This window comes from Indicator indicator, assembly GCF_027791375.1.
Source record: "Indicator indicator isolate 239-I01 chromosome Z unlocalized genomic scaffold, UM_Iind_1.1 iindZ_random_scaffold_83, whole genome shotgun sequence".
In the NCBI taxonomy this organism is placed as follows: Eukaryota; Metazoa; Chordata; class Aves; order Piciformes; family Indicatoridae; genus Indicator; species Indicator indicator.
The window spans coordinates 98,987-171,075 of record NW_026539147.1 but is presented as its reverse complement, the minus strand read 5'-3'; the positions used below and the strand labels follow the sequence as shown (position 1 = coordinate 171,075).

General features: G+C 43.1%; 1 non-coding gene across 1 annotated transcript; it reads left to right on the top strand.

Annotated features, from left to right (window-relative positions):
* Positions 1-46,364: 46,364 nt before the first annotated feature.
* Positions 46,365-46,437, top strand: TRNAK-CUU (transfer RNA lysine (anticodon CUU)). Its single transcript has one exon. It is a non-coding gene; the product is annotated as a tRNA-Lys (tRNA).
* Positions 46,438-72,089: the final 25,652 nt, after the last annotated feature.

Below are 72,089 nucleotides of genomic sequence, written 5' to 3'. Positions count from 1 at the left end.
AAGAGAATGTAATTGTCTTTCTTGTGGCTCCTATTAGCTTTAATGCCAGTTGCACAACTGAATCCCGTGCATTAAACTCCAAATGTACCCCTGATGTCACTGTGCTTAGGACCAAAATGAAAATCAGCTTTCATCTTTCAGTTGCTTAAGGGATCATACCATAATACCACATTTATTAATTCAAAATATTTCTTGTCTGTACACATGCAAGTGGAGCTGAGTATTCAAGAGGAAACAAAGAGAAAGTATAAAGATTGTAATTTAACTTTTAGACATTCCAGCCTATTAACTGGAAATATTCCTGCAGTTCTATCAAACATACACATCTTTGCCCTTGAACTGCTTGAACAGAGAAATTCAGTACTGCAGGCTGTCAAGGTCACAGATCCAAACTGCTGAATTTCTTGCAGGGCCACACTACCTCTTGAATAACATACTTGCAGTGATAGATTTATCATTATCAGTTCCAGTGTGGATGGAGAATCTGAATTCAGCTGACCCCTGAGGATGCTTACAGGAGCCACAGTGGAGTTTCCACATCCACATGAGTTTGGGTGAGATCCTGTTAGTTGTGTATTGGAGCAATCATCTGTAGATAAAAAAGCAGTGCTTGAGTTTCTGCACCATAATTTGCCTGTTCCAGTATGAAGGATATGATCTGATCTCACAGAGTTTCCTGAAATAAAAATGTCACACGTGGACTCGCTGTCCACATTACCTGGCTATGTACAAGTTGTCTGTATATACTCCTGTCTTCTTTACTTGTCACATTGACTTATTTAGCAAAAGATTACTTGGAGGAGAAAACAGTTTTGATAATTAAATTCTAGTTATATATGCTGACAGTTTGGGGACATTACAATATCAATCACAAACACAAACAAGATCAGAAAGCTCATGTAGAAAGACATCTATATTGAGAAATAACGAGTTTTGTTAAGGTTCCAGATAGCAGTGTGATGACTTGATTGAGGGGATCATGTCTACTGTTAGTAAATTCATAGATCACACCAGGCTGGGGGGGATGTTGATCTGCTGGAAGGTAGAAAGACTCTTCAAAGAGACCTCGACAAGCTGGGTCCATGGGCTGAAGCCAACAGTATGAGGTTTAACAAGGCCAAGTGCAGGGTCCAATAACCCCATGTGGTGCTGCAGACTGGCATAGAAGTAGCTGGAAAGCAGCCTGACAGAGAGGGACCTGGGAGTGCTGGTTGACAGCAGCTGCATGTGAGCCATTAGTATGCCCAGGTGGCACAGAAGGCCGATGGCACCTTGGCTTGTATCAGGAACAGTGTGGCCAGCAGGACCAGGGATGGAATTCTGCCCCTGTACTCACCACTGGTGGGGCCTCACCTCGAGTACTATGTGCAGTTTTTGGCTCTTACTTTAGGAAAGATACTGGCATACTGGAGTGGGTCCAGAGGACAGCAATGAGACTGATGAAGGGACTGGGGGGAAAGTCTTATGAGGAGAGGCTGAGGGATCTGGGGTTGTTTAATCTGGAGAAGAGAAGACTCAGCGAGGACCTTATCACACTCTAGATCTACCGAAGGGAAGCTGCAGTAAGGTGGGTGTCAGGCTCTTCTCCCAGGCAACTTGTGACAGGACGAGAGGTCATGGCCTGAAGCTGCACCAAGGCAAGTTTAAGTTGGATGTTAGGAAGCACTTCGTCATGGAAAGGGTAATTAGGCACTGGAGTGGACTGCCCAGGAAGGTGGTCTAGTTGCTGTCTGTGGAGCGGTTTAAGGAAAGATTGGATGTAGCACTTAGAGACATGGTCTGGTCAATGTTGTGGTGTAGGCCATGGCCTGACTATTCCAGCATTGATAATTCTGTGATTCTGTGTGCTGGAAAGGCAGTGAATGTTAACATAAATCCCCTTCACAGTATCACAGCATATTAGAGGTTGGAAGGGACCTCAAGAGATCATTGGGTCCAACCCCCTTGCCAAAGCAGGATCACTTAGGGCAGTCTGCTCAGGAATGCATCCAGGTGGGTTTTGAAAGTCTCCAGAGAAGGAGACTCCACAACCTCCCTGGGCAGCCTGTTCCAGTGCTCTGTCACCCTCACTGTAAAGAAGTTTCTTCTCATGTTGAGGTGAAATCTTCTCTGTTCAAGTTTGAACCCCTTGTTCCTTGTCTTATTACTGTGCACAACCAAAAAGAGCCTGGCCCCACCCACTTGACACCTGTATATGGCATTTTGTATATATACAAGTGGCTAGGTAGCCTAGGGGCTTTTGCTCAGATTCAGCTTGCTCAGATCTGCCTTGCTCAGATTGTCCTCACTCAGATCGGCCTTGCTCAGATCCGCCTTGCTCAGATCCTCCTTGCTCAGATCCGCTTTGCTCAGATCCTCCTCGCTCACATCTGCTGAAGCCTCGCCTCACTTCAAGCCTTGTCCTCTCGAGTGTCCTGCCTTGCTTCGAGTGCCTGATCCAGAGCCCTGGGATAAAGCCTGAGCCTCGAACTGGATTACAAACCGACAGTTTCTGGAGCTTGTCAGCAGAGAGAGCAAGCTAGGGACCATCTCCAAATTCCCACTGTAATCCTCGTGGGTAAACCCTGGCCTGCTCATATCTTCCTAAGGGTTATTGGTTGGCCTTTGGTTTATAAGTGGGTAAAGCTATTTGTGTCATAGCTTTTCCAGTCTCTGAACTCTCTAAATTGTATCAAAATTGCCACAAGGATTCTGGAAGAATTCACGACCAAATAGAACCTGTAAACAATTCTATCAGTTTTTTGTACATAGTTTTGAGGTAGGGTTTTTGGGAAAATAAAAATAACTATATTTTATAATTCCCGCTTCATTAGTTTAACCCAAACTAATACAACACCCACCCTTCAGATATCTATACACATTGACGATATTCCCTCTCAGTCTTCTTTTCTCAAGACTAAACAGCCCCAGGGATCTCAGTCTCTCTTCACAGGGGAGATGCTCAAGTCCCCTAATCATCCTCATGGCTCTCCATTGGATTCTCTCTAGCAATTCTCTGTCTTTCTTGAACTGGGGAACCCAAAACTGGATGGAGTATTCCAGGTGTGGTCTCACCAGGACAGAGGAGAGGAGCAAAAGAACTTCCAGGGACCTGCTGGACATGCTTTTCTTGATGCACCCCAGGATCCCATTTGCTCTCTTGGCCACAAGGGCACATCGTTGTCCCACAGAGAACTTGCTGTCCATCAGCACTCCAAGGTCTTTCTCTGTGGAGCTGCTTTCCAGCAGGGCAGCCCCCAACCTGTACTGGTGCCTGGTGTTATTTCTCCCTAGATGGAGGACCTGCACTTGTCCTTATTAAACTTCATGAGGTTTGCCTGCACCCAGCTCTCCAGCCTGTCCAGGTCACGTTGGATGGCTGCACAGCCTGACAGGTGTCAGCCAACCCCCCCAGTTTTGTATCATCAGTGAACTTGCTGAGGGTACTCTCAACCTCCTCATCCAGATCATTGATAAAGATATTGAACAAAACTGGACCCAGTACTGATCCCTGGGGGACACCACTAGCCACAGGCCTGCAAGTTGACTCTGTGCTGTTGATGACGACCCTCTGAACTCTGTTGTCGAGCCAGTTTGCAATCCACTCCACAGACCAACCGCCTATGCTGCATTTCTTGAGCTCCCCTTGAAAGATCCTTCAAAATTCCAGAAAAGTGTAAAGAAACCATTGTATGCATGGAGGCTGAGAGTCCTCATGTTTGCATTTATAAGTCTTTGTTCTGAAAATTTTGGGACAAAAGCAAACACAATTATATATTCTCGCTCTAATAGTGAGAACCCATGACCCTGATGCACGGGCAGGAAATATGTCCTCCATGAGGCACCTTCTTTGCATAGAACAGTGTCCCTCCCATGCATATGGTTTCATAATAATAAAAGCTTAAGGTAAACTGGAAAACCAGATGATAAATCTGGTTTAAAACATGCTATGTTATTTTCAAATGCCTCACCTTTATAAGACAAAGAAAAATCTTAGAGTCATAGGGGTTGGAAGGGACCTCCAGACATTGAGTCCACCCCGCCTGGCAAAGCAGGATCACCTAGGGCAGGCCACACAGGAATGTGTGTAGGCAGGTTTCAGAAGTCTCGAGAGAAGGAGACTCCACAACCTCTCTGGGCAGCCTGTTCCAGTGCTCTGTCACCCTCACTGTAAAAAAGTTTCTCCTTATGTTGAGGTGGAACTTCCCGTCTTCCAGCTTATACCTGTTGTTCCTTGTCCTGTTATTAGGCACTATCGAAAAGAGACTGTCACCTTCATGCTGACAGCCATCCCATCAGATATTTATGGATATTAATAAGACCCCCTCTCAGCCTTCTTTTCTCGAAACTAAGTCGCCCCACAGAAATGTGAGAATATGACTCTTTGTGTGAGTAGTAGAGAATCAGCAGGAAAACATCTTTATTTTTTTAAAGAGATGTTATTCTTTTGCTAATACTGTCTTGTACATTTTTGATAAAAACAGCAGACAGGCAAAACTGTTGCTGTACACAGCTATCGGTGTATGACATGAGGTTAGTGTATCCAGAGGAACCCACTCCATGCCTTAACCAAGCTGCAGGAACAGCCTGGACATAGGTGTTTTCCTGTGTGCTGTTCTTAGTTTTTCTCTTGGTTTTCATGACAATGGACATACAAATTTGCTCAGCTTAGATCAAATTCTGACAGCTTCGTGTTGTTCCTAGGAAGACATTCTTACACCAGTGAAGTACCCGTTCTGCTCTTGCTTTTTACCTTTTTCTTTCTGGTTCATATGCTTTTCCTTTAACACTGGTTCTAGATCAATCCATCCAATTTTGTTATTGTGTTTACCTCAAAACTAATTTTGCTTATTTCCCTAGGCTTATTCCAAGAACTTTCAAGGACTTTTTTTTTTTTTTAGTAGCCCCACTGAAGATTTTATAAGCCACTTTGCACCAAGTTCTGTTACAGGTTCATGGAATTTTTCTTTTCCGTAATTAATTGGGGTTTTTTTGGGGTGTCTTTTCATGCTATAAGCTGTCAAAGACTGTTTTGTTTGAGAACATGACTTATATCCCCAGCCATGACAACAATTTTGATATCAATATTACAGTCTTGTGGTATGGCAGTGCACCCATACCCCCTTCTCTGCCCATGAAGATGAGATGGGGGGGGAAACAGAGAGGCTGTGATGAAAGGAGCCAGAAGAGAGACACCTCCCAGGCATGTGGATCAGTGGATTTCACATGGGCCCTTCCCCCAGGTCCTGTTAGGCACTGAATCCATGCAGGGTCAAGTCTGGACATGTTTTGGGCTTGTTTGGGCATGTTTAAGCAGAGAATTGATGGCTATCAGTTCTAGCCTTTGTCTGGTGACAATTCCAACAAAAATTAGCTGGCTGTATAAAACAGGTGAGCTGCAGAGAGCATGAGGCTCTTTGCTTTCGGTTCTTGCCCACCACACATGTGGATTACAAGCAGCAAAGCAGTTCAGGAGGATTTTCCGATAAAAAGAGAGAAAAGAAGAATTCCTACAATTGGCACACAGCATTGTGAGTCATTGATATATTGCTAAGGTCTCCAGGAAATATAGTAGGGGTAACATACTGCTTTTGGATCTATCTTTTCCAAATACTGTTTCTCAAACTATTTGTAGCCATTCATAGAATCATAGAATTGTTAGGGTTGGAAGGGACCTGAATGATCATGTAGTTCCAACCCCCCTGCCATGGACAGTGACACCTCACACTAGATCAAGTTTCTCAGAGCCACATCCAGCCTGGCCTTAAAAACCTCCAAGGATGAGGCTTCCACCACCTTCCAGGGCAACCTGTTCCAGTGTCTCACCACCCTCAGGGGGAAGAATTTCTTCCTAACTTCCAATCTGAATCTATCCACTTCTAGTTTTGTTCCATTCCCCCTAGTGCTATTGCTACCTGACACCCTAAGAGGTCCCTCCCCAGCTTTCTTGTAGGCCCCCTTAAGGTACTGGAAGGCCACAATAAGGTCTTCTCAGAGCCTTCTCTTCTACAGATTGAACAGCCCCAACTCTCTCAGTCTGCCATCATAGGAGAGGTGCTTCAGCCCTCTCATCATCCTTGTGGCCCTTCTCTGGACTTGTTCCAGCACATCCATATACTTCTTGTAATAGGGGCTCCGGAACTGGATGCACTACTCCAGGTGGGGTCTCAGCAGAGCGGTGTAGAGGGGAAGAATCACCTCCCTTGACCTGCTGGCTATGCTTCTCTTGATGCAGCCCAGGATGAGATAAAGAAATCCTTGAGAACCTCAGCCTTTTCCATGTCACTTGTCACCAGTTCTGAGGAGGCCCAAACCTTTTCTAGTCTTCTTTTTACCATTAATATACCTATAGAAATCTTTTCTGTTCCTCTTGATCTCCCTGGTGAGATTTAATTCTAGCTGAGCGTTAGCTTTTCTAACCAGGTCTTGTGCTGCTCAGGCAGCTTCCTTATATGCCCCCATTCCAGCTGTCCTTTCTTCCACTCCTTGTAGAATTTCTTTCTGTGTGACAGCGTGTCCAGGAGCTCCTTGCTCATCCAGGCAGGTTCCTAGCATTCTTTCCTGCTTTCCTCTTTGTGGGTATACTTTGCTCCTGGGCATGGAGAAGGTGATCCTTGAACACTGACCAGCTGTCCTGGGCCCCTCTTCCCTCTAGGGCTTTGTCCCATGATACTTTGGCCAGCAGATCCCTGAAGCAATCAAAGTCTACATGCCTAAGGTCCAGGGTTGTAAGCTTGGGATATGTCCTACTTGCCCCGAGAATCTTAACTTCTATTGCTTCATGCTCAATGATGCCCAGGTTATCCCTGAGCCAAGGTCACCAGCCCTTCCCTGTTGGTGAGAACAAGGTCCAGCATAGCACCTTTTCTCATTGGTTTCTCTACCATTTGGAGGAGGAATTTGTCATTTATGCATTCCAGGAACATTCTGGAATGCTGGTACCTGGCTGTGTTGTCCTTCCAGCAGATGTCAGGGTGGTTGAAATCCCCCATGAGGACCAGGGCTTGCAAACGTGAAGCCACTGCTGTTTGCCTGTGGAGGGCCTCATCTGCTTGGTTCTGCTGGTCAGGTGGCCTGTAGCAGACCCCTACAGTAACATCTCCTTCCCCTGTCTTCCCTTTAATCTTCATCCATATGTTCTCAACCAGCTCATTATCCTTCCCCAGGTGGAGCTCCGCCGATTCCAGATGGTCGCTGCTGTAGGGAGCAACATCTCCTCCCCTCCCACCCTGCCTGTCCTTCCTAAAGGGCTTGTACCCATCTATCCCTACGCTCCAGTCATGGGAATCATCCCACCAAGTTCCAGTAACAGCCACTATGTCATAGCATCCTAGGAGCACAGTGGCCCTTAACTCATCCTGTTTGTTGCCCAAGCTGTGTGCATTAGCATAGAGGCACTTCAGTTGGGCTGACCGTGGCACCCTCTTAGGTGAATCCCCCTTGATTCCCTTGGGGTGTTCCAGTGCTTCATCCTTGGCTTGCCTCAGGGCAACAAGTTGAGAGCCCTTGCAAGCACTCCATCCCTCTGCTTCTGGTGAGCTGCCCCAATGTTTGTCATGGGTCTAACCACTTCCTGTATGGTGAAGATATTCTCAACCAAATACAGAATCTTTATAAACTTTAATAACTTTTGTTTATAATTATGTGGGAGGTGGAGCCAAATTAATAAATTATTTATTTTATATTAATTCCCTGCCTTATCCCTTTTTATTTGTAACTGGAGTTTATAGCCAAAAGGGTAATCTGAGAAGCTTTAGAGGTGCTGTACTGTAAAGGTCAAACCCCTATGCACTGCACTGGATGGGCTATGTACAGCACTGTAGGGGCTCAGAATAACCTGAGTAAATGACTAATGAATTAAACCCAGAGGCAGTTTTTGGACACAAGGGTCCAAGGTGGTGTACCTGAGGTCACGTTGCTCAGCATTACCAATATTACTTGAGGATTATTTAGGCTACTTAGAACACCATATTCTTCCAGCATCCCCTGTCTTTCCAAACAAGTCCTAAACGTTTCCCTAGAGCTAAGGCAAATTTGTACCCAGTCATTATGGTAAGCAGATATGATTTGCTAGAAAGTCTTTTATTTGTGGTAAGTCAGGGTCATCCTTTCCTCCATAACAAAGGTGCCTTTCTGACTTTGAGACTTCACCAGAGGTCATGATACAAAGTTAATTTCTGTTGCAAATAGTTCCTTGTGCACTGTTGCATCTATGTAATGGGTTGCTGGCTTCAGGAAGATTTTACTATTATTTTTAGTGCACAGTTAAGATCTTGTCTGAAGTTTTTGATGATGTTAACTGATCACTGTTACTTTGATGGCAAGCAGACGATGCTAGTGGGCCATGGTTTTAGTCCTTCATGGAAGGAAAGGACAAAGCTGTAGAAATGTCTGACTGTACATTGCTAGACTGTCATAAGCTGTTCTGTGTAATCTAACCTGCTTTCTCTTTTCTTCAGTATATTCATGGGACATTTCCTTTTTATGGCACACATGTTATAATACCTCCGCACCTCAGCATCTGAGACGTGTTTATCGTAGCAACCTGCCATGAATAGTGAAGCATTTTTATCCTTACGTTTTTTAAAGGTTGAAGAATTGCCAGGAAGGTATTAAGTGCCTTGCTGAAGATCATGGAGTGATTGCAGGCCAGGAAATCCTAAATCCGAAACTCATATGGTAACAATAATGCCATTTTTCCTCTGAGGCTGTGTACAAACACATTTTCTAATGCCTTACCAACAAGCTGACAGCACATGAATGTGTTTTCCTTGTGGGTCTGGTGTGACTTGGCATAGCCTTTGGGCAGTACTTCCAGATGGAACTGTTTGAGCACTTTTGTCTTTGGAAACTTTGCTCTCAAACAGAGCCATTTGGTGGTAGGAAATCTATAGTTTCCCTATGTTTCTTCTCCTGACGAAACATGGTTGGAGGCAATAAGCAGTGACAACAGCTTTGTGATTTTTTTACTATATTTTTTTTGCCATAGGCATGAGATGCAGGCATTTTCTATGCCTTGCATCATGTTTTTTTTTCCCCCCACATTTTTATTGCTTTCTGATAACCCTAAAGCCGAAAAGAAAGGTGTATTTGTCCACCACTGGTTGGGAAGCAGTAGAGTGGTCACCAATTTGAATGGTCACAACCATCGGGTTTCCAAAGCTGACTGCAGGAAATATAAGTTTAACCAAGATTTTCTGAGACACTCCTTGAAGGAATGGAAATTTTTTTCTGTGAGGCCTGGCTTTGAAAATGTAACTCTTGTAGGTAGTTGACTTAACACTTAATGAAAGTCTTCTAATCCACCTCCCTGTTTTTTGCCTTTAAAAAGGCAAATTTGCTATTGGAATGGGCTGCCCAGGGAGGTGGTGCAGTTGCTGTCCCTGGAGATGTTCAAGGAAAGACTGTATGGGTCACTTAGTGCCATGGCCTAGTTGATTGGATAGGGCTGGGTGATGGGTTGGACTGAATGATCTTGTAGGTCTCTTCCAACCTGGTTGATTCTATGATTAATATTTGTAAAGGCCACGGACTGTGAATGGACTTTTACAGGTCTGGAAGAGAGGTTGACCATGGGGAAGCATTATACAGTTACAGTCCTGAGATCTCTTCTAAGCCTCATGTTGTTCAGCATTGATATTTGTAACCCTTTTCCAAAGGTTAAATAACTACTGTTTAAGATATTATGCCACCACAATGAATACTGGATGCCACTACAAGATTTAGTAATTACTGCTGAGAACATCAGGGCCATAAGAAGTGCATCCATTTAAACTAATGTATTAAAATGAAGTCATACACCAACGGCAGAGAATTGCTGTCCTTTCTTACCAAATGGGACGTCTCGGATGTCAGTTTTGTTATGGACAAAACTAAGGAAGTGATTTCCACCCAAGGGGCTTTATCTTAAAACAAGGTTATGAAGGAGGTGCTCCCACCAGGTACACCTCATTGTAGTGCATTTTTTATCTATCAGAGAGGTGTTGTCCCTCAGGTAGGTTACTTGTGGTGAGTAACCCTGCTGTGGGGAGATAGTAGTAGCTATTAAAAGAGTATTTAATATAGCAAAGAAATGCATAATTGGCTGTAATGCAGGGCAGGTGGTATTTCTGGAGTAAACCATGGAGTTTCTATTTCCTGATGTTTTCATAGCAAGACTGGATGGCCGGAGAGACCAAACCCAACTCTTCTTTGGCCGATTGTGGGGCTCTATGGGGCACTGAAGTGTAGGATCTGCCTGGTTTGAGTAATGAAATGATGGCCAGTATCCTCTATAGAAAAGATGCTCCACGTTAAATTGGGACATTTTTAATAAACTGAGTTTGTCTTTGACTCAGAGACATCCTTTAAAGGATGCCTCCACTCACACCTTACCAGCTGCTCAAATGTCCCCTCCACCAGATGTAGTGGCCACAGGCAGCTGTGCTGTCACTGTGCCAGGTGCCCTACAGAGACTCTCTGTGCTCTCCCTGCAGGTGGCAGCTTGCTGTGCTGATTTGCTGGGGCTGCTACAATGCTTCCAGCTTTGAAGAGAGCCTTCCTAAATAATTTGGTATCTTTATCAATTAAACTTTTTAAGTTTGTGATTTAATGAAGTCTTGTATTGGGTTTGGGCTGAGCTGGAGTTAATTCTCAGAGCATCTTTCTAGTGCTGTGTTTTGCAGTGCTGTAGCTGGGTGTTGATAACACAGCAATGTTTTGGCTACTGCTGAATGAGCACCCAGGCTGTCCTTCTCCAACATTTCCCTGCTGTGATGAAGAGGTTATTAATTTATGAATTATGACATATGAAGTATGGGAATTAATTTTTATTAATGATTAAAAATATTAATAACCAATTAGTCACTATTTTATATATATTGATTCTAATGCATGGTTGTGAAAACATATCCCATAACTGGTTTAGTATATACAATTTTACCCAATTAGAAATTTACAGAATTAATTTCTAATTAAGGGAACAAAGGGTGCAGTTCCACCGCTTGTCCATGAGATGGTGACTCGACAAGACATTTGGTGGCTTTAACTATGTACAGAGAAATTTACAATGTTATCAAGAGGCAATTCAAGCTGGAATATCACACATCTAGGCACGGGTGCTTTGAACTAAATGTTGGCGAGTGTTGCACATGTGAAAAGATACACTGTGTCCTTGTTTATAGCAAAGTAAGGTTACACTGGCTGCTCGCTGTCTGCCCAGGGCTGAGGCTGAGGCTGAGTCACTGGTGGGCCACGGGGAGGACTTTTCTCCGAATGGTGACTTTCTGTCTCCTTCTGCCTCTGCAGGACATGTGAGGCTTTCCACTGCTTGGTGGTTTCCCTTGGCAGGGTGGTCCCATGGTGCAACTGCGGCGGCCAGGGGCTGGCAGGGCTGGTCCCAGGGGGAGTGACCCTGCGCAGTGGGGTTGGCCGTCTCTGATCCTGGAGAGTGGCGGTTCCCCTTGGCTAGAAATAAGCTGACATTGCTGAATCTCTCTCGGCAACTATTTCCTGTTTAAGGTTATGATACATTCCTTGGCTTGAACTCAAAGGAGAGGATGTCTCTCTAGGGAAATCCCTGGTTACATTACCCTGATGGCACAGGGCTGCAGAGCGGTGATGGTAGGGCTCTGTTTATCTCCCACAAAAGAGCTGGGTCACGCAGGGCGCGTGGCTGCTTGGTCAGCTGCTTATAGCTGTAGCTGATGTTGGACTGCTGGGTTTGGGCTAGTCCCTCCCTCTCTGGACTAAAGCTTACCCTGGGAAGTCCAGTCCTCCTTAAGACGTGACTGTAGGGAGTCCAGACGTGGGCTTACGTAGCTTCAGTGAAGAGATCTCCTTTGCAAGTTCCTCGGGCAGCTTGGGGTGCTGGCTTCTTCTCCAAGTTGCAGAGGCCACTAGTATGCATGCATGTGGGAGTGAGAAGACTTACAGGCAATGAGCTTAAGCAGTGCTAGCTTACATAGCTCAAGCAAAGCGAGAGAGCAAAAGGAGAGAGTGCAAAGCTCTCGAGAGAGCAGAAGGAAAGAGCGACTGGCTAACAAATCAGGTGATATTTATAAATTTCTCGAGGCTGGATGTGGCCAATGGGCACACTTGTCAACAACCTGCTTTAGCCTATAGAAAATGTGAAGATAGAATTATGCCCTCAAATGGAGGGAGCATAAGCATGCCATGCTATGGCTGCATGTAGTTGTTTACCCCTTAGGAGACAGGTTGGCGCCTGGGCCTTTGTTCCCCACTCCAGAAAGGAGGGTGGAAGACGGGAACTTGCCAAAACATGTTGGGACAAGTTTTCAGTACTTGGGGGCATAATTCTGAGCATAGGATGCCTTTACCACACCTCCCCCAAGAGTATGCTGAGGGACAGGCAAGATTTTGGGAGGGGACATAGCCAGGCCCGCTGGCACAAACTGGCCAGAGGAGTATTGCATGCCATATGACATCAGCTCATATATATCTACTAAGTGAAAGAAGGAAGTGTGGTTGTATTCATTCATGGTGTCTGTCCTTCAGAGCAACTGCTACATGTAGAATCCTGCTTCCTGGGAGTGACTGAAGATTATCTGCTGATGGGGAATAGAGAATAACATCTCTTTTTGCCTTTGCTTGTGCTTTGCATTATTAAAATTGCTTCTACCTTATTACAGGCCTTTTGTTATATCTTCCCCTCTCCCCTGTCCATCTAAGAAGGGGAGTGATACAGCAGCTTTGGTGGGCATTTGATCCCAACCAGGGCCAAACCACCATAACCCTATATAAGATCACTTTCTTTAATCACTTTTTTATTTCTAAGAAAGATATCAGTATGTAACATAAAAGAAGAGATTTCTTTTACATCTATGCTTATACACAGATAGGTGGGAAACAATAAAGTTTAGAAATAAACATCCCCATATGGATAATGCAGACAAAAAATGACACATCAGGCAACAAGCTAGTCACAAAAGAAGCTGTTTTAAATATTCCACAATTAGGGGTTAGCAATTAGAGATTAATAAACATGCAGCAGGGGGCCAGCCCATTAGCCAGTGATCAGTGAGACTTGCCACAAACTTCTTCCTGAAGGGATGACCTGGAAACATAAATGGAGTGAGCATCTGGTCTGATGGCTGTGTGCTGTGTGTGCAGCATGAGATGGCTCTGTGTACAGGCCTGAAAGGCTCACTGCCCTCTCTCAGGAGGAGGGATGCTGGCATGTGGTGACACTAGCTGCTGAGGTAAGTGCAAGAGAAATGTCACTGTGTCTGATGGGAATTAGAAATAAGACAGACACATAATTCAACACAATTTAAATCTGGCATTTACCTAATTCACTTCTTCCAATTACACCAAATGACGTTGGCCACCTGGGGCCGTGATGCTCCAGTCCTTGTTGGGGTCCATGAGATGCCCATGTTTTCATGTTCTAACTACAGACCTGAGTGCCAGCAGGTAAAAGCAGATCTGTACATCAGAGTGAGCAGGAGGTGCAGCAGGCTCGCAGGGTGCCTTGCTTAGTGCTGTGATGCCTGTGAGGAGCACTGGCTGAGGCTTCCTTCCTGCCAAGACACTTCCCTGCTTCCCTGGTCAGCAGGCAGTGACAATTGCAAGCTGAGCACCAGGAAGAGGTTGCTGTGCTCCTGAAGTATTTTTCTCCTTGGGACAATTTTTCTTTGGTGACAAGTTTCCCTTTCACAGAAGGTTTAATGATGCCTAGTGCAGGCAGTTGTCCTGGACCACAAGCTGGTATTTAAATTTTTATTGGTGTGTCAGCTTTACCCTCTTGTTCATGTTTCTGTACAAATCCTGTCCTATCCTTTTCCTGAGGTGCATTTGGCTTTGTCAGTGACTGACTGTTCTCTGATGACTATTTCTGTCACTCCTCCCAGTGGGTATTGCAATGGGCACTGAAGAGATTTCCAGGCATCTGAAATTGCTGTAAACAATTTGTCCTTGTACACTCTCTGGGCATGTTTTTTATCTCCTAGAGAAGGCATCCAAGGAGTGACACACTTAGAGACAGGCAAATCCATTCTGATGCCATGGATAGCCTGGACCATCTAAGTGGCTCAGCATGTGTGTGGTAAGTGGTGTAGTGCAGGGCCACCCATGGGGCAAATGCAAAGCCTTGTGCCCAGACCCCAGCCAAAACATGTCACCAGGCTTGCCACCTCCAGAGGCTGCCCCAGAGGTTGCTGTGCCTGTCTGGGCCATAGAGAGCCTATCAGGGAGCTTCCCACCATTGTTGCAGCCATGACCCATGCGTCTCTCAGTGAGGTGGCAGAGAACCTTTGCAGGCTGCCTTTTGAATAAAGCTTATCAATCATTCCATGATGGACATTCTCATCTGAATTAAGCAGAGAGTGATATTTATTCTAGTTTTACTGGTGCCTTTAACTTTTAAATAGTACAGAAGATAATGTGATTTTATACAGCTCCTCCCATACTCCCCTATTCCAAAGCACTTTTACAGAGCAGTTAAGTTAGGATATAGTGCTGGTAATGCAGTGACTCTAGGCAAATGGGGCAGTCAGAATTGCACCATATAGCACTGCATATATCACTGCACCCAATTCCACAGGATGTGATGCACATGCATTTTGATCTTTCCTGTCTCTTCCTTACCTGCCCTTGATTTTGACCAACTAAATTCAAGCTATTAAATTTGTGCCTTGGTACTTTAAAAATACCTTTTAAAAAGGGAATTTAGAATTGCAAAAGTTGCCAGATTAAGGTAGGTTTCTGGAATTTGCCACTTTGTCTCCTAAAAACACCACGAAGGCTTTTAAACCTTCAGGAGGATTGTAAGAAGCCAGACTATCCCAAACTTCATATGTCTGCAGCATTTCTCTGGGAAGACTGGCCAGATTTGGTGTCTTTACTTGTAAATAGTACTATTCCCAGTGACAAAGAATTGATCTTTTTCCTTGCAGAAGGTAACTTCTGAAAACAAATGATAACTCCTTTTACTTGCAGACAACTTTATTTACCTGTAAAAAGCTGTGACTTCTGCATGTGGAGGAGGTGTGCAGGTGGCAGTTCCTCTGCACCAGTGGTCGGAAGGGATGTTGATACCAACAGCAGGGAAGCATGCAGCAGCTCGTCTGTTGCCAGAGGTGCCTCAAGCAGCCAGCTTGAGGGGAAGCATACATAGTTTTATCTGGCTTGTTAACCCATTCAGTGTTTTCAGAGGAGCAGGCAATGCTTTCTTATTAATTTTGAGCTGAGGCTGTGGCAGCTGCACAAAGCTTTGAGATATTATTCACACAGAAATGCCAGCATATGAGTTTATTAGTATCTGTATTACTTATAAACACACTTCTCCATACTAAGTTGTAGCTCTTGTGATCGTTCATTTTTTGTCCTCCCATTCTTACGTTTAAAGTAAAATAGTAAATAGTTATTTCTGTACTTCCCAATAGTCTTAATAGGACTGATAATTAATGATTATTTCTGTCATTTTCATGCTGGTTCTGTAAAAATGGCACATGTATAATTGATCAAACCTCTCTCTCATTTCCTCTTAAGCAACATTATTGATGTCAAGTGAGTTCAGTGTTCCACAGAACTGCGAATAAGAGCTGAATTTGGCTTGAAGTCTACATTGTACTAAAAATCTGTCCTGTTATAGGTTGTAACCAATAATTTAACTGGAAATCATTAATTCATTAAATGGGATATCTTACCTCTGAGACACTGTATGGAGAACATGTGAAAGCTACAGCTGAAATAAAAAAATATTAATATTTTTTTTAAAAAGTAAAGTAAAAATATTTAGGGCTGCTGTAAAATGGGAAGCATGCTGTATTCCACTGCAAACCACTAAGGGTTAAATTCTTCTCTCAGACTCTCATAATTCAGAGTAGCCTCACTGACTTTAATGGGTTGAAATTGCGCTGATGTAGTCAGCTCATTTTGGCCCTACAAACTCAGTGTTTGTCATCGTAAATCTGATCCAAATACTGCAAAACCCCTTGGGAATCTTTGTATTCAGATAACAGAATTTAAATCAGATGGTATAAGTTTAACATGAATCATAATTGTCTTAGGTTTTTTTTGCTATGGCTCATAATATGCAAGAAAGCCATGCTGAGCCAGATGGAACATGGGTGTTGTTGCTTAGGATTGGAAGTGAAACCATGAAGTCTTTCACTTTGCTTTATTGCAATCAGACAACAAATAAATAATTACTAAACCAGAACAAGCCTGGGGCACTGACCTCATATGATGGGTTCTGTTATCTGGTGACAGGTCTCCAGAGAAGTGATTCCTCTCTTTTCCTTCTTGTAAGTCTTGGCAATTCATAACACTCACCTCACAATGTTGATGTTGTTAATTGACTTTAATATTTTGCATGCTATAGGTATAGCACTCTTTGCCTACTGTGTTTACTTGGTTCATTAGGTTCTGTGCATATAGAGGGCAATAGGAACCAAAGGTCATGAAGCTTGCTTCTGACCTCATTTACACTGCAGTTGCTTCAACAGAATTTGATGAACTTTAATCATATTATTCTTGAATTATAGCAGTGCAGCACAAACACAAGGCAGAAATCTACTGTAATTCTGTCTGCTAGAATGACACTGCTCATAGTGTGGATGAAAGGGAGCTGTGGTTAATGTCTGTATATCATACAATCATAGAAGGGCTTGAGTTGGAAAGGACCTTAAAGATCATCTAATTCCAACTACCCTGCCATGGACATAGACAACCTCCCTCTAGACCAGGTTGCTTAAAGCCTCATCCAGCCTGGTCTTAAAATCTTTGAGGATTGAGGTGTTCACAACTTCTCCGGACAACCTGTTCCAGTGTGTCACCAACCTCACGGTAAAGAACTTCTTCCTAATGTGTAATCTACACCTACCCTGCTCTAGTTTAAAACTATTGTCCCTTGTCCTATCACCACATACCCTCATAAAAAGTCCCTCTCCAGCTTTCCTATATGCCCCCTTCAGGTACTAGATGGATGTTATAAAATCACCCTGGAGCCTTCTCTTCTCCAGGCTAAACAGACCCAACTTGTCCTCATGGGAGAGGTGCTCCAGCCTTATGATCATCTTTGTGGCCCTCCTAAGGAAGCCCTGGAACAGATCCATTTCCTTCTTGTGTTGGGGTCTCCAGAGATGCATACAGTCTCACAAAAGCAGAGGAAAGGGGCAGAATCACTTCCTTTGACCTGCTGGTCACACATCTTTTGATGCAACCCAGGATTCAATTGGCTTTTTGGGCTGCTGGCTTATGCCAAGCACCTCATCAACAGGCCTCCCTAAGTCCTTCTCACCCAGCCTGTATTTGTGCTTGGGATTGCCCCAACCCAGGTGCAGGACCTTGCACTTTGCCTTGTTGAACTTCATGAGGTTGGCATGGTCCCACCTCTGCAGTCTGTCAAGGTCCCTCTGGATGGCATCCCTTCCCTCCAGTGTGTTGTGCACAACACACAGCTTGGTGTTGTTGGCAAACTTTCTGATGGTGCACTCAGTCTCGCTGTCCTGGTGACTGACAAAGATGTTAAACAGCACCAGTGCCAGTGCCAATCCCTGAGAGACTCCACTTGTCACAGGACTCCATTTGGACATTGAGCCGTTGATCATGACTCTTTGAGACTAGCCATATAGCAAGTTCCTTATCCATATGTATATTTACATAATGGTTCTTCAAAATGACTATTCATAGGAAAAGAATTTCTGTGTTCATTAAGGATTTTCTGGAGCCGTTATACTGGTGTCAGTGGAAGCAAAATGGCATACAACCTATACATGCCTCCCTTTGCCAAAATCCTCTTGCAGTAGAAAATGTCTGTTGCCTTCTGTATGGATGAAAGGAAATGAGCTAACTATCAATTTGTATAAAGAGAAGTCTTTCTTGCAGTTTTCATCTAAGAAAGAAGCAGATGAAGAGAAAGGATGCTTTTGTGTCAGTATCACATAAAGGGTAATGAAATTGGAAATAGATTAATGATTTATTGTTCCTCCAGCAGCATGCTTAAGTATATGGGAAAATTTGCTTTCGGTATATACGGTAGCTGCTTACATAGCATGACCAAAGAAAGACCCTGTGGATATGAAAGTTCCTAGATGCATGAAGCCTGAAATGGAAAATCTCTATCACTATGGCAGATGAGATTGTGTGGTTTTCACATACCTTGCCAGTAATTTGCCAGCAGATCTTTGGCTTAGCAGAAGTATTGGTCAAGTAGGCTGCAAAGGGTCCTTTCTTCATCTACTATCTAAACTAATAATAATTACATTGCAACCACCCCTTTTTCTAGGTGTTGAGCTGGTAAGTCAACACTTGGGTAATGGGGAGAAGTGGAGGTATAAATCCTGTTGATTTGCCTTGGTTCTACATCACTTACTACACTGGAGAAAATACAAGACACATCTCTCATCTGCATGAGAACAGTTTTACTATGGTAAGGAGAAAACTGCTCTTGGTCAGTCGAGGGCAGGAGAATATTTCCTAGCAGGGAAAGGCTGAACCTGGAGAGTGCAGCTTTGTTGAGGACACAGCCCAATTTCTGACACTTTGACTGGTCTTGTCCCCAACAAGAGCTGCTCTTCCTGCAGAGGCAAGTACCCTCTCTTTTAGGTGAATGACCCCAGACTACTGCTGTGCTTGTCCAGCCCTCTCTTTTTGTTAGCAGCCAGCTTCCTGTGACCGTGATGCTAGTGACTCGGAACAGGAAAGCAGCTGAAATTGAAATGCTGCTGTGAGACTGGAAAGCTTTGTTTCTAAACTGATTTGAGACAGCGTCTTGCTTGAAGTGTGGTCTCCCCATACCAGTGTCTGAGATGGCAGCTTGGGTGTGAAAGGCCCAAGACGTTCTTTGTGAGGCCTCGGGAAGTAACTAGGTGGTGCAGTTCCTTTTTCATATTAATATTCCTTGGGCAGGCCATGGAAACTGTATCTGTTTCCTAGATCTCTCCAGTTAATGAAATGGCCAAATACAATCATCTGGCAATAGAATTGCAGTTCAGCAATAGAAACAAAAAGACCTTAATTTACATTTGTGCCAATACCATTAATGTAAATTGGTTATTAGCTATTTATACTAAAAAGCGTAATAAAACCCATAAAGGTAGTTTTATTAACTACAATTTGCCCTGTAAATTCCATGCTAGAAGGCACAGTTTGCAATCAGTGATTTTCTTTTCTCAAGCAATATGGCATTTGCTCCACCTAAGTAACATATTTATAAACAAATTACTAGCCCCTTTTCTGCACTTTGCATTTTATAGCACATCACTACAACAAAGTTAATAGGACAGCTGTGTGCAGTGCTTTTGTAATGCAATTGCAATGTTGGATTGTTCTTTACCCTATCATTCTCTTGTATATGTAGGAAGGAGTAATTAAAGAAAAATAGCATTTACAAACAATTATAATATGGGAATAACAAGGAGGGGAATAGGTTTCAATCACCATTTTTTAACAGAGATGTGGGAAGAGACTGAGATAGGAGGAAAACAAAGCTGCACCTGCCCTGTCCTTCTGGTTTTAGTCTGTTTGTGTACCTGGGGCAAGATTACTAGGGTGTATGGGCCAGATTTTCTCTTATGTGATGACCATGCTGAAAAAAGGGAGAGTGATACTGGGACCGGAAATTTCCTTCACACATAAAATGTGACCTCTGCTCTAGCACTGCTGTTCTGGTGTAGTCCTGCATCACCTGAGCCTCCCTACAGCACTGCTTGAGCACCAGCTTCCCTGGCGCACCAGTCATGCAAGCAGACAGCAATGACAAGAAGAAGAGGTGGGAAATGGTATGCTATTTGGAAAGAAATCCAGAGGGACAGCATTCACATGCAAAGAGGATCCTCCCCCATCCCAGTGTTGCTGTAAATATCACTGTAAAGTGGCACTGCAGATTAAAGTGTTGCATGAGGCTCACAGTCTCTGACACTCCTATTAGTGGTATCACTGAGGCTGTAGACATGGATAAGGCTTTCTTTTGGGAACAGAACCAGTTCAGCAGTGCTGACCTCCAACTCTCCTCATCCTGACTCCTTTGGCCAGCAGCATCTAATAAGATCACAAAATCAGCCCCCTGAGATGCAGCACAGCAGAACAAACCAGTGTAGCTCAGGTTGGTCTCACAATAACAGTTATGCCTACCCTAGTCAGCTAACCTGGTGCACCTGAGATGCTGTGTGAGGGCTGGGACCTCCAAAAGCAAGAAGCATCACAAAGGAGTGTCTGGGACTGGCATTGCTGCCAGGAGGTGCAGCTCATGTGTTAGGCGGAAATTATTTTCACTGCCCACTACAAGTGATGGACAGATGGAATGATGCCTGGACCAGAGGGAGGTTACAGACTGGCTCTCTGATGGACTGGAACATCCATGGACATTGCAAAATTGTGAATCAACATGAGGAGGCTGGGCTGTGTGAGCATGCTTGCTGAAACACTTCTAGGCAGCAGCAGCAGAAGGATGAGCGCTCAGTTCTCCATGCTCCTAGGGACAGCCCCTTCCCAGTATTGGGCTGAGGTGCCTGAGTGAGCATCCATGTGTGTTCTCTGCCCTGTCCCATCACCATGCCAGCCATCTGGGCCTGAAATGCTGCTCCATTTGTCTGCTTCATCTGAGAGCTAGATGTTGGTTCTTTGATATAAGAGCATTTTTGACACAAGGAATGATTTTGAAGAAATCAGTGGTTCTGGGGGTGTGACTGGAGGTTATCAGATGAACCTGTCTTGCTAACCTGCCTCTTTCAGGGGCACTGCTTTTGGCCTCAAAACCATACCTTCTGGTCTGGCTTCACCACCATGCAAGGTGCAGTTTCAGCCAGGTATCTGGAGCTCCTCTGGGGAAGGCAGAGGAATGAGAGAGTTGAAGGATGCATAAAGATTTTAGTTCAAACAAAATTGCAATATTCCTAACAGCAGCTGTGAATTTGGAGGTCATTTATACTGTTTCTTATTTCTGTAAAAAATGTATTCTGAAGAATGAAAGTAACTTCAGTTTAATGAATTCGCATATTCCAGTGGAATCTCAATCTTTTGCATTAGTATTAGAAGTTAGTTATAAATTATATTACACAGAGTCACAGAATGTTAGGGCTTGGAGGGGATCTTGAAAGATCATCGAGTCCAACCCCCCTGCCAGAGCAGGATCACCTAGAGCAGGTCACACAGGAATACATCCAGGCAAGTTTTTAATGTCTCCGGTGAAGGAGACTCCACAACTTCTCTGGGCAGCCTGTTCCAGTGCTCTGTCACCCTCACTGTGGAAAATTTTTTATTTATGTTCATGTGGAGCCTCCTCTGCTCCCACTTGCATCTGTTGCCCCTTGTCCTATCATTGGACATCACTGAGAAGAGCCTGGATTCATCCTTCCCACACTCACCCTTCACATATTTATAAACATTAATGAGGTCACCCCTTAGTCTTCTCTTCTTCAGGCTAAAGAGACCAAGATCCTTCAGCCTTTTCTCATAAGGGAAATGTTCCACTCCCTTCATCATCTTTGTGGCTCTGCGCTGGACTCTTTCAAGAAGTTCCTTGAGGTTCTTCTTGAACTGAGGGGCCCAGAACTGGATACAATATTCCAGAGGTGGCCTCACCAGGGCAGAGTAGAGGGGGAGGAGAACCTCTCTTGACCTACGGACCTACGGATCACACCCCTTCTAATACAGCCCGGAATAGCATTGGCCTTCTTGGCCACATTGCTGGCTTGTGGTCATCCTGTTGTCCATGAGGACTCTCAGGTCCTTTTTGCCAGAGATGCTCTCCAACAGGTCAGCCCCCAGACTGTAGTGGTCAATAGGGTTGCTCTTTCTAGATGCAAGACTCTATGCTTGTCCTTGTTGTATTTAATTAAATTTCTTCCTGCCCAACTCTCCAGCCTGACTGGGTCTCTCTGAATGGCAGCACAACCTTCAGCTGTATCAGCCACTCCACCCACTCTTGTGTCATCAGCAAACTTGCTGACAGTGTTCTCTCTTCCCTCGTCCATGTTGTTGATAAATACATTGAACAGTACTGGTCCCAGTACTAACCACTGAAGAACCACATTGGATACATGCCTTGAACTAGACTCTGTCCCATTGACTACAACTCTCTGACTTCTTTCCTCAATCAGTTCTCAATCCACCTCACTACCTGATCATTCAGTCCACACTGCCTCAGTTTAGCTGCAAGGATGCTGTGGGAGAGAGTATCAAATGCTTCACGAAATCAAGATAAATCACGTCCACTGCACTGCCATCATCTATCCACCTGGTTATGTCCTCATAAAAGGATATCAGATTGGTCAAACATGACTTCCTCTTGGTAAAATCATGTTGACTGCTCCCAGTGACCTTCTCATCCTTGGTATGCCAAGGACAAGTTGCTCCATCACCTTTCCACGGATCAAGTCTGTAGTTACCTGGGTCCTATTTCTTGCCCTATTTGAAGACTGGAGTGACAGTTGCTTTCCTTCAGTCCTCAGGCATGTCGCCTGTTCCCCATGACTTACCAAAGATGATGGAGATATTCTTAAATTTTGGTATCATCTAATGTAGCTGTACCTGAGCCCTAACAGGCTGGCACTAGTTATTTTAAGGGAAGTTACCTAGTTTGGAAAGGGAGAAGGTAAATCTATTTTCTGTGAAAAAAAAAAAAAATATGAAGTGTGGCTAAGTAGCTTCTGTGCATAGGCACATGTTTAACAGCAAGAACGTTGGCATTCTCCATGTGAGGATGTATAGGAGAGTCTGAGCATATATTCCATGACACAAACAGCTCCAGCTATTCTGGTAAGAAAGAGCACCAGACTGGTTTTTTTTGTTGTGAGCTGGCATCAGTTGTTTGCGTTCGGTGACTGCATGGTAGATTATTCTTAGACCACTGTTGTTGGCAGCCAGGAAGGGTGTGCCACGGTCTCCTCTGACCACCTGGTCAGGAGTCATAACACTTTGGCTGCAGGGTAGAGTGTGAAATACAAGTTAATAATTGACCTACGCTCCTCGTTTTTAATTCTTTGGACTGCAGACATAGAAATGATAACATCTGTTTTGGGTTTTTTTGTGGGTTTTTTTTTGTTTTTTTTTTTTTTTTTTTTTTTTTTTTTAAAAAAAACCTTTGCAATAAACAGACATTTTTTACATGTCATGTTAAAAATCCCCAGAAATGGTAGGTCAAGGAATGGATGATCTGCTGTCTATTTTTAATGCATGTTCTTTAAAGAAGAACAGATTAGATACTTTGGGGGAGGTCATGCAGTATTCAGAAAACTTTGTGAAGCACCCACAAAAGGGTGAGGCTGCCATTCTTTGTATGACTTTTCCAAGTTCAAATGAAGGTTACATGGCTACTGAGATGAAAAGCAGTCTCCTCTGGGGTTTTTTTCTTTTTTTTTTTTTTCCCCTACCACAGCCTTTTTCCATTACTAAAAATGAGGATTGTGATGAATCATGTCTTCAGCTGAACATCAAACACAAGACTGCAGTCTTCAGTGAGCATTAAATATAGATGGGAATATAAATAGAGAAGAGAAGGCTATTATGTAGGAAGGAGGAGGATAATAGCAAAGCACAACTCAGCTATTTAACATATGTTTTCTGAACCTTTGGTATCCTAGGTTCTTTTATTTGGGGAGAACAGGGCAATGGGTTAGCATGACTCTATAGCAGGCTATTGGCTTGTCTCAGAAAATTGGGGATGAATAGTCACTATCATCTAAGAAGCAATTGTGATTCTGCTCTATCTCTTTAAATATCTGAGTAGACATTTCACCCAGCTTTGCGGTCACATAGCTGCCTCTAGCAGTGTTTTTTGTTATTACTAGCACACACAGCATAGAGGAACCCCTGAGCTTAAACTTTTCTGTTTCATGAAGAGATAGAGCCTGCAGGTCAGCCCCTAATCTGTACTGATAAAGTTGAAGGGCACTGCACTTGCTCTTCTGGAATTTCATTAGGTTTCTCCCTGCCCAACTTTCCAACCTGTTCAGGTCTCACTGAATGTCTGCACAGCCTTCTGGTGTGTCAGCCGCCCCTCCCAATTTTGTATCAGCACAGAATCTTAGAATGGTCTGGGCTGTAAGACGCTGTCAAAGGTCATCTAGTCCAACCCCCTCTGCAGTGAGCAGAGGCATCCTCAACTAGATCAGGTTGCCCTGAGCCCTGTCGAGCCTCACATTGAATATCTGCAGGAACAGGGCCCCAGCTGCCTCCCTGGGCAACCAGTTCCAGTGTTCCACTACCCTCATGGTAAAGGACTTGTTCCTAACACCCAATCTAAATCTGCTCTTTTCTAGTTTGAAGCCATTGCCCCTTGTCCTGTCACTACAGGCTTTGGTAAACAGTCTCTCTGCATCCTTCTTGTAGTCCCTCTTCAGCTACTGGAAAGCTGCTATTAGGTCTCTCCAGAGCCTTCTCTTCTCCAGGCTGAACAACCCCAGCTCCATCAGCCTATCCTTGTAGCAGAAGTGCTCCAACCCCCTGATCATTTTCACAGCCCTTGTGTGGACCTGCTCCATCAGGTCCATGTCCTTCCTATATTGAGGGCTCCAGAGCTTTACACAATACTCCAGGCGAGGTCTCACTAGAGCAGAGTAAAGTGGCAGAACCACTTCTCTGGATCTGTTGGCAATGCATCTTTTGATGCAGACCAGGATGTGATTGGCCTTCTGGGCTGCAAGAGGACACCGTCTGCTCATGTCCATCTGCTCCATCAGCATCCCAAAGTTCTTTTCCACAGGGCTGCTTTCTTTCACCTCACCTCCCAGTCTGTCTTGATAGTGAGGATTGTTCTGGCCCAGGTGCAGAACCTTGCACTTCCTCTTCTTGAACTTCATGAGGTTCACCTGGGCCCACCTCTCCAGCTTGTCCAGGTCCCTCTGGATGACATCCTGTCCCTCTGGTGTTTCAACAACACCACACAGCTTGGTGTCATCTGCAAACTTGCTGATGGTGCACTTGATCCCACTGTCTATATCAAAACCTGCTGAAAGTACACTCTGTCCCTTCATCCAGGTAATTGACGAAGATGTTGAAGCTTCTTACCTTATCATGCCCTATCCCATTTTATTTCTCCATGTAGTTTGTTGAAGAGCCTGAATTTAGCCCTTCTGATTTCCAGGGTTGTGATTCTGCTTGTTTCTCTGCGTCTACTGTACATGGTCCTGAACTCAACCATCTCGTGGTTACTACAGCCAAGGGTGTCCTCAGCATTCTGTCCTTATCATTTAAGGTCCAGCTGTATTCCTCTCCTTGATGGCTCCTCCACCACCTGTGTCAAGGAGTCATCATCAACAATTCTTTTAGAGTCTTGATCAGCTCCACCATTGTCACTTGTGGTTGTTACACATGACAACTGTCCTCTCTTTGTGGTCCCACGAACACTTTGCTTCAGAGAACTCCAGATGGGCAGGGCATCCAACACATGGAAGGAAACCTACTACAGGCTGAAAATGGGATGGACTGTTGGTTCTCCAAGTATAGCTTGAGGGGAGAACCTGAGAGGTGTGCTAGAGAGGACGAAAGATGACCTGCATGGTGCAGGCAACCATTTCAACTGGACTGAGGTCAGACCTACCACCAGCTAGCTTCTTCTTGGTAAGAAGATGCTTGTTGCCTAGCTCTTAGAGTCTGATGGGTCTTACTGTATTCCAGTTTACATTGAATCACTGTTACCCATTTAATATCACATTTCAATCACTATTCTTTTCTTCATCTACTGAGAAAATACCAAATACCCTTGTTTGTTGAACCATACATGGTAGTCACCTTACTTTACAGATTACTCAAATTATATTGTACTGAAACAACAGCCTTTTGGAAAAGGAGTTGGGACAGTCTTCCTTGTGACCTTGTAGAATTCCTTGACCGTGAAGTTTTCAACATCTGATTCATCTGTTTGTTCAAAATTAGAAAGTTAACAGTGAGGTATAATGGAGCAGGCTTCAATGATGATAAGTACTTTGTAAGTCTAGGTTAAGACATGAGAGTTTTGCTAAAACCATTTAACAGGAAAGAAGTCATAATTCAAATACAGTCCCTTTAATTAATTGATCTAAAGATAAAAAAGGGTCCTCTAGAAAGTCTACAAGGATATTGCTAGCAAAAAAAAAATAGTCATATCTGCTTTTCATATACATGTCTTCAGTGGATGTTTTCAATGAGCAGAAGAGCCCTTAATGATTTGGCTTAATTGTTACTCATCAACACCACTGCACCATCTGTCCTGAAGTGGTAATTTTCTGTGATAACTGTATAATAACACAACATCAGTGCTTTTCAAATATCAGGATATTGAATTAATCATGAAGGGGTTTTCATTAGTACCTCAATTAAAAAGACTTTCCTTAAAAAATATCTGCCCAAGGATCATTTCAACGAAAATGAAACATGTGATCAACTCATCAAGTTTACTGTGCCCTGCAATAGCCCCTCCAGGGGCTGCTATCAGCACTGTCTCTGGTCTTTCTCTGGAAGTCCATCTTGCTTTAAACTTCTAATTTTTTCCTAATTTTTAAGTTTTGTGGTAGAACACAGCCTTCTTTCCAGACTCTGCTTGGCTGTAGCTGCTTATGAAGTCAAATCTCAAGTATGTTTTGCACAAAATAATTTTTGCTCTGACTTTACAATTAGAGCATCATATCAAAAAGAGATGCTAGCAGGGTTTTGAGTTGCCTCTGTTAAGTTGTAGAGGAGTACAGAGTCCAGACAACACACTCTGTTAGAGATCCTCACTACCTGCCAAAGGTATGAAGTTACTTGCCCTGGGGTTCCAAGCTATCTGAAGTCTCCATGGACACAGAAGAACACAGGAGAGGCACAGTAACTCCACAGAGATGAGGGAAAAGGAATATTTCAGCATACATCTAGGAGGTAAAACTATAACACTATCCTTCCCAGTACGCAGCCATTTGAGATATGGTGAAGTCATTCATGCATATTCTTGGAAGCTTCTCTGACACAAACTTTCTGTTTCTGATCTTAAGATGTGTGTGAACTATTAATATAGTATGACTCCAATATCTGTGTGTTTTTTTCTGTCTGTGAAATGTGAAGACTTGCAAGTCTGGAAAGGCCCTCAACAGCACACCAAGTTCATCTCCTTCTGTGTGATAAGATGTGTTAGTATTGTTGTCATCCCTCCAAATAAGGCTTTTCAGGCAACCTTTCCAGGTGGGTTGTTCAGGGCTTCACTATCTTTGTTCCTGGAGAGCTTCTCATGATGCCTTGCTTGCATCCATGTAGCTTGCTGCAGTACACCCACTCTGTCTGGTGCATTCCTCCATGGGCATGGGGACAGTGAGTTTGTTTCCTCATCGCTTCAACTCTTTATGTGTTTGAGGTTGAATTCCCCACAAACACATTCTTGATCAGATAACATTCTCCACAAGTTTGGTGCTCTGTGGCTTTCAGAAAGTGGAGAGCAACAGCTGTCTAAACAATTCCTACCACTGCTAATAAACTTCCCAGTCTCTGCCCTGAGAAGTCTGATGGCATGTACCATGAAACGTCAGAGATGGAAAGCCCCTTTGGCACAGAGCCCGTATTTTCCTTGGATGGATGAGAATGACTGACCATGAATCTGTCTAGGCTGCTATAATGAGGCTAAGTGTGACTCTGCTTAGTGCTGCTGCACAACCCAATTTTCCTCTTGCTCAGTGTCTGAATGCAGCCACTGATCACGTCCAAAATGGCTAGTTCTGGTCTAATTATCACTCCTCATTGGAATTTACTGTTACTGTTGAGGGTCAGCTATCAGCATTTTGAATTCCAGTTTGCCTAGGAATTGTAATTGTCTTATCTTTCCCTGTGCAAGATGTGAGATATAACAAGATGATCCACACCCTGGACAAATCATCCTTGTTACAAACCCTGTACTGAAAGCAGAGTCAGGCCACCTTGTGTACACTTAAAAAACACCAGGCTGAAGTCTGAGCATCATCACTACAAAAAAATGACCTTATTACAGTGATTTCTTATTTGAAGTCTTAATTTTTAAATGCTCCTTTTTTCAATAGTTGAAGTTGCTTACAGTAATAGTAAGAGTTAATTGTTTCTGCCCTATTGATGAGACCAGGAGCTGAACCCAGGAGTAGTTACACAGATGGTGGGATCAGCTACCTGCTGACAGATTCCTTAACAATATTTGTGCTACATATAGGGAAAATCCTGGTATAATAGATGTGTCTGATTGTATCTATTACCTAATTCTTGAGGAGTAACTTCACAGACCTGCCATAGCTTTTCAGTTTGGCAATCTATTAATCTTCCCAAGAAAATGGATCTTGAGCCCTTATAGGCTCTGATAAGCATGCCAGAATTTGAAGATGAGATCCTGACTCCATGAGAGATGACAAATGCATGTAAATTCAGCAGTCTGAGGACTTGTCCTGGAATGATTTTCTAAGGCTTACCCAAACCTGCTTTGGAATAAGAGAGCCTGGATGTTTTGGAGTGCCCTCATCATCCCCACTAGCACAGCAGAGGAAGCTTAATGCAGCATTTGCACTTAGTAATTTTTTCTCACTTTTATTTACTTACTGTTATTTTTCTCTCATTTTGTCTCTTTTCTTTTTCTTTTACATCTCTCTCAATATCAACAAGAGTGACTTTTCTGCAGGAGCAAAGAAGGAACCTGCACCTTCCAGCAGACCGACATCCCCTGTACTTGGTGTCATCTGTGAATTTACTAACGGTAGATTCGATCCCCTCGTCCAAGTCATCAATAGAGATGTGAGTAGAACTAGGCCCAGTAATGATCCCTGAGGGATGTCACTGGTCACCAGACACCAGCTGGATGCTGCACCATTCACAACCACTCTCTGTGCCCAGTCATCCAGCCAGTTTTTAACCCAGCTAAGGGTGTACTTGTCCAAGCCACGGGTTGCCAGCTTTTACCGGAGGCAAAAGGCAGTGTCAAATGCTTTGCTGAAGTCTAGGTAGACCACATCCACTTGTCTACCAGGTGGGTCACCTGGTCATAGAATGAGATCAGATTGGTTAGGCAGGACCTTCCTTTCCTAAACCCATATTGGCTGGGCCTGATTCCCTGGTTGTCTTGTACATGCCACTTCATGGCACTCAGGATGACCTGCTCCATAACCTTGCCAGGCGCCAAGGTCAGGCTGACAGGCCTATAGTTCCCTGGATCCTCCTTTCAGACCTTCTTCTGGATGGGCATCACATTGGCTGACCTCAAATCATCTGGGACCTCCCCAGTTAGCCTTGACGGGTGTTAAATGATGGAAAGCAGCTTAGCCAGTTCTTGTGCCAGCTCTCTAAGTACCCTAGGATAAATCCCACCAGGACCCATTGACTTGTTAGGATCTCTGTGGCACTACTTCCTCCTGGATTACAGGAGAGATATTCTGCTCTCCATCCCTGTCTACCAACTCAGTTGCCCTGAGGATATCCAATCTTTTTGTTAAATACTGAGGCAAAGAAGCTGTTAAATACCTCAGCCTTTTCCTTGTCTTCCATTACTATGTTCCCCCCTTCATACAATAAGGAATGGAGATTTTCCCTGGCCCTCCTTTTGTTATTTAATGGATTTATAAAAACACTTTTTATTATCCTTAACAGAAGTGGTGAGATTAAGTTCTAACTGAGCTTTCACATCTCTAATTCTCTTTCTACATGACCTTACAATGTCCTTAAATGCTTCCTTGTTCACCTTCCCCTTTTTCCAAAGCTGTTGCACTCTCTTTTTCCCCCTGAGTTCTTGCAAAAGCTCCCTGCTCAACCAGGCTGCTCTTCTTCCCTATCGGTTTGTTTTTTGGCCCATAGGGACAGCCTGCTCCCGCACCTCCATAATTTCATCCTTAAAGTAAGCCCAACCTTCCTGGGACCCTTTGTTTTGGGGGGCTGCTTCCCAAGGGACTCACCGAACCAGCATCCTGAACAGATCAAAGTCATCCCTCTGGAAGTCCAAGGTAGAGGTTTTGCTAACGACCCTCCTAACCTCACCACATATTGAAAATTCTATCATGTCATGGTCGCTGTGCCCCAGCCAACTGACCACCACATCTTCCCTGTTTGTAAACAGTAGGTCTAGTGTTGCACTACCCCTGGTAGGCTTGGTTACCAGCTGCAACAGGAAGTTGTCATCCACACATCCCAGAAACCTCCTGGACTGCCCCCTTTCTGCTGTGTTGTACTTCCAGCAGACAACGTGGCAGGATGTCTTGCACAAGTGGAGTGCCACAATCAATGGCTTACAAACACTTCAGAAGGCAAGGGTTAGGCAAAGAAGCAGAGGCAGTGGTACGGCCCCATATGTCAGTGACTCTTTTGATTGTATCGAGGCTACAGTGGTTTAGTGCAAGGGCTAAAGTGCCTGCTCTCCCAGCATAGAAGTGAGGAGAAGAGTAACATACTGTCCTGAAGGGACAAAGCCTCAAATATGCACTGAACCAGACAATGTAGCAGGAGCCAGGAGGTCTGGTTTTTCAGGAGATTGCCCACATTGCCCAGGCTTGTCTGAACATGCCCTGGGATCCAAGTGGGCCAGATATGTGTGTGTGGCCACGTTTGGAGAAAACTGATTCTATAGGCTAAAGTATCAGATGTCTGTCTCTTGATCTTTGTTGTCACTGGCCATCATTGTTTCGGGAAATCTATAAATACTAGCCCAAAGACTGAGTGCCTTGTCTTGCCTTGGCAAGTCTGGGAGAAGCCACAAGCCTTATCCTGCAAGCCCGAAAAGCCAAGCCTCACTGGCTTTTCAATGTGGAATCCATGCCGTGCCTCAGTTTACCCAGAAAGATGCAAGTGCCCCTTGCAATAATGCATTGTAAAGCCCAGGAGCAGACAGGTGTGTGTTGTCGGGCCGAGAGATGAATCCTGGAGGAGCCAGGACCGTGGGACAATTTTGTTTTATTGGAAAAAGCAAAAAAACCGCTGCGAAGATTGCAGCTGAAGAACCTCTCCACAGGTAAAGCTACAAAGCTGATGAGCCCCACAAGCCTCAGCAGCAACCACTCTTCTGCAGAGCCCTATGAGAAAAAAGCTTTCCCCATGTCTGTGCTACAGCAACAAGCTGTGGAATCCAACAGAAAGTGTAAGTGTACTCTTTCAGCGGTCACGTGTTTAAACACCGTTTAGGTTCTGCTTCAACCCACGTGCTCGCCGTGTGGTACCGTAAGCTGTGGATGGTAAACGTGGCCACTGAATATACTGGACTCAAGAGCAATGTGCAGTGAGTATAATCTAGCAAATCTGATTTTTATAAGCATCTGTTAAAAGGTCTGTTGCCCTAGAGAATTCTAGATTCCCCCCCATTGTGGGCAAAGCTGGCATGTTGCCAACATTTTTTTTTTTCTTTACAGTTTAAATTACTGTTTGTTTCTGGTTTTTTTTGCTAATATTGTTTAAATTGTTACATGTTCCTGCTGGCGAGGTATCTGTTCCACAACCGAATATTTTGAACCAGTGAATAGGTTTTATTAATATTTCCACATGATTTTAAAAAAATGAATAAAGTTATTAACATTTTTATTAATAATCCCATCTATTAAATATTAATAACTATAATCATAACACACACACAACTCAGGGATGAGATAAAGAGTGATTCTAATGTAACATAAGATGTCATAAGCACAATGCATAATTACCTTAGCTAATAATCTAATTAATCTAATAATACAATTCATGATTACCTTAGTTTAGCCTGTTTGCAGAAAAAGCACAGTGAAATACCCAGGGAAAAAAAACCAGCATGAAACAGAAAACCAAACCCAGTGCTACCTGACTTCAAATCTTTCCACCAACATGCCTGCAGAAAAGAGCTCTCACCCAAAAAATCTGGAACCCAGAAGCAGCAACTGGAACAGGAATTTTCCCATGTTGCAATCTGAACTTCAAGCCCTGTAATACTTTGCTCCAGTTAGCACTTTCATTTTTGAAGCTAGCATGACTGCAACTGGGTATGAATAACAGCAGCAGGTTCAGTTTAATCCATGATGATAATAATGATGATAGGGTTGAGTGTGCACAGGTAGGAATCAGGACAAGGCCACAAAAGCATATATTGTGGTGGGAAGCTGCTATGGACTGCCCAACCAGTGTGAAGAGAGACAAAATACTATTTAGGCATCCATGAGAATTCTCAAGAACGTTGGTCCCTGTGGACGATTTCAACTTCCCTGATGTCTGCTGGAAATACAACATAGGAGAGAGGAAGCTGTCCAAGAGGATCCAAGAATATGTGGATGATTTCTTCCTGACTGTGCCAGGTCACGTCCATCTTGGGTGGGAGGCTGAAAAGAACCCAGTCCCCAGGTGGACAAAACAAACCTGATCCAGGTGGGCAGAGAGAGATTTGGTTTTCCCCCTCCCAGAAGGAGAGGTCCCCTGGGTCAATGGTCTATTCCAAACCCCTACTTGTCCAGTAAGACTGTTTAAAGGGGGCCATTTTGTTGGTTCACTCTCTTTCCCCCACACATCCACTGCTAAAAAGAAGGGTCCCTGCTGCTCCTGCTTCCTGAGTTACCACATGGTCTGCCTCCATGTTGCTTGGAGACTTCTAAGGACTGCATCCAAACAGAATCCATTTGCATCAAGGGAATCCAATGCCATCTGGGTCTGGGTTTCTGTATTTTTCTATTTACTTATACCTTTGTAACCTTCCCTGTTGCTCAAATGCTATATGTATTTTGTTAAAAACTACCTTTTTACTTCCAAACTGATTCCAGACCATTTCTTTTGTGATTTTACTTCTCCTTTCTCCTGCCTAATTTGCTTTTACCCTACCAAGAAAAGGGAGAGGGGGAGAAAATCTAAATCTGTTCCTTTTGGGCTTTTGGACTCTGGGAGAAGCTTTAAACGACAAAACTGACATAGCTGGAGAATGGGCCAACTAGGAAAGGTGTCTTGCTGAACCTACTATCTGTGAACAGAGAAGGACTCATGGGTGATGTAATGGGCACAGTGATCACAAAATTACTAGTAGAGTTTTTGGTTGCTGGAGAAGTAAACAGGGGGATCAGCACAAGAGTCACCTGGGACTTCCAATGGGCAGACTTTGGCCTGATTCAGAAACTGGTCAGCTGTCCCTTGGGAGGCAATCCTGGAGGACCAAGATGTCCAGGAAGGCTGGACACTGTTCAAGAAAGAAGTCTTAAAGGCACAGTAACAGGCCATGCCCGTGTGCTGAAAGAAGAGTCAGCAGGGAAAAAGACTGGCTGGGCTGAACAGGGACATTTGGTTGCACCTTAGGGAGAAAAGAAGAATTTATTGTTGTTGGAAGAAGGGGGAGTCCACTCAGGAGGACTCCAATGTTGTCATGAGACTATGCAGGGAGAAAATGAGAAGGGCCAAAGCCTGGCTGTAAATTAATCTGTGTTCAGGTTAATGTTCTAATGTGTTCTAATGTGTTAATGTTCTACAAAGGTATTGGCAACAAAAGGAAGACTGAAGAGAATCTCTGTCCTTTTTTGGGTGTAGGGGGGAACTTAGTGGTCAAGGATGAGGAAAAGGCTGAGATATTCAATGCCTTCTTTGCCTCAGTCTTTAGTAGTAAGAGCAGTTGCTCACTGGATACCCAGTTCTCTGAGCTGGAAGATGGGGATGAGGGGAAGAATGAAGCCCCCATAATGCAAGAGGAGATTAGTGATTTGCTGCACCGCTTAGACATAAGTCTATGGGGATGGGACACGTACACCCAAATGTGCTAAGGGAGCTGGCAGAAGTGCTCTCCAAACCACTTTCCACCAATTACCAGCTCTCCTAGCTAACTGGGGAGGTCCCAGCTGACTGGAGGTTGGCAAATGTGATGCACATCTACAAGAAGGGCTGCAAGGAGGACCCAGGGAACTACAGACCCGTCAGTCTGACCTCAGTGCAGGGGAAGGTCATGGAGCAGATCATCTGGAATGCCATTAGGCAGTACGTGAAGGGCAAGTGGGTGATCAGGCCCAGTCAGCATGGGTTCATGATGGCAGGTCCTGCTTGGTGAATGTGATCTCCTTCTATGACAAAGTGACCTGCTTGGTGGATGAGGGAAAGGCTGTGGATGTTGTTGACCTAGATTTTAGTAAAACCTTTGACACTGTCTCCCACAGCATCCTCCTGGAGACACTGGCTGCACATGGCTTGGATGGGTGGGATGCTTTGCTGGGTAAAATAGTTGCTGGATGTCTGGTCCCAAAGACTGGCCGTTGAGTTAAATCCAGCTGGCAGTTGGTCATTAGTGGTGTTCCCCAGGGCTCAGTTTTGGGCCAGTCTTGTTTAATATTTTTATCAGTGATGTGGATGAGGGATTGTATGCACTGTCAGTAAGTTTGCAGATGACACCAAATTGGGTGGGATTGTTGATCTGCTTGGGGGTAAGAAGGCTTTACAGGGGGATCTGGACAGTCTGGATTGATGGGCCAAAGGCAGTTGTATGAGGTTTAACAAAGTCAAGTGCCAGGTCCTGCACCTGGGTTACAACAAACCCATGCAATACTAAAGGGTTGGGGCAGAGTGGCTGACAATCTGCCTGGCAGAAAGGAACTGGCAGCGGGTTGCTGTTTGACAGCTGGCTGAACGTGTGTCGCCTGTGTGGTCAGGTGGCCAAGAAAGCCAACAGCATCCTGGCCTGTATCAAGAATAGAGTGGCCAGCTGCAGCAGGAAAGTGATTGTGCTCCTTTACTCAGTGCTGGTGAGGCCTCACCTTCAATACTGGGATCAGTTTTGGGCATTGAGTTCCTGCTGTGTTTTCAGTGAAGCAGCATGAAGCATTGTGAAGGATCTGGAGATCAAATCTTATGAGGAGTGGCTGAGGGAACTGGGGTCGTTTAGTCTGGAGAAGAGGAGGCTGAAGATCCTCTCACCTTATTGCTTTCTACAACTTCCTGAAGGAAGGTTGTAGAGAGGTGGGGGCTGGTCTCTTCTCCTTAGTATCCAATGACAGAATCAGAGGAAATGAGCTAGAAGAGGTTTGGATTGGATATTAGGAAAAATTTCATTCCTGAAAAATTGTCAAGCACTGGAGCAGGCTGCCCAGGGAGATAATGGAGTCACCATCCCTGGAGATGTTCAATAATCATGTCGACTAGGCAGTTGGCTGAATGGCCATGGTGACGTTAGGTAGATAGTTGAACTTGATGATCTTAGAGGTCTTCATAACCGATACACCCTATGATTTTATCATTCTGTGATTCTGAATTTGTTACAGCTCAAATAATTTCAGAAATAACATTCTCACAGAAGCTGTTTATCATCTTTTAAATAAGAGTACACCTTTAAGCTTCCCACTGTCTGATGGGACCCTGTGATACAAACCAATCAACTCTGTCTGTTTACTAACATTCTTCATGACATCTTAATGAAAATTAAAGGATGCACATTTTCTGTGCTAGCATCACCCTGGCTAGGTGAAATGATGAATGAAATGAAAACATGAATCCAATGTGACTTAATGATCTCTATAGTTAATCGTCTCATTAGTGATGCCACTGTTTTAAATGATGGTACAATAACTCAATATGCACATTAATGTAAGATGGTGATAGATTATTAATTATCCAAATGCTGAACAAAACTAATCCCTTATATAATTCCAGGGAAGTCACATCATGCCAGAATAATTCCATGTTATTCTAGGTATAATTGCTATGACTAAATTAATACTGATTTGCTATATAAATATCTGATAAAATCCAGACAGACTTTCTATACAATCAAAAAATCGTGAAATGAGTACCAGGAATTTCTTTGGAGTTGCATACTTGGAGGGCCTCAAGAGGATGTGTGGCCCATTTTTTGGCTGGAACACAGGAGCAATGATGCCTGAGTTATTCCTGGCAGATGTTAGTCTAATCTACACTGAAGAAATCTTGAATGATGGAGATTCCACAACCTTTCACAGCAATTTATTCTCCCACTTGACATCTGTAGTGTACATAATCACAAGACATTCAAGGATGCTGAAAGGCAGCTAAATGCCTATCTCTTCTACCAGTTTAAAGTTACTATGGACTTAGATAAGCTATTTTGATGATTTGGATATATGTGACCCTAATTTTCATTTGTTACACCTTTGCAGATCTATTTACTATTCAGATACATTGAGGTAAAGCCAAAATAACATTGTCTAGCAATACTCACATGCATTGATGCTATGATGTTACAGAATCACAGAATTAACCAGGTTAGAAAAGACCTTCAAGATCATCAAGTCCAACCTATCACCCAACACCATCTAATCAACTAAACCATGGCACTAAGTGCCTCATCCAGTCTTATTTTAAACACTTCCAGGGACGGTGACTCCACCACCTCCCCAGGCATTCTATTTCAATGGCTAATCACTCTTTCTGTGAAGCAATTCTTCCTAACACCCAGCCTAAGCCTCCCCTGATGCAGCTTGAGACTGAGTCCTCTTGTTCTGTCACTGTTTGCCTGGGAGAAGAGACCAAACCCCACCTGGCTACAGCCTCCCTTCAGGTAGTTGTAGACAGCAATGAGGTCTCCCCTGAGCCTCCTCTTCTCCAGGCTAAACAACCCCAGATCCCTCAGCCTCTCCTCATAGGGCTTGTGCTCCAGAACCCTCACCAGCTTTGTTGCCTTTCTCTGGACACATTCAACATCTTTCTTAAACTGAGGGGCCCAGAACTGGACACAGTACTCATGTTGATAGACAGCAAGCCCATTCAGAGAGTTGGTCTATATCCTAGCTTGTTATCAATCAGGTATGTGCTGGGTTTTGTGTGTCTCTTACTTGACATCAATGACATCACTGAAGAACTCTCACCTAGAAGAAAACTTTCATCCAGCTAAAGAGGAAGATTCAGAGGTCAGATTTTATCAGAGTTCCTTAGCTGGAATGAATTAATTTTCTCAGTACCTATTAGGGGACTAGTATTGTAGTGCTTTAATGATATCTCTTCATGAATCAATGTTTTACACATAATTGCCTTGACTTTCACAAGTATTGAGAGAGTGCCTAACTGATTGTCAGACTCCCTAAGTAGCATTGATTTTACTGCTGCAATATTCAGATGATGAGGTAATTGCATCTTATCAGCTTATTGAAAAAGTCTTGTTAAAGCAGTCAATGGCCATGGACTTATCCAGCATCCCTGTTTCTCTTTGATTGCTGTTCTGGGTTTTATTTTTTTTTTTCTTGATCTATTTGGTCTGAGTTTTGCAAGGACCAGTGGAGGTCATAACATTGCTGTTTCCACAGCTATCACAAGGTTACCACTATTTTTTCCCATTCTTGGCAAGGATAGCAGCCTGTGATAAGGTGCTGATGAACTCAGACTTCCAGTGGTGCTCAACACGCCAGGCAAATATAACAGGAAAACTTTCACACAGAGATAAATGTTAGGCTGACCATGTGAAGGTGCTACAGTACCTTCATGAGGTATTTATGCTGATAGGCTTTGCAATAAAAAAGGGAGGGAGTTCTGAGCGTCACCATCGTTGTGAAAACACAAGTTGCTCCATGCTATGAAACCGCACTGTCTCCTGGTGCTTGCATTGACAGGACTGATATCAAATGCCAAAATGTCCATGTTGACCACAGTGTTTGCAGGCATCTGATTGGCATCCACAGCTCTGCCTGCAGTCCACAAGACTCTTCCCCAGTCTGAGTTGTGCCACATCTTCACAAGAACCTTCTGTATTTCTAGATTACCCTGCCAATCACCTTTCCATCACCAGCTGCCAGAAACTTCAATCTGATTATGGGCAATAAAACTAGTTTCTATCTCTGGCGCCTGACTCAGGTTTCAGAGCAAGGGGAAAAGTCTGACATCACCCTCTTCTTGCATCTGTGTTGGGTAGCTAATGAAATTACACAAAGGGTTTGAAGACCATTAAAGTCAATGTTGATCCTTATTAAGAGCACTTTCAAATTTACTGCACCGTGGGGCAGGCTTGAAAGCATCATTTTTCAAAGGTGTGTGCATTGCATTGGATTGCAGTGAAGAGCCCTGTTGGCTGTAGAGGATGCCGCAGAACAGTCTGAAATGCATTGGTCAGAAGTCTGCATAGCTCCTTTCCTGCATAGAATCATACATCCTATTATTTGGTGATAATGGACACCATAGTGGCCTTGGGATAAGAAAGCCCCAGGAAGGCTTCTGTGCATGAGAAGGTTTGTAGTGCTTTCCTCCTGAAATCCTGTGTGGCTCTGAGGCTAAATGTGGTTTCCTCTACCACAGGGTACCAATGCTTCTCCTTAATCTCAACATAAATCTTTGAGTCCATCCTCTACATGTTCCAGAAAGATGGTATTGACATTTTGAGGCTCACACCAAAGATACTTATATGCTTGATGCCACTTATATAAAATGCACCCTGTCCTCAGTACTTTCCATTCTGTATGTAGCTGTTCTAGGTAAAGTGAAACCAAACTGACTACAATAACTAAAAATACTGCTAAAACACAGAGACTTTTTGTGCTAAGGTCTTTGTTCTGTTAAATGGTTTAAACCATATTATAAAACAGGACACAAAGTATTCCCTTGGATATTTCAGTATCTAAATGTTTAATGCATCTCATGCCATTGTTTCTTCAGTCTGCATTCAGGATAAAGGAAAATTTTACTTTAGTTGGTATAAATTTGTCATTATCTGTCTTGGACAGGTAACGTTGTTCTCTTTATTGTAGAACTCTGTGGGGGAAAAAAGTGGACGTGGAAGAAAGAGCTTTTGCACTGTTTTTGGTATGAACAGTGTGAGCCCCTGGAAATTTTGCTTAGGAAGAGGTATCCCTGATCAGGCTCAATTTATACACAAGGGTTTTACAGACAATGACAAAAAGAAAAGCTGTTTATATCATGTGGGATCTTTCAAATCCAGCTCAGGAAGATGGCTTAAAAACTAACATGTGCAAGCACACCAAGGTTTCCTTAGCATGCGCACCTGCAGGCTGATACTGGCTGAGAAGGATGCAGATGTCTTCTCTGCAGGAGTTTTTGGGGTAGGTCTGTACAGCAGCTCAGGGCCTAGACCGCCTATGAGGCAGTGCTAGCAATGAAACTACAGTTGCCTTTGCTCCTTTAGTAAGTTTACCATGTGGTAAAGGGTGTTCCTGACACAGAGAAAAGCCCAGGAGTAGGCTGGAGAAACCTCTACTTTATCATGGCAGTTTGCTTCATCTCCTCAGCATCTGCTGTCTGGCAGCACAAAATGTAGCAAAGCTAAGCTTGTTCTGTCTTTTGAACAGGTTGGTTTTATTTAGTGAAAGCAGTTGCTAAATTCAGAGAGGCTGAAACTGGTGGAAAGGTCTCGAAGATGCTGTCTTGCAAACCACCTTCTTCTTGGACCAACAGTGTAAGCTTCTCTTAGAGTCTAACACTGGCTCTGTACCCGTGCTAGACATCTTCAAGACAGGAGTCAGCCTTGGTCTTTCTGTTGTGAAGGGGATTATTAATTACCCTTACAATAATAACAAACAATATGGCAAATGGGTATTAATAAAAATATTAGTAACCCTTTATTAATATGAAAGTTGCCAAACTCATTAAATAGGATCATTGTACAGTTGGAATATACAGTCTTAGGACAAAATACAATTATATGCAAATTAGGAGGTAATAACTCAGATAGAGAAGGTCCCCAAGAGCAGATAGTGCTTGATTACAGTGGGAGGGAGGCTTGATAAGAACCTTTAAACCCAAAGGGCAATGAATTAATTACATGCAGCTGGTTTTACCCATGTGGGGGATGCTGCTGCTGCTGTTATGTTATTTTTGGGGCGCTCTCGTATGGTGCTGGCATGGCAGATTGCCAGCAAGGAGAGTTTACCGCGTGGTCCCAGGCTGATCTGGCTTCAGCGGACGGCGGGCAGGTAACGATGCTTCTCGTGACGAGCGCTTGCTTGGTTCCTGGGTAAACTGAGGCACGGCATGGCTCTGGTGGCAAGGGGAAGCAGGCTAGGCAGATCCAGCTGCTAGGCTCGTGGCTTCTCTGGCTTGCTGTGTATGGATCGTGGGTTTATCCCAGGCTCTGGACTGGGCACTTGAGGCAGGGCAGGGCAACTCAAGGCAGCTTCATACAAGATGGGTCCAAGCAGGCTTGAAAGTAAGGCTTAAGCAGGGCAAGGCTTGAAGCAAGGTTTGAAGTAAGGCAAAGGTGACTACCAGGTCAATCTCTATATACATATGGCCAGAGATCGGTTGGTCCAATGGAGCACTGAAACTAACGTGTAGCTGCCCAAATGTAGTGTTCTGCCAGACTATAACCATAAAAGGCAGAAACAAAGGCCTTGTTTCTGGGGTAGCAGTGGTCAGCTTATGTGCTGTCATCCAGATAAACAGCTTGTTTATCAGACAGGCAAGAGTCCTATCCCCTTTGTTCTTTTTCCCATGTTGCCCTGTCTTTCTGCAGAAAGGAGGGGAGAGAAAGGGACCTTGTCTAGACATCTTAAGGCCTCTCTGGGTTTGTACCGGGCCATGTCATGGCCCTAACGTGACAGCCTTGGACCTTATGCTCATAAACAGCTGATGCACAATATCAGGTTTGAGGTAAGCACAGGGAAGCATTGGGGTTTGACACAAACACTGTATTTTGAAAAAAATCCAGAAATGTACTGGTGGAGTTGAAACATTCATGTATTTTCTACCTGCCTTCTGAGGCATTCATGAAGTGAAGGGAGGCATATCCATGGTAATCCTTAGGAATTGGATATGAGATACACCTCTGGTGTCCTGGGTGCCCACCCACAGGGGTGGACACAGGAAACAACGTATTTCTACCCATAAATCCTGCACCTTATGAGGCCATCTGCAAAGTCATTCTCTTCCTCTTTCTTCCCTCTCTGCTCCCATGGGAGATGTCCTCTCTTATCGGGTAATGCCGGGGGAGTATCCTCAAGGCCTCTTAGGCCTGTCTAGGCCTAATGCCAGGAGGAGAATGGAGGGGGGGCAGTCTCAGACCTGGCCAGCCTGAGACTTGCCTAGCAGCGGGAGGGGGAAGAAAGAGCCCTGGGGGGTTTGGGTAGACCCTCAGGTGGGAAGAAGGGAAGGATTGGGAAGCCTTTGGGAATTCTGTGAGGGGTTCTGTACGCTTTGGGATACTCTTTGTCACTATGCTTTGTAGTTTGTAATTCTCTGTAGCTTCACCAATTGCTTTTCCATTTAAACTTTCCATCACTCTCCAATCCGTTTGTGTGAGTCTCATTCTTTTGTCCCTTTCGGGGCAAGAGACGATCTGTCTGGCCCCAAACCAGCACACTCAGTTTTGCACTGCCTCATCCCAGCAGGCTCACAAAGCCTCTGTAATAGTCTGTACTATCTGAGAAGTGTCTGTTAGAACAGTGATGCTTCTTAGAGTGGATAATGGTCCTGGTTTTCCAAAGAGAGGCCATTTACAATGATAGAAATAGTATAATCAGAATGAGTGCATTATTTGAATCCCTTCTAAACATCCCCTATCGAATTTTAATTTTATTTGAAAGATGTACAGCATCAGACACAGCACAACAGAGCAGCATCAATTAATAATGGCCAGATAAGAAATTGTATAAAGAGACAGCCCAGGCAGAGATGGCCCTAAATAAACAGAATTATTTTCAATCAACAGTGTAGTCTTAGGAGCTACCAAAAAAAGTCTCCTTCTTGCAGACATCACAACTTCACAGCTGCTAAATACAAGAAGAGGAAGGGATAGAGACAAAATTTTAAAATAATACATGGTGTCCTTCAAGAGTATTTTTGTTATTTGTAACAGCATTTCTAAGTGTGAATTTGTATGGAGAGGACTCTTGCTTATCATAGGTTTTCTTACCAGCTACTTGCCATGTCAGAGCCTGAGAGCTCTGTCCCTGGTGTAGCTACATGTATCTCCTAAAACAATTGTCATGGTTAAGAGGAGTGAGGTATGTGACAGAAACATTAAACTCTGTGACTGTAGTAGCATTGGATCTGACATTCTGAAAATCAGAAATACTGGTGAAATGATGTGTCATACAAGATATTTTCCATCCCTCTGCATCACCACTGAAGCCCTTCATGTATTTTGTTCCTTTGTTTTCTTGTGTATTATAAGACTCATTGATACACTGACATGTTGCAAACTAGTGAGAGCAGGTGGCACAGCACTTGAAGGCAGGAGAGCTTGTGTCTTTGAGGTAGAGTCTCTCCTTTTGGAAACTGCCAAAAGTAGTATTCCCATGTTCATGTTCACTGGATGTCTGCTAATGTACTGTCTATGTCCTAGGGCTCCACTTGTGCCTGCAAAGCTGGCCAAACCTGCAAAGTCCTCAGGTTGGAGAAGACAGATAACAATGCAAAGAAACAAAAAATATGGCTCCAAAGCCATAGCCTGTAACAGCTGTCTGGAGACCTGGGGCAAATTTCTGATAAGCCTGAATAAAAACTCAAGAAGCAAGAGCACTAGAAGAAGATAATTGCAAGAACATTAGGTGCTAGCTTAAGACCCAACTGACCATAGCCTGGCAGTTGGGTCTTTTTATAGGCTTTGAGGTGTAGTGAGCCCTTGGATGTCACAACAGTGTGATGGCAGGCTCTTGCCTATCCTTTCAGGTGTAAAAGATATTTCTGGGCAATACAGGAAGATGAGGGGGTGAGCATGCCATTATGGTGCTTTCACTGCTCATCTTTCCTAGTTAGGGAGGAATGCAAAAACTTAGTCCTTCTTGGGAACTATCCTCACATGAGCATGCCTTTCCCTTGCATGGCACTGCATTTTGAGAGCTAAATTTTTTACCAATTCTAATTCTTGGGTCAAGTAATGACAGATGAAGTAATGTTGTCAAGTAATGACAACAAAGCCTTGGGAAGAGCACCTACTCTGACAATAGCCTTTATTGTGACCATAGCCACTATTGTGAAAAGGTGACAATTAAAATGTATTCATCTTCTGTTTAAGGAGTGAGACAGATGTTCTCCACTCCTCACCAAAGGATTAAAGAAACCACGACAGTATTGCATAGAGTTAACTTCAAAGAAAGACTTCTCAAAGAGGGATATGTGGGGTACATGAGCTGGCAGAGGGCTAGCCTGTGGTGGTTAGTGTCTACCTTGGCTACTGCTCTCTATAGCTGCCACTATTATATATATATTATATATATATATATAATTATATATATTATTATTATTATATAACAATATATATAATATATAATATATAATATATTATATATTATATATAATATATATATTACCTATATAATATATTATTATATATATTATAAATATTAGCTGTATTATAGCTGCCACAGTTACTGTTGACTGTGGTAACTGACAGAAACATTTTGGAAATTGCTTTAAAATGGCATCCATAGCAGGAGAGAGCAGCCTCAAGAAAAAAGTGTGGAGTTCATGAGCTCACAAAGGGACTTTATGAATATTACCTATAGTAGTTTTAATTACACTTCCAGCAGATTGTGAGATGTTAAGGTGGATTTTTATGGGAGGAAGATACCTGTTTTTTAAGGCTTGACCTGAAAGGTAAAACCTGTGCTTCAACCATTTTTGCTAGTCAGCAGTTTGGTTTTAGCCAAGCCAGGGAATAGCTGACTGTTTTGCCGCCTTCTCCCCTCATGTTTTCTTCATATGCATATTCACTCACCTGTTCACCTTCTGATCATAAATTCATTACCAGTCACCCTGATAGCTGACAAGATTGCACTAGTGCATGTTTGTTTTAAATGGGCTTGTTCAATAAATGTAAATCAGGATTTTAAAAAAATTATTTATTTATTTTTACTGCCAGCTGACCCCTTTTCAAAATGCAAGAAATTTTCCTTCCCATGTGCCCAGGATTCATTGTAACACTGTGGCTCAGTGAATAAGGAAAAGAAAAAGCCTTACGAGCATAGAGGAGGATAAAATCATAGAAAGGCATGGGTGTGCTGGAAAGCACATTTCTTTTCCCACAGATGCTGTTTGCATTTCAAGATTTCAGAGTTAGGTTTCTCCTTGCTGTCTCTCAGCCTGCGAGCTGTAGAACCACATTTTGATCACAGTCCAACCAAGTGCAAATTTTGTCACAAGTTACATTAAAGAACTTCAGCTAATTTACAGGCTAAACTGTGACACCTTTCACTAGCCTTCCACATTTCAACATTTGCTTCAGAATAATTTACTGCCTATACATTGGTTGTTCTATCTGTACAAAACCGTATTGTGGGCTGTTAACTTATAAGAGAGAGGAAAGTGAAGAAGCAGTCCAATTTCTCTTCAACGTAAGAAAATATAAGAATAAATATTAACATGTTGGATAAAAGCTTTATGAATAGATCTGGATGAGTTTGAAAGAGAGGAGTTCTAGGCACTGATCTGGCCTTTGTTAGATCTGGAATAAATGCAGTGTAATTATTCTCAAATTTGTGAACAATATATTTTTTAAGAAGCCATTTATACAGACCAGATTGTGCTTTGATCTTCATGACCATCAATCTGGTGAAATGTTGTTAGTGTTAGTGGTGTCTCTGGGTTTGCATGAGTGTCACTGAATCAGGGTCGTGGGGCAGGAACCAGCAACAGTCCGGCTTTGCATTTCATAATCACATTAAAATGGTATCTGGGGACCTAACAAAAAGCAACATGTGATCAGTACAGAAGGCTTCATAAAAATGCAAAGTCTTCATTTTGGCATTGGTGTTACACTGCTTACAGCAGTACCTGAGCTAGCTTGGCTAAATATGCTGCCCTCAGGTGTGTTTAGAGGATCTGTCAGGATCATGCTGTCTGCTTTATAGACTCATGTCTGGCCCCTCAGAATCTAGGCTCTTGTGTTTGTGGTTCCTGTTAAACTACTTATTTCCCTGTGGTACACCAGCCCATCATCACAGCCAATGGCAGTACAAAATAGCAGCTGGTAGAGGTGATGGCATTAATATGTCCATGTGAGATAAAAGAGAGCTTCCTAAGCAAACCTAGGGAGAGGGACTGAGTTTCTGCAAGGGGCAATTGTTTTCTTAATTGTCCAGGGTTTCAGATGCGTTTTGACATAATATACAGTTTCATTGCCATAATCCTTCTGTGGGAGAGAGACTATTATCTCTGTTTCACATAGAAGCTGGAGGATGGATTTACGAGTCTATAATTTTCAAACACTGGCACATACATTTCTATCTTAAATCTGCATTTGAATGCTTCAATTTTGAACTTTTTATTACAGAGAGTTGAGAGAGCTCACAAATGAAGTCAGCTGGAATTAATAAGAGTTGCTTCTTTAATCAATTATTTTGTGTTTTTTTAATGACAAGGCTGCTTGTCCTTACTATTTCTTGGTCAGTTAAACTATGTGAAAAGCCTCTGCAGGAAAGATTGTAGGCATCTGCCTAGCTTTGGGAAATTTTGCAGCCCAAACCTGAGTTTCTTCAAACCACCACTGAAGCAGAAAAGAGGTCTTGTGAAAATGACCAGTTGCTATCCTTCACATCACCTTTGTAGCACTTGTCAGGTGGCTGTTGACACAAGCTGGCTTAATCTCCCAATGAAAGATCAGCATACAATAGGTGATAATGGAAATGAGACGCTGGAACAGATTGCCTGGAGAAGTTGTGGATGCCTCATCCCTGGAATCATTCAAGGCCAGGCTGGATGGGGCTTTGAGCAACCTGATATAGTGTAAGGTTCTGGGAACTAGCAACATGATACAGTGTTAGGTGCCTGTGGAAGGTGTCTCTGCCCATGGCGGGGAGGGGATTGGAACTAGATAGTCTTTAATAGACCCTTTCAACCCAAACCATTCTGTAATTCTATACACCCTATACAGAAAAGCGTCTTTGTTTTGATTTGGATTAAATTAATGTGGTGGGAATTATAAAAACATAATTATCTTTATTTTCCTGAAAACCCTGCCCCAAAATAATGTACAAACTGGTTAAATTTTATTTACAGGTTCTATTCGGTCGTGAATTCTACAAGGATGATTATGGACAACTTTAGTTCAATTTAGAGAATTCAGAAAATGGAAAAGGCTAACCCACAAAATAGCTTTATCCCACTTATAAAATCAGAGGCAAGCCAGGACCCTATGGAAAGCCAACAGTGCCGGATTTTACTCATGAGGACAGAGTGCGAATTTGGAGATGGTCCCTGGATCTGTCCTTACATGGCAGCCTCCAGAACTGCAAAAAAAGGTTGTGGTTTCTCTCTGCCCACCAAATACTTTCTGCTCAATGCTTTTCAAGTATTTTGATATCTCTGGCACTTTTTATCTCTGAGTTCAGAAAACCTTTGTTTGACATAGTAAGATGTTAAGGTTATTAATATTTAATAATTGGTGGAACGATTAATAAAAATAATTATAACTTTATTAATAAAAATCCCATGGAAAATATTAATAAAACCTACTTACTGATTCAAAATATTTGGTTGTGGAAAGGTGTATCACAAGCAGGAACACGTAACAATTTAAACAATATTAGCAAAAACCAGAAATGCCAAACAGTAATTTAAACTGTAAAGAAAGACTTCAGCAACATGCCAGCTTTGCCCACAAAGGGGAACTCCAGAACTCATCCAATAGAGTGGCTAGAGCAACAGAACCTTTTAACTGATGCCCAGAAGCCTGGCTACCTCAGTTGGTAGAGCATGAGACTCTTAATCTCAGGGTTCTGGGTTCATGCCCCATGTTGGGCGCCAAAATATGAATTGTAACAGTGTGAAAGCTGAAATCCCCCTCCCACACCAACAATAACCAGACTAGCTCAGTCTGGAAGAAATGAAAGCTGTATTTACACGCAAAACTATAATCTATGATGAAATGCAATGAATATGTACAAATATACAGTATTCACAACATTTACAAATACGTACAATTCACAGAAAAACACAACCAAGCCCCCTGGCTTTCTCCCTAAGGGGCCTCCCCCCAGCCAGAAGGACTCCCCCCAGACCCCCCTGGCAGAAGGCAGAGAGAGCCAAGAAGCAGAGAGGTTCATTAGACTTAGCTTGTCAAGGTCGGTATGCAGGGGGGTGAGCCTTATTTTCCCAAGGCAGAAGGAGAAGCAGAAAGAAGCCGAGCAAGCTGATACTGAGTGACTTTGTTTTGAGTAGTGATTCTTAAACATTTCTATCTCTCCAATGGAAGTGTTTAGAATAAACATTATTTTGTTTTCTTACATCCAATAGTGATTTATTTACATTCTTTCACTTTTCTCTGCTCAAACTTTGTGAAGAAAAATTAAAGACAGTCTTAAAACTGTCACAATCCGGATACCCCTTCTAAACAATTCCATTGGCCACTACTACTATCCATCTAATCCAAAACAATACCTACAACAAGTGAATAAAGTTTATAGTCCATTCCGGCTATCTCAGATGTAGATGATTCAAAAGTTTGAAACACGGGAAAAACAGCAAACAGCTTGTTTCCTCACAGATGGAGTGAAGAAAGAAACAGGGACACTCAGGTGACTCAGGGCTCTCAGGGTTCTCAGGGTTCGTGCACAGTGGATTCTCCTCTTAGGCAGGATGTCGTATCTGTACAACACTCTGAATTCAACCTCTTTCAGCCAAAGTTAGATTTCTTTGTGGAATACAGTGAATTTCACCATTCTTTAGCATTACCCAATAGGTGTGCCCAGGACCTTCAGCAGAAACCACCCCTTGGACAGGTTTGGCCTCTCCTGAAGGAGAAAAGACCCAAACAGTTTTGACTAACAGATTCTTCTCTCTGGTAACAGGAACTCTATCACCTTCTTCCTGATCTGATTAAGCAGGTCCAGCTTCATTCACTAAATCTCTACTATTCACCAACCAGGTTGCTTGTGCTAAATGTTTCTCCCAGTTTTTCAAGGATCCACCCTCCATGGCTTTGAGAGTGGTTTTCAGCAAACCATTGTAGCATTTGGACTTTCCTGCAGCTGGTGCATAGTAGGGAATGTGGAATATCCACTCGATGCTGTGCTCTTTGGCCCAGTTTTTTACAAGATTGTTCTTGAAATGAGCTCTGTTTTCTGATTCAATCCTCTTTGGAGTTCCACAGGATTTGCTTTTCCAGACCAAGAATGGTGTTACATGCAGTTGCATCAGGAACTGGATAAGTTTCCAACCATTCAGTACTCGCCTCTACCATAGTCAGCACATATTGCTTACCAGATCAAGAACGAGGTAATGTAGTCAATCTGCCACTGTGATGGTTTTAAGTCTGTCTTTTAAATTTTTCTTCACAAAGTTTGAGCAGAGAAAGTGAAGCAATGTAAATAAGTCACTACTGGGTGTAAGAAAGCAAAATAATGATTATTCTAAACACTTCCATTGGAGAGATAGAAATGTTTTAGAACCACTACTCAAAACAAGATACGGCACAGCGGGGAGTTGGGGACTCTCGCGGTCCGTCTTCTCTCAGTCTCATCTTGCTTGGTTTCTGTCTGGCTGCTTCTTCTTTTCTGGCTGAAGATAACATACTGACCTTGATAAGCTAAGTCTAACAGCCTCTCTGCTTCTTGACTCTCTGCCTTCTGCCAGTGGGGTCTGGAGGGATTCCTTCTGGTTGGGGGGGAGGCCCCTTGGAGAAAGGCCCCTTGGGGAAGAAGCACAGCCCCTTGAGGGGAGGGGGAAAGCTGGGGGCTTGGTTATCTTTTTCTGTTGATTGTACATATTTGTAAATGTTGTGAATAGTGCATATTTGTACATATTCATTGCATTTCATCATAGATTGTAGTTTTGCTTGTAAATACAGCTTTCATTTGTTTCCAGACTGAGCTAGCCTGGTCATTGTTGGTGTGGGAGGGGGATGTTACAATTCATATTTTTTCACCCAATGTGGGTCAATTGTGTGTATGATTTATTTCTGCTCAGATCAGGAAGCAAAATGGAGCTGTTTTGGATCCTGTGGCATCTTATATATTCTGTTCTCAGTGTGATGATTTATTGATGGGCTGTTTCTACTACGACAGATAAAATTCTAAGATATGTGGCGTATAAACTGTTTCTTTGGGGTAAGGACAAGTTGCAGAAAGTTGTTGAGTACTGTTCTGGTTTTATCGGAATAGGGAGTTATGGCAACTCAACTACAAATCTGCCAGTAGAAGCATATGAATTTGCTATTCCTGTTGCAGAAGGTTATGTGAACAAATGGAACCCTGAATTGATTTTTATGTTGAGCTTGAATCTGGTGTTTGTGGTAATAACCATATGGCTACTGGTAGCGCTTTACAGAGAGAGGCGAGGAGCTATTTGCTCTAGCAGCTTGCACAGACATAAAAGAAAACACAGAATAGTTCAGAGAGGTCTGGAATTAGGTTCTTATTATGATTACAGTGTCCAGGAGATCACAATTATGTGCAGGTAAGAGAAGGCTTATGAGAAAGCTGCTGATAGCTTTGGCTCAGAGCTAGTAGCAGCAGCTGCAGGAACTCTGCCAGTAGCTCCAGGAACTTTGCCAGGATCTCACATAACTGCCATGACTATTCAGGCAGGCGCCACTAATGAGGCACATTTTCTTCCTCTCTGCTGCAGACATGGAAGAAGCAGCGGCTGCAGGGTCCCAAAGAGTACCTGCTGACTCTGCACAGAATCTCTCTGTTCCTGCTGACTCTGCTGCAAATGTGAAAGCTAAACCAGTGAATGTGGTTGCTACTCTCACCAGAAAGCACAAAGGAGCTGCAGGAGGAGGTGCAGATGCTGCAGGAGAGGGCACAGAATGTCCAGAAGGAGGTCAGGATCCTTCTGTTCAGGGACCCTCTGTTAAGAAAGATCCCTCTGATGAGGAAGAGAAGGTTAAAAGTCTGGCAGATCTCTTGAGACCACATATAGATGATGAGGATGTAGGACAGGATATAAGCCCTAGTAAATTAGCAACTGCTGGAAGTGCCTCTGAACTCCAAGAAATTGCACAAAGGATTGCAGCAGGAGCATGGGGACAGTGAGTTCAAGAAGAAGATGATGATGAGGAAGATGACACACAGTCAGCTAATGCACCCAGACAGAAAATTAGGCATGTGAGAAAGGATTACATCAGAGGAGACACTGAGCCAGTGCTGTCTTGGCTAGGGAGGTGCTTTGATATGGGAGCCCCAGCGTTGGTGGTAGGTGACAAGTCGGCCTCTCAGTTGGGGATGCTCTCAAAGGATACTGGCATAGACAGGCACCTAGGCAAGTGCATTGGTAAAGTTTCTCCATGGGCACGCCTCCTACTGGCAGTCCTTATAAGGTACCCCAGCAGAGATGATTTACCATGGAACCCTAAGCCTTGGAACATGATAGACAAGGCAATCAAGCACCTGAGAGAGTTTGCTGTGAGAGAAGTAATGTATGGAGATCATAATATGCTGAATCCTGATGAAATTCCTGTGGGAACAGGCCTTGCCAAAAAGCTCTTTAAGCTTGCTCCTCCTAATTATGCTACCATTCTGGCAACCAGAATTGTGGCAAGAAATTAAGGTGGAGTGCCTCCCACTGTTGGCCATTTCACTGACCAAATGAGGCAGTTAGAGGATAGTCTTGCACGTACTTCTTTGGTTTCAGCCATTGAAACTCTGACTGGAAAGATGGAGAATTGCATGAAGGAGATGAAGGAGGAATTTAAAACCACCATATCCAACTTGATGAAGAGGAATGATGCCAATTCCTCTTCCTCCAGGTGGATACAAGTTTCAGCTGTCACAAACAGACATCCTCCAAGGAGGCCGTTCCAAAATAGGTCAAACTAAACCAGACAACAGAGGCAATCATGTGGGAGTATTTGGATAACTCTGCCTGACCAGTTTGGTGAGAACATGAACAGATGGGATGGTCAACCAACTTCTGATCTTTTCAAGAGGTTACGGGAGCTGCAGAGGGGCAGATCCCGAGGTAGCAATACCAGGAGGGTAGCTGTCACTTCCTAGTTTCCCAGAACAACTCTGATAGCTCCAACAGTAACTCTAGCACTGACACTAGGCACTGTGTCAACTGTACATGTGGATGTAATCCCGATAATTAGGGGTGCCCTGCCTCCTGCCAGGGGGGGAAAGGGATAATGGATATAACAGAATTTATTGGGATATATTCATTCAGTGGCCTGGCACTTCAAAATTTCAGAAGCACAGGGCCTTGATTGACACAGGAGCTCAGTGCACCATAATACCATCAAATTATCAAGGGGCAGAATCTATAACTATTCTGGAAACCACTGGTGGATCTCAAGAGTTGACTAAGATGCAGGTTGACCTAAATTTAACTGGGAAAGAGTGGAAGAAACATACTATCGTAACAGGACCTAATGCACCTTGTATTTTGGGAATTGATTTTCTGAGAAGGGCATTTTAAAGACCCTAAGGGTTACAAATGGGCTTTTGGAATAGCAATTGTAGAAATTGATGGAGGAAAATTGAAGTTGTCTATCAGACCTGAGCTTTCAGATGAATCTGCAGTTGTGGGACAACATGAGATAGAGGATGTAAAGCTGCCGGTTGCTTCTCAAACTGTGCATCACAGACAATACAGAACCAACCGTGACTCTCTGGTGCCCATTCAAAACTTGATTCGTCAGTTGGAGAGTCAGAAGGTCATCAGCAAAACTCATTCACCTTTCAACAGTCCAGTCTGGCCTGTGAGAAAGCAGAATGGAGAGTGGCGTCTGACAGTTGATTTCCATGCCTTGAATGAAGTAACTCCACCCATGAGTGCAGCTGTACCAGACATGATGGAACTCCAATAGGAGCTGGAATCCAAGCAGGCCAAATGGTATGCTACCATAGACATTGCTAATGCTTTCTTCTCTATTCCCATAGCAGAGGAATGCAGGCCTCAGTTTGCTTTCACCTGGAGAGGCATTCAGTACACATTCAATAGTTGCCCCAGGGGTGGATTCACAGTTCAACCATCTGCCATGCAGTGATCCATGATGCTTTGGAGAAAGGTGGAGCTCCAGAACACATTCAGTTCATCGATGACATCATCGTCTGGGGTGAGACTGCTGAAGAAGTCTTCGAGAAAGGTAACAAAATCATTGACATTCTCTTGCAAGCTGGTTTCACTATCAAGCGAGACAAGGTGAAAGGACCTGCCAGAGAAATCCAATTTCTGGGAGTGCGGTGGCAAGATGGTCGCCGTCACATCCCAATGGATGTGATAAACAGAGTCTCCACCATGGCAAATCCCATCAACAAGAAAGAAACTCTGCGTTTCTTAGGCATAGTGGGATTTTGGAGACTGCACATTCCTGGATACAGTCAGATTGTGAAACCTCTATATGATGTGACTCGAAAGAGAAACAGTTTCCAATGGGGTCCTGAGCAACAAGCAGCCTTTGACCAGATAAAGCGAGAGGTAGTCCATGAGATGGGTTTGAGACTTGTCTGAACTGGTCCTGACTTTAAGAACAATCTGTACATGGCCCTGAGTGACAATGGTCCAGCCTGGTGCTTACGGCAAAGAGCTCCAGGAGAGACACATGGTTTCTGGAGCTGTGGATACAAAGGCTCAGATGCAAATTACGCTCCAACAGAGAAAGAGATACTAGCTGCCTATCAAGGAGTAAAAGCTGCTTCTGAAGCTTTGGAACTGAGTCACAACTTCTTTTAGCTCCCAGATTGCCAGTTTTGAATTGCATGTTCAAAGGTAAAGGTTATTCACCACATTACCATCACCCATATTTTCCACAATTAAACTGCTTAACCAGAAGATAATATTTTATTGACTTAGGATTTTAGGAATTGGTTCTCCTTGGGTTAATAATAAAACCTTCCATTGTAATTTGGAGGATTGAAGTAAGATATCTTTTAGTTTTAGACTGGACAAGCAGGACAATGAGACACTTCAGCAATAAGGAAGGGAAATTCACTATGCCCTACTACAGCACAATGTACCCTCTGAGTTTGTTTTTGACCTCTCACACACCATAATAACACCTCAGGTCCTCAGGGGAGTGCTATTGAATTTCTACCTGTGTGAAGGATCTTCTGGTCCCTATATTAGGCAGTGTGAATTATCTTTCTAACTCAGATTGTCCGAAATAGAGCCAAATTCTCAGCCATCTATGGTTTCCCAAACTTTGATATTCCTGTGCAGATGCCTCTGTCTCCATTGCTCACCTGGGGCACATGCATGACCAGGGGAGGTGAGAGGGCCTTCTGAGGGTGTGGTTCACCCCATCTTGAAGGAAAAGCACAGATTATTTCAGATGAATTGCATCCTGAGCCTCTGTTTAGACTACACTGGATGTTTCAGGTGTTTGGTCCAAGGACTGGTGTCATACTGCTTCAGTCTTCTGAGGGTGCTCATAGCCCTCATGCCCGTGGGGACCTGGCCCCAGACCCTTCCCCAACCCTGCCCACAGCCCAGGACCATGTTTCATCCCACAATGGGTTTAGAAGGCAATATGGCCATCCCCTCTGGTGGAGAGCAGGAGCTAGGACACAGTGGGCAGTGTCCCTAGGGTAGTTGCAGGAGCCTGACCCTGAGTTGTGGCTGCCAGGACAGCTTGGGAACAAACAGCTGCACCGCTGTTCCTCTGAGGGATTGCATCACTGTTTTGGGGTGGCATGACAATGTGGATTATGCAGAAAACCTGCAAATACCCAATTTGCAGTAGGAGCCTAAGTCTGTAGTCCTATCTGTTTTCACTGCTTCCACAGTGCCCCACATTGTTGCTGAGCTGCGGAATAACCTGTGTCTGCATCCACAGTATCACACTGTGAAGCGTGTGAAGATGCTATAAGAATGTAATTACATTCTATATCTGATATGAGTATCATATTTTCTCAACTAAGAGAGGACTTTGCAGTGCCCATTTAAATTCTCTAATGTTAACTTTCTAGACAAAATTATCTAAGGTACAAAGGTTTTACATGGAGCAAGTTTTTCCTTTAATTTTCAGCTGAAGGTCTGATTCTGTATTGTATATTGTTCTCCTTGCTAGATGGTAAGAAGCTGAAAGAGTGATAGGGGCCACCTGTCTCCCACCTTGATACTTGTTGCAAGTCTGCATTTTTTCTGTGCTAGAAAGCTTAACTCAGTAACTCTGGGTTACTGGTGGCTGTAGATAAATCACCATTTTCCTCAACAGTCCAGTATGATGGAGACATTTATTTACAGTGTGTTACTTGAAGTGTATTTAGCCAGTTGTTAAGACCAGTCTTAAAGTTTATTTTAAGAATTAGGAAGTATTTACCTACTTCATCTTGACCGTCTGAGGGCAGTGTCACCTAATACTTGCTAGAAGTGATATGCCTGGTCACTGCAGAGTCTGCACTGCACCCACCCTCTAAGAATGTAATCTGAAACTCACAGGTGTCAGAAAGAGCCTTTCTGCACATCTTAACAGCATCATGGACTTGAATATATTACACTCACTTTCTGGGCGAGAGTGTCTATTGGTGTAAATCTTCAATGGCACTGAACCCGGCTTGGGGCATTCAACCTGACGGATTCATAGGCTTGAAACTAGATAGGATGACTGACCTTCAGGTCAGATCTCTCACAGATATCCAATATAGATTTCTACAGAGCACTTTTTACATGGATCAGTTTATGCTTGGCTAGTGCATGACTTTGAGAAGACTCTCCAATCTTGTTTTAAAGACCTCAACTGATAAAGAACCTGTAAGAGTCTTCGATAAAGTGTTCCATAGGCAATCAGGCTTGCTGTTAAAAACATCCATCTTATCTTAGACTAAATATATTTAAGTTCACATTCCACCAGATACTCAGTCACTCAGAACAGGTTGCCCTTCATTTAATCTTGCCTTTGTTATCAATGCTAATTGTGTGTTGTGAAGCACAGCAAACCTACTTGTGGCTGTTTTTATTAATTAGATGTTTGCAGGCAGCTATCTTTTTTCTGCTCATTCCATCTTATCATGAAACAAAGCTTTCTGTCTGTGGTCAAAACGTGTTTTGGGTAGGAAGGGATGGGAAATGCTGTGGAAGGGGCAGCAATTGAGGAAATATGGGGCTTGTGGAATGGCTAGAGCCTTCCTACATTTCGTCTTAAGGTGGTTAGGATGGGGATGATGGGAAAACATGGATGACAACAGAATAATGATGGCTTATAACAGCAAATAACCTGACTTCATGATTTATGCAGGCTAGTTATAAACAAATGAGTAGTAGTAAGACTGTATTTAAACTGACAGAAACAAATAGCTGGGGGATGATTTGGGCAGTGATCACAAATGAGAGAGTTTTCAGATGTTGGAGAAATAGAGAGCTCAAAAGAATGGAATTTCAGTGGGCAGACTTTGGCCTGATTCAGAAACTGGTCGACTGTCCCTTGGGAGGCAGTCCTGGAGGACCAAGACCAAGATGTCCAGGAAGGCTGGACACTGTTCAAGAAAGAAGTCTTAAAGGCACAGTAACAGGCCATGCCCGTGTGCTGAAAGAAGAGTCAGCAGGGAAAAAGACTGGCTGGGCTGAACAGGGACATTTGGTTGCACCTTAGGGAGAAAAGAAGAATTTATTGTTGTTGGAAGAAGGGGGAGTCCACTCAGGAGGACTCCAATGTTGTCATGAGACTATGCAGGGAGAAAATGAGAAGGGCCAAAGCCTGGCTGTAAATTAATCTGTGTTCAGGTTAATGTTCTAATGTGTTCTAATGTGTTAATGTTCTACAAAGGTATTGGCAACAAAAGGAAGACTGAAGAGAATCTCTGTCCTTTTTTGGGTGTAGGGGGGAACTTAGTGGTCAAGGATGAGGAAAAGGCTGAGATATTCAATGCCTTCTTTGCCTCAGTCTTTAGTAGTAAGAGCAGTTGCTCACTGGATACCCAGTTCTCTGAGCTGGAAGATGGGGATGAGGGGAAGAATGAAGCCCCCATAATGCAAGAGGAGATTAGTGATTTGCTGCACCGCTTAGACATAAGTCTATGGGGATGGGACACGTACACCCAAATGTGCTAAGGGAGCTGGCAGAAGTGCTCTCCAAACCACTTTCCACCAATTACCAGCTCTCCTAGCTAACTGGGGAGGTCCCAGCTGACTGGAGGTTGGCAAATGTGATGCACATCTACAAGAAGGGCTGCAAGGAGGACCCAGGGAACTACAGACCTGTCAATCTGACCTCAGTGCAGGGGAAGGTCATGGAGCAGATCATCTGGAATGCCATTAGGCAGTACGTGAAGGGCAAGTGGGTGATCAGGCCCAGTCAGCATGGGTTCATGATGGCAGGTCCTGCTTGGTGAATGTGATCTCCTTCTATGACAAAGTGACCTGCTTGGTGGATGAGGGAAAGGCTGTGGATGTTGTTGACCTAGATTTTAGTAAAACCTTTGACACTGTCTCCCACAGCATCCTCCTGGAGACACCGGCTGCACATGGCTTGGATGGGTGGGATGCTTTGCTGGGTAAAATAGTTGCTGGATGTCTGGTCCCAAAGACTGGCCGTTGAGTTAAATCCAGCTGGCAGTTCATCACTAATGGCTGAGGCTCCCCTCACTGTATTGCTCTCTTGATCTACGTGAAACAACATTGTTGAGAGGTGGGGGTTGGTCTCTTTTCCATAGTGATCGAATGAGAGGAAATGGCTCAAACTGAGGCATGGAAGGTTTAGATTGGATATCAGGAAAAATTTCTTGCCTGAAAGTGTTGCCAGGCATTGGAATAGGCTGCCCAGGGAGATAATGGAGTCACTATTGCTGACGGTGTTTAACAATCACGTGGAAGTGGCAATTTGGGACATGGCTTAATGGCTGTGGTGGTGTTAGGCTGACGATGTGGTGTTAGGACTTGATGATCTTAGAGGTCTTTTCCAACCAAAACAATTCTACGATTTCTATGTTATGAGGTGGCATAGAAAGACATACCTCAAACGTAGCCCTTCCTGTTTTGCCTGGAGTGGTTTCATTAACACCACACAGTTGTAAGGCGTTCTTTGTGTGCAAAACCATTACAGTGTGATTTCTTCTGGTGGGAAATGGCAGACTGTGTTGGTTTTGAGGAGGCAACAAAAGAAATAAAATAATGAGGTATGTACCTCTTGGTCCTTCTGTAGTAACAAAAATATTTGGTAGCCAGGTTCTAGATCAATGTTAAATAACCAGGAAAAGGGGAAAAAAATTGTCAGTGACATGTAAAAAACTTAACGGCTGTGATAATCAGCGTAGTAATCCCAATATGTTAAGAGTTGTTCACCCTGAAGCTGTTATCAACTAATAGCATTGAATGCAAGGGATTCTTCCTTTTTATTTTCCAGATGATTTGTGCTGAGAAAGCTGGATGTTGGCAGCAGAACTACAGTGGTAAAGACAATGCATCAAAATATGCACATGTAATTAAACAGCAGTCTATCAAATGAACGTTAGTGGTTGTTTAGGCACAAGTAACCAAATGTGGGTGCTAAAGGTGATTCTGAACACACTGCAAAACAATTCTGGAAATAGAGAAAATTTTCTAGAAATTTGATGTCTGATGGGACAACCCTTTCTCTTTCCATCATTTGTTTTTAGAGATCCTATATCAAGTGAAAATACTTCTGATATCGGAATGAAATCAGAAGAGTCTGTTTTAGAGTGGTGCAGAACAGTAGTGAGGAAAGTTGTATCACACTCTTCATACTAGTTACTGAATTTTATCTAGTCTCTGAACTCCCCATTAAAACCCCCTGGAGCTCCCCACTCTTGTGGCTTCCTCTCTGGAGATCTTCCAGCAACTGCTGATTTTGTCAGGAACTCCTCCCATTGGCTCCCTTGCCTTGGCTGAGCTCAAACACAGAAATCTTTGCCTGCAAGGGGAGGAGCTGTGGTGAATTGAAAAATTCCCCCCAACATTAAATTTGCTAGACCTGCTCAGTTGGAAGAACATGAAAGCTGTATTTACAAGCAAAACTACAATCTACAACAAAATGCGATGAATATGTACAAATATACAATTAATGAACAGCACAAGGACCCCCCTGGCAAAGACCAGGAGAAGCTGCAACAGCTTCTCCTTTCCCTGCCTCTTCACCTACCCCCCTTGTACAGAGGGGAGAAGAGCCAGAAGCAGAGAAGTTAATACAAGTTAAAACAATGCAGCCAAGGTCAAGCAGAAGCACAAAGTTAGTATCTCCCAGCGCGAGGAAGTGAGAAGAGAGAGAAATTGTTTTGGGAACCAAATCGTATGGTAGATATCTCTCCAATGGGATGGTTTAGAATTATCATTATTTTTCTTTTTACACCCACCCAATAGTGATTTATTTACAATCTACCATTTTCTGTTCAAGATCTGTGGAAAATTTTAAAGGCATAGCCTAAAACTACCACAGGAGCACTCTTCACCAATTCCCTGCACCAGGCTCCCTGTCTGGTTGATGTCTCAGGACTACATCAGCAGACAGGGAAAAGAAAAAGGGTATTGCTTCTCAGAGTTAGCTTTTCTTCTCTCTAGTGTGAGTAATCTGTAAGCTGAGATTGTTGTACAGCTTTCCTCCCTCAATTTTTCAGCTTTTCCACTTTGAGTACTCCTCCTACAACCTGCTCTAACTCCAGTAATGCCATAATATAACTCTTCCCTCTGGTCTAACATTGTGTCAATGACCCTCTCTCATCTTCAGCTTTGGCTAAGGGAATGAGAAGCTGCCCACTACTTGGACAGTGGTAGGAGAGTGTAAGATCTGCAGAGCAAAAATATGAACCTTTTACTTCAGTATGGTCAACTTGGACTTCATGGCTATTTAATACTCTGACTTGCATGAGCTTCAGCCACTTAGAGAAAACCCTGGGAATTCCCAAGAACTTTAGAAAATAGTCTTTACATGTTTAGCTTGAAAACCAACTCACGCCCACTCATCCAGACACAGGAGGCTTGGGTTGCACAAGAGAAAGGGCTAAGACTGATAGCAGTCTCTACAAATTCTCATGTTTAGGCTGCAGCCCATTAGTCCCTTTCCTCTACTTTAACAAGTGATGGTATAAATACCTGTCTGGATCTCTACATCTGATAAAGGTTCATTTCACACTAGTAGTTCCACCATTAAGTAGATCTCCCTCTTTTGTGTCTCCTTTTGTTAGTTACTAATGATTTTTCTACCTTGTAACTTCTTGGTTTCCCCACCACAGTACTGCTGCACTTACCATTTCACCCAATCTCTGGGAGAAATCAGATGCAGCATTGGCTCAGAAACAAAAAAGTTTTTAACCTCATTAACTTGAGTAATAATCCACACTAGCCATAAATTGGAGAAGGCTGGTGGAAACCTCAGGTGATGGTACTCTTACAGCAGATGATTTCTGTTTGGTTTTGTTTTTGTTTTTAATTTTTTTTAAAGAAATTAAAAAGAGAAAATCAATGATGAAACATCTTCCTGAAGGACATACTGAAACATTTTACACAAGGATATGTTACCTGCACACAGTGTAGGTTTGGTACACCATCATGAACCACTGTCTTCTTGGGGCTTCATGACACCTTGCAGATTTTCATGTTGTTTGGAAGAGAAACAGAAAAAGGTGGAAGAATGAGTTAGAGGTCATTTCCACATGAGAGAGCAGGCTAAGACATTGTGCTGGAGCAAGATAGGAGTGCAATATTTCTTCTATGATTGTCATAGAGAATTTCAAACCCAAAATTGTAGAATGGAGTCATGAGCTAGCCAGATGGAAACATGTCTTCACTCCATGGAAAAAGAATTTATCATGTTCTGTCTTTACTCTGAGCCATTCTTGGCAGCTTCACCCGCATCCTGGAGAGAGTGAAGGGGAAGAAGTGCAGAAAGAGAGCTGCCAGTAGGCAAGTGGATTATGGGGTTTAATTTGTGCTGTGCTGAGGGAAGCTGTTCAGTTTCAAAGGTATCTGACTACTGAGAAAGAACACAGAAAATAATTATGCTTGTTTTTAAAAACCTCATCACCGCTTCTCAGTATTTCTTTTACCACTGTTTTTCTGCAGAGTACAATGACAGCAGTCCTTCCCAGCTGATGATATAATGGTTGCAGCTTGATCTGTTAACCACTTTTATGGCAGTTGGGGTTAACTAAACAGTTAGAAAACAATTGCTTTCCTGATTTGGGTCAGAAGGTTAAACTCAATAAACACTATTTTGGATTTTACAGGTTTTTGTTTATGTTGTTGTTTATACACATAGTTTCCACCAAAAAGAACTTTGGTTTATCCATGGTTTCCCTTTTTGGTTGACACACTGTCATGGTAGGGCCATGACATGGCCCAGTACAAACCCAGAGAAGCCTTAAGATGTCTAGACAAGGTCCCTTTCTCTCCCCTCCTTTCTGCAGAAAGACAGGGCAATGTGGGAAAAGGAACAAAGGGGATAGGACTCCTGCCTATCTGGTAAACAAGTTGTTTACCTGGGTGAGAGCACATAAGCTGACCACTGCTCCCCCAGAAACAAGGCCTTTGTTTCTGCCTTTTACGGTTATAGCCTGGCAGAACACTTTCCATTGGGCAGCTGTGCGTTAGCTTCAGTGCTCCATTAGACCAACTGACCTCTGGCCATATGTGTATAGAGGCTGACTTGGTAGTCACCTTTGCCTTACTTCAAACCTTGCTTCAAACCTTGCTTCAAGCCTTGCCCTGCTTAAGCCTTACTTTCAAGCCTGCTTGGACCCGTCTTGTATGAAGCTGCCTCGAGTTGCCCTGCCCTGCCTCGAGTGCCTGATCCAGAGCCTGGGATAAACCCACGATCCATACACAGCAAGCCAGAGAAGCCACGAGCCTAGCAGCTGGATCTGCCTAGCCTGCTTCCCCTTGCCACCAGAGCCATGCCGTGCCTCAGTTTACCCAGGAACCAAGCAAGCGCTCGTCACGAGAAGCGTCGTTACCTGCCCGCCGTCCGCTGAAGCCAGATCAGCCTGGGACCACGCGGTAAACTCTCCTTGCTGGCAATCTGCCATGCCAGCACCATACGAGAGCGCCCCAAAAATAACATAACAGCAGCAGCAGCATCCCCCACATGGGTAAAACCAGCTGCATGTAATCAATTCATTGCCCTTTGGGTTTAAAGGTTCTCACTGAGTCTCCCTCCCATGCTGTGATTGAGTGCTCTCTGCTCTTGGAGACTTTCTCTTTCCAAGTTATTGCCTCCTGGTTTGCATAAAACTATATTTTGCCCTAAGACTGTATGTTCCCACTGTAAATATATATTCCAACTGTACAACAATCCTATTTAACGAGTTTTGGCAATTTTCATTAATAAAGGGTTACTAATATTTTTGTTAATACCTGTTTGCCATATGGTTTATTATTATTGTGAGGATAATTAATAATTCTCCTTCAAGACACACACCAAAATGCACATAGTATTTAGCTATTCAGTTCTCTGATGTTCCAGCAAATAGCCAGACAATTTAAAAAATAAATATTGTCTTAGAGTTTGCATATTTTTCCTACTGTTCATTTATGCATCTGGGAAATGGAAAGAGACTTCAGAAGCAGCCCAAGTTAATTTTACAAGCAGAGATATGTTTGCCTTTGTTTTTTCCCCCTGTAAAAGAATATTGTTTACTGCCTTTTATAGTCTCAGAGTTGATGTAAAATGTGGGCGTTTTGGAGCATGCTTTGGGTTTTCAGAATTTCTTAAGCACTTTTTTTTTTTCTTCATAGAAATGAGAATCCCTTTACTGCCAGATGACTAACATTCACCTTTGTTCTTTTGCTGGGTGGTTACTAGACTCTACTTATATTTGATCTATAATGTCCTAGCAAAACCTTTTTCCTCTCTGTCTCATTCCTCTGTTGTTTGCCCTGCTTTCCTGGGGGGACAGAGTTTACACAGCCTCAGTGTCTGTTGATACTCTGGTGACTTTTGAACTAGTTTACCAATTTCAATCAGTATTTGCATGAAGTCAAGAGGGAGACTCCTGCACATGAAAGTAGGACGTCTATCAGCAAATGGCTGCACTAATGGTATTGGCCATGGTTGCCTGTCCCTCTGAATGCCCTCTGCATCTTCAGGTGCAAGGAATGGATGCTGTAGTCAGAGCTGAATTGTATGGCTGAAATGCAACACCAATGACCTCATGCTTTGTCCTGTGCTGTCAGTGCTATTGTCATCACCTGCCTTTGGCTGTGGCTATGACAGAGGAGAAGTGCTGTGCAGAAGGAAAGGAGTTTTGGAGAGGAAGCACAGAACTCCAACAGCTGGCATCGTGCTAGGTAACTGAGTGACAGGTGACATCACTGTCTGCCATGTCCATTCGAGACACTGACAGAACACTTCTGTTGGAGCAGAATCAATTGCCTCTAGAGCAAACATTGTATGACATTACAAGGAGCTTCTTTAAAAAGAGCATGGCACGACAGTCTGCATAGAAAGTTCCTCAGCACATTTATATATCAAAGAAGTGTTAGAGCCAGTTTGAAGCAGCACATGACATTACACATACATTACATATACCATCACTGATACACTAATGCACCTTCATTTAAGGCTCAAATGACTGGAATGCACATACATGAAGTGACTGTGCTGCTCAGTCCTTGGAGGACTTGAATCTCCACAATGTCTTGAATGAAACACACCCTTGTGTGAGGGGGCCATGCTGTTCTGCACCCAGCAGTGTCCGGAAAAGCCATTCTGGCCTTCGTGTTTGTGAGTGGGGGGTGCACTGCCTGCAGCTGCCTGCACAGAGGCTGTTTGAGAGCCCTGTGTTCCTGGGGGAGCTACACTCTCAGGATGGAGGAGTGTAACTGACTTCCTCCATTTGCTTTTTAGATTCCCTACTGAAACAGTCTTGCTGAAGTATCTGTGATCACTGCCTACACAGTGAATAGGTAAACAAGTCTATGCCTTGGCAGGCAGAGTACTCCTAAAGGCTTTTGTTAAGCCCAGTTTTGTTTGCCCAACAGATCATGGATATTTCCTTCCAGATTCTGCTTTATTAGGAACCTTACATTTGAGGGTCTACTAGGTTAGGTGATTTGGATGCTGGTCTCTTAGTTCAAACACATTTTTTTTCAGTTTAGCAGTTAATAGACATGGCTGCAAGTACCCATCCACAGCATGCTCATTCATAGCTGCAAACGGAGGAGTGCCATGCTGCACAGATACAAAAAGCTGAAATATGCTTTGTCATTACAGGCAATTTTCCCATTACTGCTCCCAAAGCTGTGCCTTTGCTAGGATGTAAGGAAGCCTTCATTAACTTGACATGTCCCAAAATTTATTTAATAAAAGGAAGGCAGTGCACACTTGTGTGGCTACAGGTAGGGCTGGCAGCTTGTAAGCTGAAGGCAAAGGACTTGGGGGTGCTGGTGGATGAGAAGTTCAACATCAGCCACCAGTGTGCACTTGCAGCCCAGAAAGCCAACCAGATCCTGGGCTGCATCAAGAGAATCATAGCCAGCAGGTTGAGGGAGGTGATTCTCCCCCTCTGCTCTGGTGAGACCCCACCTGGAGTGCTCCATCCAGTTCTGGAGCCCCTGTTACAAGAAGGATCTGGAGGTGCTGAAGCATGTCCAGAGAAGGGCCATGAGGATGATCATAGGGCTGGAGCACCTCTCCTGTGAGGTCAGACTGAAAGAGTTGGGGATGTTCAGTCTGGAGGTGAGAAGGCTCTGAGGAGACCTTCTTGTGGCCTTCCAGTATCTGAAGGGGGCCTACAAGAAAGCTGGGGAGGAACTTCTTAGGGTGTCAGGTAATGATAGGACTAGGCGGAATGGAAAAAAAATAGAAGTGTGTAGATTTAGATTGGATGTGAGGAAGAAGTTTTTCACCATGAGCGTGGTGAGACACTGGAACAGGTTGCCCAGGGAGGTGGTAGGAGCCTCATCCCTGGATGATTTTAAGGCCAGGCTGGTGTGATTCTCAGCAACCTAATCTAGTGTGAGGTGTCCCTGCCCATGTCAGGGGGGTTGGAACTAGATGATCCTTGAGGTCCCTTCCAACCCTAACAATTCTATGATTCTATGATTTATTCCCAAACAGTAAGAGTAAGCTGCAACATTCCTAGCAGGCTGGCTTTCTTGTTTTAGACATCATCACACCATAATGAGCAAGAGTGGCTGAAGAAACAGATATAAATAGCAGTGAAATATGCTTATTTCTGATATTATTGGTGAGATTCATGATTTGTTTTTTAGTTTTTGTTATAAAATGTTGGTGCAGAAAACTAGTGAAAGCAGACTTTTTTATCAAATGTGCAGTGAATTTCAGATCTTTTTTCTGGTCCCACTGCTATTTTTTTCAGGGGAACAAAAAGCAAAAATAAATTTTTAGGCCTTCTCTTTCAGCAGATAGCCTATTTTTGTAAAATATGCCTATCTGCTGTGGTTTCCAAATGTTTGACATTCACTGCTAGAAATATTATCATTTATTTTTCATTCTGAATCCCTCTAAATACAAACATCAAAGAACATCCTATTCATCACCCATTTTGGAAAAGATATAAATGTGGATTCATGGATTCACAAATTCATGTATGAAGTTGAACATCTACTTCCTTTTTTTTGAGGAATGTCCTTTTATGAACCACAACAGTTAATGTAACTCTGCAGTTTTTAATGTAAGTATTAAAGTTTGATTAATACATAATGAATGAAGACAGTGTCAGACTTCCTTCTGTTTCATGTCCCCTGACGACTGAAGAGCAAAAACCTAACAAAGTTTTAGCCAGTATTTGTTTGAGGTTGTTGGAGTGTGTGAATCTGGATGAAAATCGTCAGCTACTGAATAAGTGAAACCATAAACTACTGTTTAGTTTAAACTGCAGAAAATGCCAAATCCAAAGGAAAAAAAAGTCTAAAAAGTCTAGACTCATCTCACAGGAATACCAGTTAGACTAGTTAGTTAATATCTGTAAAATACATTGAAAAGAATCAAAATTCATTTACAACTTTTAAGAATAACTATTTATTTTAAAAGTCTTTTTATTGGGCCAGTAGCAAAGTATAGTCTACAAATAGTAGACCAGAAACCAGAATTAATCTTATAGGAGCAAAAGATCAATGAAACAGGAGAAGAATATAAGCTATGGACTAGCATGTCTCTTCCTGGGGAAGCCAAGCATGGGTGGACCTTGCTTCTTGTGATGGTTTAAAACTGTCTTTCAAATTTTTCTTCACAAAGTTCAAGCAGAGAAAGCGAAGGAATGTAAATAAGTCACTATTGGGTGTAAGAAAGCAAAATAACGATTATTCTAAACACTTCCATTGGAGAAGATAGAAATGTTTAAGAATCTCTACTCAAAACACAGAGTTGGGCAGTTTGCAGCTTGCTGGGCTTCTGTCTGGCTGCTGCTTCTTCTTCTTTTCTGGCTGAAGATAACACACTGACCTTGACGAGCTAAGTCTAACAGCCTCTCTGCTTTTTGACTCTCTGCCTTCTGCCAGGGGAGTCTGGGGGGGATTCCTTCTGGTTGGGGGGAAGAGGCCCCTTGGGGGAAGCAAAGGGAGCTTGGTTGTGCTTTTCTGTTGATTGTACATATTTGTAAATGTTGTGAATTTTGTATACTTGTACATATTCATTGCATTTCATCATTGATTGTAGATTTGCTTGTAAATACAGCTTTCATTTGCTTCCAGACTGAGCTAGCCTGGTTATTTTCAGTGTGTGGGGATTTCAGCTCTCACACTGTTACACTTCTGCAAGGCAGAGTCAGGAAAGACAGGCCATGAGGATTTACAATAATAGCTTAACAGGGACTGTTACCTCCCTGTATTCTGCATTTATCACTACATAGTCAATATATTAAAGGATTGAGTACTTTAAATGTCTTGGATTTTTAGTTTTACTAAAACTCATGTTTTCAGTCAAATATCAAATAATAAGCAGAGGTAGGCTATTCAGTAGCTTGTTTGTTGTTTATATCATGACTTACATATGGCAGTGGCTCTGTGGCCAAATTTGAACTTTCGAGAGAAATATTCTCTTAAAGTTGAACAGGTTTCATAGAGACAAACAACTTCCATTTTGGTCCTCGAATCAATCAACTTACACTGAGAAAAGAAGACACAAAGAAACAATCCCTAGTTAAGTGATAAAACTAATAGAGGCTACTGTTCTTTGTTTTGATCCTTCACACTGTTGCCATTTTCAGCTGCACAGGAAATCACAACACTTGGGAAACAATAAGCAGCTCTAGCTGCCTGACAGTTACCTGAGGCTCCATCATGCAGAACACAAAAGGAAAGGCAAGGACAGATTCAAAGTGTACAAATTCATGGTACAGTGCTGGAGAAAGCTAAATGTTTGTAAATATTTGTAAGTGGGACAGTCCTTGAATGTGCACAAGCACGTTAGAAAAACAATATAACATCTGCCACCCCTGTTAATTTCAGACTAGAGCCTGAGAATTTGCTTTTTGCTCAAGATGTCTCTTACCATATCTTCAGACATAAGGGAAGAGTTGTAAGGATATGCAGTAACAGGTGACAAATAGATGATACTGATAAATCAGAGTTCAGAAAAAAGGGTATGATAAAATGACTGTACTTAAACCCCACAGCATTAATTGGAATCAAGACACAGTGTTTTCTTTCTTGGAAAAAAGAATAGTAATTTGTTTCAGCTGTGGCAGAAGAGCAGCATGCATAAGACTAAATAATATTTGAAAGTAGAACAAGCTGACATAGCACCAAGTGAGATAAATGCTTATCTCATAATCATTAATTCCTGGCCTAGCTGCTGTTTTACATTGCCAAAGTATCAGGATTTGGAGAGGGATGACACAGGCTAGAAATAATAGTTCCAAGGAGCAGCATCAGGAAATAGTTGCATTTAACTGTGATCATTAAGGTACTACAAAAACAAAGATCCTCTCATCCTGGTGCTTTTAAATCAGAGATTTGTTGCAATATCTCCTAATTTTTGCCACAGAAGTAGTTAATGTCTGTGTTATTTGTACCAAGTACTTACTTCTTGGTCAATCTTTTCCATCATTATCTGCCTGAACAGAAAAGCCCTGCTGTTCCCAGAAGGGGGGGAAAGTGGTTGCAGCAGCTTCTAGATGACAGATTGAAAGTGTTCTGGACTTCTGCCTCAGCACAAAGCTGACCTACTGTTTAAAACTATCTATTTATCAAGATAGCTATCTGTCCAGAGTAGGTTTGATGAGGTAATGGTTTTATTCATTTCTTATGATAAGTAAGATGAGGAGATGAGGCTGTCTGTGGCATTCAGATATGAGTTTTTGACCTTTACAAAATTATCTGCTTTCCTTTCCAGTGCAAACCCTGGTGATTTTCAGGGTATTAGAGGTGTTACTGGACGAATTTTACCAAGGCTTTGCAGTAAGCAGAAGAAAATGCAAACTTGTTTTTCACGTCTGCATAACACGCACAGAATCACACACAGAATTAAACTGGAAAACACCTTTGAGATCATCAAGTCTAACCTATCACCCAACACCATCTAATCAACTAAACCACGCCACTAAGTGCTTCATCTAGTCTTATTTTAAACACTTCCAGGGTCAGTGGCTCCACCACCTCCCTTGGCAGCCCATTCCAATGGCAAATCACTGTTTCTGTGAAGAATTTCTTCCTAACATCCACCTGCTAAGGCAAGCAAAGGCTATTTTTTCCATACTCTTCTATTGATTCTGCACTGAAGAACTATGCATTCTATCAGTGTGTTCTTCTAACTCTGACAGACGAAACTAAACTTTCTGAAAAGTTTGCTCTTGATTAGAGGAAGCTATCACTTTGCATGGTACCTTGTCCAAAAGTGGCCACTCACACTTTTAAAATGATGACCTGTTCCTAAGCTGCATTTCCTTCTTAAATTTTCACCTACTCTCCCTTACTCCTTGAACTTAAAAGAGCCTCTAGGATTCAGCATTTTCAACTGAGTGAAGCATTTCACTTTGCTAGTGTGGATACCAAAACCCTGAAGCTTTTCCCTGCTCCTCTTCCAGCCCCGAAATAATTTGTACAGCTTTTATCTGCAATATCTTCATGTTCCCAGGATTTTTTTTTTCCCCCAGAAATGAGGATGCCAAAGGTGGACAGAATTGATATGTGACCAAAGATGTTCGTATTCATGGTACAACAACAAAACAGAGCAAATGTTTATATATTGGAACATATTTTAAGGTAATTACAGACCCCAGAATAAAAAGTAGCTAAGTAATGCAAGCAAAGAAAAAAGAGCTCATGTTGCCTTTTAAGGGCAAGGTGGCCTTTAAGAGGTAGTACACGAAGAGCCATGGTGATAAATAACGAGGAGCATTTCTTGTACATAAAATGCAAGGAATGCTGAAAATGCCTCTAACAAATGACACAAAGGTATCCATTTCTTTCATCTCCAAAAAAGAATCTCTAGTAACACTGCCCAGCATGTCCACAGGTGTTGGTAGTTTGCTGTGTAGAATGGCCAGCACTGACATGTTCAGTAATGTGTTTTGCTGGCCTGTGCATTCACTTCACCTCCAGCTCTTCACCACTCTAAGCACCAAACTCAAATGTAGCCACCTGTAGGACAATGTAGCAACCTTTGAACAACTATTGAGAAGGCTATTTTGTCTTTGAGTTGGAAAGAATGTAAACATCTTGAGGTCTTTTCCAACCTCCAACCTTATTGATACTGTGATTCTGTGATCTTGTAACTGAAAAGAGAGACGAGGCAGAAGCTGACTGGGTATCTTGAGAAGCTTGTTTGTCAGTATTAACCTATTGTATGCTTTGCTTGGACCCATGTCAGTGGAAGGATAGCCAATTGGAATGTGACAGCTCCATATTAGAAAAGTGTGTGTTGACTATGTAGCACAGTAGGTGCTTTGCTTGTGCTTAGTGCTTTGCTTTTGCTTTGTGCTTTTTGCTTAGTGATTTTATTTTTGGCTTTTTGCAAAGATGCTTTCACAGTAAATGCCTTTGCCTTTCACGATAAGAGTCTTCTCGTCTTGTCTTCACCTGGAAACATCTTGGCATGCCGCCTGTGGAAATAGTGCTCGTTGCTGCCATAAATGGTGACCTCCACGTTGTTGGTCCTTATAGGACTTGCTAGAGGTTGTATACTGCTGGATGGAAGTGGCCAGTGATGGTCCCCAGCTTAGCTTTAAGTAGACACTGAAAGGAAGCATAGAAGTCTGGACAAGAAATTAAAAGCACCTCTGAGAGAAAAGAAGAAAAAACAAGAAAAAGAAAAAAAAAAAGAGAGAAGAAACTGAAGCAAAAGAAGAATCTACAAAATAGGGGTCAGACGTAAGCAGTTGGGGCAATTATAAAAGGGAGGGTTTTTTTTTGCGAGCACAAAATGGGGAAGGAAATGTCTAAATAAAAAAAAAAAGAAACTTGGTGAATAGTGCACATTGATGAGGGAGGTTCTCTCAGATTCAAAAAAGCTCAGCAATTTGCTCAGGATGTAATCAGTAATCACTGCTGTAGAGATTTTGCCTGATTCTCTATAGCTGCCAAAGATGTGTCTGAGAAGCTGTGAGTGATCCTGATCTAGGTTATCCACCTTCACCTCTGCCATGGCAGGGGAGTAGTTAGGCAAAAGGACACACAGGAGAACTACTTCTAGGAAAACCCTAGTTTGTCAGCAATCCCTGTGGCAGAAGGAGGGGAGGAAGTGGGGCCAGCACTGCAGAGGCAGCACTGTACAGCCACGAGAAACGTCTTGCATTACAGGCCTTCTCTCAACAGTCAAAACTTAAATGATGGTGGAGAGGAGAGATATGTAAAGAATGAGCTCTTTAGGAAACTACTACTTTTTAGCATGTTACGGGCAATGTGATAGAGAAAAGGAGCTTAAAGCTGTTGAGTATCTGCACTGCATGGTGAGTTACAGGGTGAGGAAAAATGATGGGGCTTACTCCCAGGTGCCATGCCATGTCCTCTCATTTTTGCTGCTGCAGTGACCTTTTCTGCAGGATGCAATTTGTGTAAAGGCAAGGCTTGGTTCTCAGCAGGATAAACATTGTCCTGGAGGTTGGGGGAAAATGGGGATCAATTTTGCTTTTTGAGCATGTCTCAGGTGTGTCTCTGAGTTGAGAGGAGCCCCTTTCAGGAGCAAATGGCTTACCATCCCATAGTTGCCCAGTCCTCAGAAAGCCAAATTCCCAGCTAATCATGTGTTGCCTCTCCAGTCCTTTCCTGACTTCAAGGAGAGAGAATGCTCTTACCCCTCCTTCCCTCCTGATTGTGGCAGGTGCATTTCTGCAGTCAAATGCTTCTCCTAGGAGATGCTTTTTGCAGTTTCTGTGTACAACATTGCACATCCCTCTAGAAATGGTGATTTTCCTTAGAAATAAAGAAGGTCCCTATGTCATGCACCATGCTTTGCTGTCCAGTTAAGACACTGGGGCTTTGCATTAAAAGTGTTCATCCATCAAACAGTGTAGCTTGCTTTTGTGTTATGCTTTTGTTATACTCACCTTGGTGCTAATACTGAGAGGAGAAGCAGAGAACACAAAGTCCCATCACTAAGGGTTAAAACAATATAGGCTGCTTGTAAATAAATAGCTTCCAGTCAGTAATTAAATAGTATGAACATCTTGGTTAGAGGCAATTGAACCACACTTGGAGAGGAGCTGCCTGTAACCACAGATGAACACCAATGTGGCTAACCTCTCTAGCTCCTCACTTTTGCCAAAATCACATGCAGCTCTCTGCATGTGATTTTTTTCCCCCTTAAATAAGAAAAAGACAATGTAACTGCGAGAAGGGAGCCGCTATTAGTAAAGGAAACCTTGTGAATTAGTGACAAAATCCATGCAGACTTGCACAAAGTTGAAAGAGTTTTAAAATAGAACAGATCAGTTCTGCAAGAGAAAACCTAGAGAAAGAGAATTCTGGTTTTTTCTATTTTTTCTTTTTTTTTTAAATGTAGGCAATTATAACGAATCTTTCCCCCCACGCCCCTTCCAAGTATGTTTCACCCCTCCTCTTTAGTTTTGTATTGTTCTTTATGCAATAACTCCTAACTTATAAACACTGGATTTGCTCTGTTGCAAAATCTTTGAAGGATGGGACCTCATTTCTTCATTTCTGGAAACTTATGGGTATTTTATCTGTAGATGATGAAATGGATCTAATTACAATATCACGTTTGTGATATGAATTTTCCGTTGCAAAGTTTTATCGGTCCAATGCGGTTGTTCGTGATGTATCTCCATTAAAATCTCTCCTCTTTAACTTTTTTTGGTGACATTTTGGAGCTGGAAGATGTAACATGAGGATGGTTTCATTATAGCTCACTCTAACCCTGTATATTCCAGGAGATTTCTACGGGCTGCTGTTTCCAAAAATGTGTATATCAATAGCCATAATATGGGCAAAGCAGAAATTTATTGGGTCACTACTGAAATTATTTGCATGACAAAAATGCATGTCATTGCTAGAATACCCAAAGGTATATACTTTTCAAACTGTGTTTTAAATATTAGAGTAAAATGTTAATGTGAATACTCCTAACTCAGCCTGCCGAGCTGGGAGTCTGACCCCCACAGCCGTACTCAGAGGAATGAGTATTAATCTTTTATTCAACTGCTCAAAATTCAGTAGAATAACTGTTCTCACTAATTGCTAATGGGTGAAATTGCTGGTGCTTAAAGGAAGATATTCTGGAAATAGATAATTAAGCAACTAAATAGTTGAAATCGTCAGAAGAGAAAAATGATCTTTTCACTTCTCTGAATGCAATTTTTTAACTGTGCCAGCTGAGCTCACTCTTCTCCCATACAGCCAGCCTGCATATCTGGGGTGAATATGCACTGTGGCTACCAAGCACACAGGTAGAGGAGAAAATGAATGAAATCCCCTTTTCTTGATTCTCCCTCAATAGTTGCCACCCATGCTCAAGGAGAAACTGCAACTCTTCAGCAACTGCTACATGTGATTTGTGCTTGCATTGACGTTTAGACTGAGGCCTCGATTGTCACTTCATGGCTGATAGATGCTGTTCCTTCTCCATGTCCCTGTTCAACTTCACCCAGAGGACTCTTCTCCAGCTCTGTGGTTCAGATATATTCCTGGAGCTTCTTCATCTCAGGAGGTGTCAGAGGAAGGATAGGCATGTTGTCAGCTGTAAAGAAGAGGAGAAAGCAGAAGGGTACCTTTCAGCCTTTGCAACGTGGGTTGGAGGGAGAAGCCAATTCAGCCAGCAAGTGAGGACAAGAGACATAACAGGATACTTTGGCAACTTCGTCACCTTCAAAATCAATCTTTCTGTGTTGCTGGGGATGGCAAGGGAGCAGCTCATGGCCTCTTGGAGCCTTGAGGCAATGCAACAAGTGCCTGACCTCTTGGCATTTCAGCAGCCCTTGGGGCAGCAGTGTGGGACCAGGGCACCAGGGCAAGTTGGTCACAGGAAGAATTTTGAAAGCTGATATATCACACCAAAGCCTCAGCACCTTCTTCAAATCTGAGACACTTTTTGGGCAGTGTGGCTGGGACAGAAGTCAGCCTTACCTCCATCCTTGGAAAGGCTCATTCTGGAGGTCCTCTCTAGGTACATGGAAGAAAAGATTATCAGGAGCAGTCAATACGAATTTACT